Here is a 70,846-nt window from a genome sequence, read left to right as displayed (position 1 = left end):
TTGGCATGGGTCCTCGGATCCTCAAAAGGTTCTACAGCTGCATCATCGAGAGCATCCTGACTGTTTGCATCACTGCCTGGTATGGGAACTGCTCGGCCTCCGGCCACAAGGCACTACAGAGGGTAGTGCGTATGGCCCAGTACATCACTGGGGCCAAGCTTCCTGCCATCCAGGACCTCTATACCAGGCGGTGTCAGAGGACGGCCCTACAAATTGTCAAAGACTCCAGCAAGCCACCCTAGTCATGGACTATTCTCTCTGCTCCCGCCCAGCAAGCGGTGCCGGAGCGCCAAGTCTAGGTCCAAAAGACTTCTTAACAGCTTCTACCCCCAAGCCATAAGACTCCTGAACAGCTAATCAAATGGCTACCCAGACTATTTGCATTGTCGTCGTTGTCGTCCCCCCGCCCCCTCTTTTACGCTGCTGCTACTCTCTGTTTATTAGTCACTTTAACTCTACCTACATGTACATATTACCTAAATTACCTCGACTAACCTGTGCCCCTGCACATTGACTCCGGTAGCTCCTGTATGTAGCCTCACTACAGTTTACTGCTTCTCTTTTAATTATTATTTTAATTTTATTTTTTTACTTCACTTATTTTTCTTAACTGCATTGTTGGTTATGGGTTGTAAAAGTAAGCATTTCACTGTAAGATTAACATCGTATTTGGCACGTGTGACAAATAACATTTAACAACTCAACCAAATGTAAGTAGACGTTGTAAATGGACGTTGAACTGACGTCTGTGCCCAGTGGGATATCAAATTGGAGAAAATGTTATGTATTATAAATCTTTACAAGATGTTATGAAGGTTCATACAGGCTTATAACAAGTAATAAAGCATTAACCTGTCAGCTGTAAATGAAGTGTTACTCTCCAGCTGAGGGCTATTCGTAAGGCCATTTTCTCTCTCTCTCTCTCTCTCTCTCTCTCTCTCTGTGTGATCCCACAATCCTCTTTCCATATGCTCACCCATCAGTGTTCCTCGAGAGGTATCCTCCCATGTGGCTATATTTTGAAAGGTGCATCCATTGTGGTCCACATGCATCGGGCTCCTATTCGATCAGTCTTTTTGGAATCACATATTTTGTCATGAAGCGCTGTATTAATGTGTTACTGTTATGGTTATGCAAGCGATGCTGTGTCCAGACAACCGTTCTGGCTTGGTCTCTAGATCTTTCTTTTTCAGGAGTGGGGCTTTAAGCCAGACCCTCCCTCTATAGCATTGCAGAAGTAGCTTCTAATGAAGTTTAGATACTCTGAAGAACCCAGTTTAGAGGAAGAATGACCATACTTTAGATTTACTTAGAGAAAGTTTAGTTGCCAAACATTTATTTTGACTATGTTCTACATTGTACAAAAAAGTGAAGACAACAAAACTATGAAATTACATATATGGAATCATGTAGTAACCAAAAAAGTGTTAATTGTTTTAAAATATTGTTTTTATATTTGAGATTCTTCAAAGTAGCCACCCTGTCACACCCTGACCATAGTTTACTTTGTATGTTTCTATGTTTTGGTTGGTCAGGGTGTGATCTGAGTGGGCATTCTATGTTGGATGTCTTGTTTGTCTATTTCTATGTCTGGCCTGATATGGTTATCAATCAGAGGCAGGTGTTAGTCATTGTCTCTGATTGGGAACCATATTTAGGTAGCCTGGGTTTCACTGTGTGTTTGTGGGTGATTGTTCCTGTCTCTGTGTTTTGCACCAGATAGGACTGTTTTAGGTTTACGCACGTTTGTTGTTTTTGTTAGTTTATTCGTGTACAGTTTCTTTATTAAAGTAAAAATGAATAACAACCACGCTGCATTTTGGTCTGCTCCTCCTTCTACAGACGAAAGCCGTGACACACCCTTTGCCTTGATGACAGCTTTGCACACTCTTGGCATTGTATCAATCAGATTTACCTGGAATGCTTTTCCAACAGTCTTAAGGAAGTTCCCACATATGCTGAGCACTTGTTGGCTGCTTTTCCTTCATTCTGCAGTCCAACTCCTCCCAAACCATCTCAATTTGGTTGAAATCGGGTGATTGTGGAGGCCAGGTCATCTGATGCAGTACTCCATCACCCTCTTTGGTCAAATAGCCCTTACACAGCCTGGAGGTGTGTTTTGGGTCATTTTCCTGTTGAAAAACAAATGATAGTCCCACTAAGCGCAAACCAGATGAGATGGCGTATCGGTGCAGAATGCTGTGGTAGCCATGCTGGTTAAGTGTGCCTTGAATTCTAAATGCATGACAGACAGTGTCACCATTACACCTTCTCCATGCTTCACGGTGTGAACCACACATGCGGAAATCATCCGTTCTACTCTGTGTCTCACAAAGAGACAGTGGTTGGAACCAAAAATCTCAAATTTGGACTCATCAGACCAAAGACAGATTTCGACTGGTCTAATGTCCATTGATTGTGTTTCTTGGACAAGCAAGTCTCTTCTTCTTATTGGTGTCCTTTAGTAGTTTTTTCTTTGCAGCAATTTGACCATGAGGGCCTGATTCACGCAGTCTCCCCTGAACAGTTGATTTTGAGATGCGTCTGTTACTTGAACTCTGTGAAGCATTTATTTGGCCTGACATTTCTGAGGCTGGTAACTCTAATGAACTTATCCTTTGCAGCAGAGGTAACTCTGGGTCTTCCTTTCCTGTGGCGGTCCTCATGAGAGCCTGTTTCCTCATAGCGCTTGATGGTTTTTGCGACTGCACTTGAAGAAACGCTCAAAGTTCATGAAATGTTCTGTATTGACTGACCTTCATGTCTTATAGTAATGAAGGACTGTCATTTCTCTTGCCATAATATGGACTTGGTCTTTTACCAAATTGGGCTATCTTCTGTATACCACCCCTACCTTGTCACAACACAACTGCTTGGCTCAAACGCATTATGAAGGAAAGAAATTCCACAAATTAACTTTAAACAAGGCACACCTGTTAATTGAAATGGTGATTATCTCATGAAGCTGGTTGAGAGATTGCCAAGAGCGTACAAGGGTGGCGACTTTGAAGAATCTCAAATATAAAATATATTTTGATTTGTTTAACACTTTTTTTATTACTACATGATTCCATGTGTGTTATTTCATAGTTTTGATGTCTTCAGCATTATTCTACAATGTAGAAAATAGTTTAAAAAATCAAATAAAGAAAAACCCTTGAATGAGTAGGTGTATCCAAATTTTTGACTGGTACTGTACATACTATACCGCTAACAGGGAAATGGGATGCTTTATGGTTGCACCGTACAGTGTGGCACAGGTAAATAGGATGCGTTATAGTTATATACTGTGCAGAACAGCTACAGGTACACAGGATGCTTTATACTGTATGGTGTATGCAGCTTATTGCAACATTTATTATCAAATAGCTTCAATTTAATCTCTCGACCCCTCGCTCTGGTCCTCTCTCCCTGACCTCAGGTCACCTGACACTGCAGAACAGTGTCAGTTCAGCAGCTTCAGTTCCTTCAATATTAAACATTTTCCCTGGCCAACCAACTTGACTCAACCTGTTTGCTTTAAGAAAGCTGATATTCTTGTTTTCTTCCTTCTTAGAAGCTTTCATTGAGGAGGCTCTTGCTGCTAACCTCATTTTACTAGGCAGAGATGGAATGGAAGTGATGCATCAAACCGCCATTTCACAGATGGTCCTCATCATGTTGTGTTTTTCATTATCTCAGGTGTGGCTCCCACCTCCTCAGGCCAGTTCATTAGCAGTAAAAAAAAATGATCGCAGGCAGACCCACATGGTCGGTCACACACACACAGAGACACACACATGCACGTACGCACAGACACACACAGATGTAAGCATACATGCTCACGCACACACCACAAAGGGGGACTTCATCTGAGTAGGGGCTGGAGGATGCGGCTTGATATCCCCTGCTTCTTTGAACCAACAAGGTTCGTTTGACGACCCTCTGTTCTCAAAACAACAGAGCCGATTACCTCGGGCTATGACCGGTTCAAGCTTGCGAGGTACAACGTAATCACACGGCGGAAAACAAGACCGCCGTGCCGCATACTGTGTTCTGCATTGCACGCCATAGGGAACGATTACATCCTTCTGCGAGCCTGAAGACCAACAGTTAAATCATAAGCTTTGAAAACAGGCACCCACTACTGTAAGCCTAGAGCGGTACAAGGTGGAGTGGAAACTGTTGTCTCTGAGCTCTGATAGAACGTTGAGGGTTTTAGTCTCCAGAGGGGAATCAGTCTGTGATGCAGACATCAGCCTTTCGAGGTTTCCCTTCCACAGTGAGGGGAATAGAGGCGCTGGTACACTGGGGACGGTAGATAGATAGAAACTCAAAGCTATAGACTGCTCTGAGGGAACTAGGAATGATTAACCAGAGTAAAGTCTAGGGGGACTCTGTGTCACTCTGAACTTCTCCATCCGTGGTATTGAGATGCAAAAGGACTGTGGGTAGAAAGGGAAATGTGAGATTTGACTGCAGACCAGAAATGAAATTGTAACTCTGTAGTTTGGATGTAGTCCTGTTCAACTGTTTTTGAACCTGTTCAAATGTAGGACATACTGTACTAACACACACACACACACACAGATGGTTCCCTGTTTTTTAGTGTAGCACGGGGCAACAATTAATTTAGACGTTGAGCTCACTTCATACTTGATGTATGATATAATTTCCCAACATAACTATAAATAATGATTTATCGCCATGATAATGATGGATAGGCATTATCACTATTGTCCCCTGTGTGTAGCTGGGTATTAGAACGACTGACAGCTGTGGGTGGGATGGCTCCCCTCACAGATGATTCATAGATCCCCTGGTGAAGGGAGACTACTGACATGTAACTGGCTCCCATACCTGGCAGCTAGTGGGGTGGACGCTGCCTTAACCTCAGCTGGGGCTGAGAATGGCCCCCAGCCTCAGCCCGGGCTTCAGCCTCTGCCTCAACCCCCAGCCCTAGCTCCAGCCTCAGCCCTACCCTATCCTCCCAGCCACATCCTCGACCCTATACCTCATCCCCAGCCTCAGGTGGCGTGTCCGCCCATCCCATCTTGAGCCGAGGAGAGCACAGCTGCAGCCCAACAGGCTGTTGTTACCGCTGAGTGGTCCCGGCCGACAGCCATGTGAAGTAAGCAGGGCTCTGGGCCAGTAGGAGAAGACAAAAAGGAAAGAGGCAGTAGTACAGACTAAATGGCCCATATCCCCTCTACAGTGCACTATATAGGGAGTGCACTATATAGGGAATAGGGTGCCATTTGGGATGAATACTGACTCAGAGCTATGGAATGACTGACCTACAAACCTGTCTGTCTTCTCTCCACAAAGAAATACCCACCACAAATAATGTTCATCTGTTTATTAGTTATTATAGCACTGGTAATTATAATCTGCATATGAATCGAGACACAACATTAGGTGAATTAGGTCATGGGTGCAAGAAAAGCATACTGTAACGGCTTGAATGAATAGCTGCAATAATCTTTGGTTGTATAGTATTGGAGAATGGATGGTGTTTATTATTGCTGAGCTGTGTGGTTGGTGGGTCAGATCATGGCAGCAGATGTCTCCCCTGAGGGAGAGCATAGCATGTGTTTAGTGGTTGAAAGTCTGGGTCTGGGTCTGGTTCAGACCTGGGTTAGTATTATTTGTTTTTTTGTCGAATGCTTTGAGCATTTGATCGAGCCTGTCTGGGGTGTCAGACGAGGTTTACACGTTTGGAACTACCCCGTTGGTTCAATTGCGCCACGTCAGCTCAATCAAGTGTAGCTTAAACATTGAAAGAAAACGCATACTATTTGAACCCAGGTCTTCAAGCTCATAGAGCAGCCGTCGAGCCCTGCCTGTTGTGTGGAAACTTTGCCATTGTCTGACAAAAAAAGGGGGGAACGAGAAACGTGTTGAAGGGTTTTTAGAGACACGGTGTGTGCAGGAAATCTAATTAGTCACTGAATACCATGAATGCATTAGATTAAATAAGGAGTAGTGCTAATTAAAATGTGATACAAATATTTTCCCATCCAGTAGGTTTTATTAAACAAATATACTCAAACTTAGGTCTACCTTGTGTTACATAAAAAAAAAGCAAAAGCATTTCACTATTGTAGATTTCTTCTTTATTTAGTTAATTATATTTACTCGCCAACCTGGTTAGAAGTAGTTTTAACTATAGTCATGTGGAATGGCTGTTGTTGAACTTACTGAGGTGCATGCCAGGTCGGAAACTAAGTAGCATGTCAAATGGAAATCCTCTCAGTCAATTTAGTGCAGCCAGGTAACACAAAGCAGCTCCCTGTTCTGAATGACGCCTGTCAAAACCCCCATTACACCTGGACGTCGTTGGGTGGTCGGTAATGGTTTACACTTTCCACATGAGGTCACAACCCCCAAACAGGAAAGAAGTGAGAAATTGAATCAGTTCTGGGATGTTTCTGGACCTTTCTGGATGAGGCAGAACACATGTTGAGCAGGTGGACGTGGGGGTGAAAGTCTTCCTGAAACGTGAGGAGGTCAGCAAGAGTTTTCCACTGATCTCTTGTGGGTCTGTTATCTCCATGAGTCAAAGGCTGTTTCTACGACATGGCAGGTTTATGGAGAGTTTACCTTGGCCTCTGTAGCGACTTATGCTTCTTCACAAAAAATCACATCGCTCTTGTGTACTCAGACTTGCAGATGGGCTCCGGCTTATATAAAGGTTTGAGTGTCTGAAGAACGGTGCCCTTTTGTTAAAGTCAACTTAACTCATGGAAGGACCTGCCCCGGTCAGACCTGGGTTCAAATAGTAGTTGAAGTCTTTCAAACACTTTCGGCGTTTGCGTTAGCAACCTCTCTATTGTCTTCGTTGCAACAGGCAAAGCTCAATCAAGCACACCTCTACAGTGTTGAATCAAGGTCTTGTCTGGACCCTATTTCAACCATACACATGGTCTTTCCCTGAAGATCTACTTCAAGACTTGAATGATAGCGCAGGCCATAGATCCTTTTCTGGCCCTGTCAACATCATGCCATTTGGAACAACGAAAAGGTATGAGACTGCAGACTGCAGGATTTCAGGTCTCTTTCCAAGCATTCGCCTCCCAGCCCTCTCCCCTGGTGTTTGTGTGATGTCCGAGCTCAATCCAAACATTCAGTATCCTCCAAGAGAATTATTCTGCTCTAACAAGACACAATCTCACCTTATTACCTACAGTATAGTGCGCTACATTTGGACAGCGCCTACGAAAGACTTCTAGTTCTAACTGGCTTTTCCCATGCGTTGACAGTGTCAAAACATCCCCCTATTCCTAAGACCTAGGCTCTGGCCTAAAGATCTGCACTGCTCTGGCCAAAATAAGTGCACAATATGGGGAATAGGGTGCCATTTCAGACACGCAGCCAGTGAGAGACAAAGCTTTATTTCTGAGTAATTCTGAATACTGTAACTAGGACACATAAGAGAGCCATCTATCCCGGTGAAAAAGACACTCCCCCTTGGTTTATGTTCTGGATCGTTCATCATGGTGCCTTGTTGGGTACAGTACGCCCGCTCATTCACTGTACCTCTGTGCATCCATCCACACTGCTGCCATGGTCGAGGAACTAGAATAGTCTGGCATCCATCAGATCCTAACTCTCTCTGTGAGTCTATTCAACACACAAACACAGTCATGGTGTATGACTGGTCTAGCTCAGTTGACCTCTACGCCCCTATGGGTATCTACCAGGGTTTTTTTATGGCCATTGTGTGGATGGATTAAAAAAAAAATGTTTTACCTATTGCTTGCTCAGTGATACGTGGACAAAGATGAAGACTAAATACCAGGGTAGACTGATTTGAATTCAGTCAAATCAGGAAGTGAACAATTCCAAACCAACACAAAAGAACATACATGAGAACCCCTTCACGTGCCTGACACACAACTGTATTGTCATGTCAAATATGGCATGGACAATAACTTATCTGTTGCCAATCTGCCTCGATTTGTAAGCTTGATTTATTCATTATAATGCTAATCCTCCCACTGTGCTTAATTTACGTTTGCTACTGGGTTTTCTTCTTCGACAAAGCTATAGATTTCCCCTCACCTTAATAACATCTTAGTTATTCTATAATTAACCAGCATTAAAGCTTCCCTAAGGGGTTCATGGATTCTCTCTCAAGGTAGATGTTGATGTTGTTTACTCAGCTAACTGAATGCCTGTTGTGGTCGATGCTTTAGCGAGAGAGCGAGACCGCGCGCGTGCGAGAGAGAGACTAAGGAACAAGTCCTGTTTCAAAGATTAAACACTGTAAACACAATTAACCCACTTGGGGTTTCTTAAATAAACACAATTATTTTAATTAAACAAGCAAAATACCTTTCTGCAGGAGATTTCTTTGTGTATCATAAATACAGTGAGTTTTCCCCGCCTTCTGCATAGCACTGGATTTTTAAATGAAAATGCCAAATACAAGTTATGAGTTTTAATTATGCTGTATCTGCTTCTACACTAGAAAGCCAAAAATAATATTAATGGCATGTTAAGAGATAACACTTTGTATTAACTTGCATAAGGCAAAGTAATGCAAGTGTATAGCCATAATTCACGATGATATCTTTCCACTCTTGGCAAAGGGTATGGACCAGTAATTATTCTGTGAGGGGAAGGTATAATTTTGGTGGCAGGCCCAATCGCCATCAATGAAGTATTTCCAATATTAATTTCATGATACATTTCTTATCTTCTTTTACAGATCTCCAGAGCGGAACTCCCAGAACATTAACCCTCATCAAATGGAATCTGCTATATGTGTATGTACGCTCTTTAGAGGATATCTTGCACAAGCTATCTGACTTTTAGGCCAGCTTGTCAAGAGGACGCAATGTGTGTTGTACTTGACCAAGTTGACTCTGTACTTGAGGCCCCCCTTCTTGGCACTTTGACATTGGCCGCACCTACATGTGGCTTTGGTGCAGCCGTGTGCTATTGGCTGTTGAAGTGACATGATGATGGATGTCAGGACAGGATCACGGTCTGACATATAATCTCAGGCGGTTGGTCGAACACACAGGCTTCTCAGCTCTCTGACCCCCTGGGAAACTTTGAACTCTTCGCTCCTCAAGGTTGGCATGATCACACACAGTAGGTCAATAGGGTCCGCAGCCTCCCTCAGCCACAAGGCTTCCCATTGGTGGGTTAAAGGATTATTGTGATGTCAGTCCCCAGGGATCAGGTTTTGTAAGCTAGATTTATTCATTATAATGCTAATCCTCCCACTGTACTTAATGATAGTATATAAAGGCCTTTACGTTTGCTACTGGGTTTTCTTCTTCGACAAAGCTACAGATTTCCCCTCACCTTAATAACATCTTAGTTATTCTATAATTAACCAGCATTAAAGCTTTCCTAAGGGGTTCATGGATTCTCTCTCAAGGTAGATGTTGATGTTGTTTACTCAGCTAACTGAATGCCTGTTGTGGTTGACGCTTTAGCGAGAGAGCGAGACCGCGCGAGAGAGAGAGACTAAGGAACAAGTCCTGTTTCAAAGATTAAACACTGTAAACACAATTAACCCACTTGGGGTTTCTTAAATAAACACAATTATTTAAATTAAACAAGCAAACTACCTTTCTGCAGGAGATTTCTTTGTGTATCATAAATACAGTGAGTTTTCCCCGCCTTCTGCATAGCACTGGATTTTTAAATGAAAATGCCAAATACAAGTTATGAGTTTTAATTATGCTGTATCTGCTTCTACACTAGAAAGCCAAAAATAATATTAATGGCATGTTAAGAGATAACACTTTGTATTAACTTGCATAAGGCAAAGTAATGCAAGTGTATAGCCATAATTCACGATGATATCTTTCCACTCTTAGCAAAGGGATTGGACCAGTAATTATTCTACGAGGGGAAGGTATAATTTCAAGAAACACACAGGCTTCTCAGCTCTCTGACTCCCTGGGAAACTTTGAACTCTTCGCTCCTCAAGGTTGGCATGATCACACACAGCAGGTCAATATGGTCCGCAGCCTCCCTCAGCCACAAGGTTTCCCACCGGTGGGTTAAACGATTATTGTGATGTCAGTCCCCAGGGATCAGGTTTTCTGAACTTTTATATAGATCTCACCCTACAAGCACACACACACACACACACACACTTGATCTGATTTACATGTTCTAAAAGGCTGTCCTATCAACACCAAATCAACTAAGGGGATATGGGGATAGATTGGCCAGTGTGACATACTGTTTGTGGTTCCTGGAATGCTTGCAAATGACACATGTGCTTGCTGATACAGTACTGTGTGAGATGTTAAATGACAGGGCTGTAAAACCCACATAAACTTTACCTTGATCTGTCTGCTCCCTTCACTTAGTAGGTTACCTCACATGATGGTCTACAGTAGAGAAGTACAACAGAGAAAAGAAGTAGCCTGTGGTATCTCCCTTCATTTTTATAAATGAATTCATGAATTTAATGAAGATAGTCTTCAAGCAGCGATTCCTGGAAGTGGTCAACTGTCAATGTGATGACACAATGATTATGCCCGTAGTTGAATGGAAAAACGATATCCTTATTGTAACGACCTACTGTAGCCGATTTCAGCAGTTGCCGTTTCTTACGTCTCTCTCATTTTATTACCCCTCCTTGGGTCCTTCTGCTTCTCAAGACTGACTGTAAGTTGGAAACGATTAGCCATTCACTCACCCCTCGCTGTCGGTGGAAGGCGCATCCTGCACTGTACAGTTTTGGGCAGAAGTAAAATTTTCTTTGCAAAGTTTCTCAAGGGGCTACACACGAAACAAAACGGATACTTCAGACAGTCTATCGAAGCTCTGTGCGCATTTCTGTCTCCGGATTTTACATCGGAATTTGTTGTAACTATTTTATTCTTTGGGGAGTTTGTCATTATAGGACTGTATAACTATGGAGTTATGCGCTTCGTGAGGAGTGGCGTTGAAGAGACACCAAAAGCCATGGTAAAATGGGATACAGTGAGTCTGGATCTAAATAAAAGTTTATAAAAAAAATCTAAGGTGAGATGTTTAACATTTTCCTTTCAGTTCAGGTCATGCCATGTGTAATGTGCGTAAAGATGCGTTCAATATGAGGTCACTAATTTTTAGCATAGTCAAACGATTTTCTCTAAAGTGAAATGTTTTGTCAGAGCTCACCTTTTCATTTGTGTTTGGGTACTACTGAAATGAACCAAAATGAATATGTAACCCTCCAGTGATAGGAGGTAGAAACCCTGTTGTGGTGGATGGATGCGCAGCTGAAGATGGACGGTTCCGCCGCATTCATATTGATACTGTCCGTGCTGATGGTGCCAGTTACAAGTCTCCCCTGCCCGCGCCAGTGCACGTGCCCTCAGGCCACAGAGGTGCACTGCACGTTCCGTTCCCTGCTCGCGGTGCCCGCCGGCATACCCAGACAAGTGGAGCGCATGAACCTGGGGTAAGCCTGTTGGATTGACTTTATTCAATGACCCGCAATGAGACCATAGGCCTAAAAAACAAGCGTCATGCACAATAACCTATACCTATAGAAGTGCAGTATGTGCATAAAGTATAGGATTTGTATTTATGCATGTGCATTGTAGGCCAATAAAAAAAATTTAAGCTATCAAATATTCACTTTTCATTAGAGGCCTTTGGAATTGTTTACAGTTAAGTATGTGCTGAGCATGTGCCTGAAATTAATCTCTCTGCAACTCACAAGTAAATGTGCATAATGCAATATGCCTACAGCGAGGTCTTATCTTAGTGAGGTCTTAGCCCACTGTATGTGTTCCCAACTGCCACCTTCATTGACAATGTTTTGATCCAGAGGTCTTAAGTTCAGTCAGGTTTTTAGCCATTTCTTCTTATACAGTCAGAAATGAAGGCACTTTGCTCCACAAAGAACAAGTCAAGTACCTTAATAGTCAGTCATGAATTGCTTTTGTGTCGTTGTTTCCTGTAGGTTTAACACCATAAACCATGTGACTCAGACCTCTCTGGCTGGTTTGAGGAAGCTGGAGCTTCTGATGATGCATGGGAATGATCTCCACAACATTCCCAACGGGGCCTTTAAGGATCTCATGTCCTTACAGGTACAAATCAAATGTTATTTGTCACATGCGCCGAATACAACAGGTGTAGACCTTACAGTGAAATGCTTAGTTACAAGCCCTGGACCAACGATGCCGTTTTAAGAAAAATAAGTGTTTAGTAAAAAATAAAATAAAAAATAATTCAAGAGCAGCAGTAAAATAACAGTAGCGAGGCTATATACAGGGGGTACCGGTACAGAGTCAATGTGGAGGCTATATACAGGGGGTACCGGTACAATATGGAGGCTATATACAGGGGGTGCCGGTACAGAGTCAATGTGGAGGCTATATACAGGGGGTACCGGTACAGAGTCAATGTGGAGGCTATATACAGGGGGTACCGGTACAATGTGGAGGCTATATACAGGGGGTACCGGTACAGAGTCAATGTGGAGGCTATATACAGGGGGTACCGGTACAATGTGGAGGCTATATACAGGGGGTACCGGTTAGTCCAGGTAATTGAGGTAATATGTACATGTAGGTAGAATTAAAGTGACTATGCATAGATAATAAACAGAGAGGAGCGTAAAAGAGGGGTTGGGGGAGAGGCACACTGCGTATAGTCCGGGTAGCCATTTGATTACCTGTTCAGGAGTCTTTTGGCTTGGGGGTAAAAACTGTTGAAAAGCCTTTTTGTCTTAGACTTGGCACTCTGGTAGTAGAGAGAACAGTCTATGGCTGGGGTCTTTGACAATTTTTGGGGCCTTCCTCTGACACCGCCTGGTATAGAGGTCCTGGATGGCAGGAAGATTGGCCCCAGTGATGTACTGGGCCGTACGCACTACCATCTGTAGTGCCTTGCGTTCGGAGGCTGAGCAGTTTCCATACCAGGCAGTGATGCTCTCAATGGTGCAGATGTAGAACTTTTTGAGGCTCTGCCAAGTCTTTTCAGTCTCCTGAGGGGGAATAGGCTTTGTCATGCCCTCTTCACAACTGTCTTGGTGTGTTTGAACCATGATAGTTTGTTGGTGATGTGGACACCAAGGAACTTGAAGCTCTCAGCCAGCTCCACTACAGCCCCATCGATGAGAATGGGGGTGTGCTTGGTTCTCCTTTTCCTGTAGTCCAAATTATCTCATTTGTCTTGATCACGTTGAGCGAGAGGTTGTTATCCTGGCACCACACGGCCAGGTCTCTGACCTCCTCTGTTTAGGCTGTCTCATCATTGTCGGCAAACTTAATGATGGTGTTGGAGTCTTCCCTGGCTATGCAATCATGAGTGAACAGGGAGTACAGGAGGGGACTGAGCACTGATCCCTGAGGTGCCCCCGTGTTGAGGATCTGCGTGGTAGATGTATTGTTACCTACCCTTACCACCTGGGGGCGGCCCGCCAGGAAGTCCAGGATCCAGTTGCAGAGGGAGGTGTTTAGTCCCAGGGTCCTTAGTGATGAGCTTTGAGGGTACTATGTTGTTGAACGCTGTGCTGTAGTTAATGAATAACATTCTCACGTAGGTGTTCCTTTTGTCCAGGTGGGAAAGGGCAGTGTGGCGTGCAATAGAGATGGCATCATCTGTTGATCTGTTGGGGCTGTATGCAAATTATGGTGGGTCTAGGGTTTCTGGGATAATTGTGTAGATGTGAGCCATTACCAGCCTTATTAAGCACTTCATGGCTACAGACGTGAGTGCTACGGGTCGGTAGTCAAAATGTAATTGAAGACACTTGACAGTTGGTCAGCGCATGCTTGGAGTACACATCCTTGTACTGCGTCTGTGAATATTGACCTGTTTAAAGGTCTTAATCACATTGGCTATGGCGAGCGTGATCACACAGTCATCCGTAACAGCTGATGCTCTCATGCATGCTTCAGTGTTGCTTGCCTCAAAGCGAGCATAGAAGTAATTTAGCTCGTCTGGTAGGCTTGTGTCTGTGCTTCCAGTAATAAACAGGAAATGTTGATTAACATTAAATATCACCTCAGTACTGTAAAGTAGGTTATACAGTATAGTACAGGCAATTGTTCCATTCTATTATTATATTCTACTCTATTTTATTATAATCTATTCCAGAGTTACCCAAACTCGGTCCTGCACCCTGGGGCTCCCCTGCGTGCAGGTTTTGTTTTTTGGGCCTAGAACTACACAGCTGAATTCAAATAATCAAAGCTTGATGATGAGTTGGTTATTTGAAGTTTGGGAAACCCTGCTCTATTGTATTAGGATGATAACTCCCTTACCTCTGCCTTTCTCCCCCTCAGATGCTGAAGATGAGCTATAACAAACTGAAGGAGATCAACAGACACACTCTCCAGGGTCTGTGGTCTCTGACCAGACTCCACCTGGACCACAACCGTCTGGAGTTCATTCACCCAGACACCTTCCAGGGCCTCACCTCCCTACGTCTCCTACAGCTGGAGGGGAACAGACTACAGCAGCTCCACCCCTCTACCTTTTCCACCTTTTCCATGTTGGGACACTTCCACGTCTCCACCCTCCGGTGAAGCCGAGCATGATGAACTACAGTACCCATAATGCTCTGGACAATATTTTATCCGTTTTATCTTAGCATCGGGCACTTTCTCAATTCATCTTTCCTCGATTCTTTGCGTCCTCTCTCCTCACCGTCTTCTCAAAACCCATTGTAGAAGGTCAGAGGAGCGGGACCTTCTCTAGTGCAGTTGAAAATGAGGCAAGGAAATAGGATGTGAGGAATCACGGAAGGAGTAATTGAGATGGAGCCAAGATGTTTGAAGCTAACGTTATAATGTCCCTCCTGTCTCCTTATCGATTCATCAGGCACCTGTACCTGTCGGAGAACAGCCTGACCTCGCTGCCCCAGAAGCTGCTGGGAGGAATGCCCCAGCTGGAGAACCTCTTCCTGCATGGGAATCCTTGGACATGTGACTGCAGGATGAAGTGGTTCCCTGACTGGGACAAAAACTCACCAGGTTAGGTATTTTATTTACCAGCTACTCAGTGAATGTACGTATTTGTCAGTGATGGCAGATACAATTGGATCAAGGCTCAAAGCATAATGCAGCTGTCATTTTACACATTTGTGCCTTGAAAATGTATGTCCAAAACCTAACCAAACTTCACACTCGGAATTACAAACATTGAATAATGATGTTAATGTTCCCTCTCGTCTTCCTTTCTTCATAGGTGTGCTGAAGTGTAAAAAGGACAGGGCCTACCCAGGAGGTCAGCTCTGCCTTATGTGTTACTCCCCAAAGAACTTACGAATGAAAGAAGTCCTGAGCCTGGACACACTGGGCTGCTCCAGCCCTGTTATCACCTCCCCTGATCAACCTACGACCCCAGAGGACACAGAGACAGAGCTCATGACCCTGGAGGAGTTCAAGGGGCCATTTGGCAACATTACCTTAGGCCTGACGGACGAACATGGGAACAAAGTGGATCTGGAGTGCAGCGTCGGAGAGCCCCGCAGAGAGTTGTCTAAGGTCAGCTGGGAGCAGGTCAACCCACTGCAGCTGACCTCTAATGTGAGTATCTCTGTGGATCTGGAGTGTCCCATCAGCAGGGACAATTATGAGAGACTCTGGAAGCTGATCGCCTACTATAGCGACACGCCCGCTCACCTGCAGAGAGAGATCATGCTGACTAAGGAGCCGGTGCCCAGCTACAGGTAGGCTGGATTAAGAAACCGCTTTTTAACTGATCATTATGGGCAAAATTCCAGCTTCTACTTGAGTAACATTTTCACTTAGTTGTGCATTGAGATCAATGCACGTGAACGTTTGTGGAAGTTAGATTTGCCCGTATGTGATTTTATATGTTCATTTCAGAGTGGTCCTCAATACAGAGCACAGTTGTCAAACTCATTTTCCCCAAGGGCCAGATTCAGTCTTCACTGAGGTCCGGAGGGCCACACTTAAAATGTATTGTATTTCCTTGCCATCAAAATGTGCAAAACATTGTCCTCACTCTATTTTTCGATGCTCCCTGACTGTCTAGCTTTCGTTTCGATGACTGTTAGCTAGCTGGACAGAGTGAAGAGACTGTAAATGTAGGTCCATTATTATTTCTACACAGTCTTGATTTGGTTTTAGTCATTTAAATAATGATTGAGATTGTTTTTTCCCACAAAAATATATAAATATACAGTACCAGTCAAAAGTTTGGACACACCGACTCATTCCAGGGTTTTTCTTTTGTCCCCTCTATTTTCTACATTGTAGAATAATAGTGAAGACCTCAAAACTATTAAATAACACATATGGAATCATGTAGTAACCAAAAACATGTTAAACAAATCAAAATATATTCTTTATTTGATTCTTCTTTAATCCTTTGCCTTGATGACAGCTTTGCACACGCTTGGCATTTTCTCAACCAGCTTCATGAGTTAGTCACCTGGAATGCATTTCAATTAACAGGTGTACCTTGTTAAAAGTTAATTTGTGGAATTTCTTTCCTTCTTAATGCGTTTGAGCCAATCAGTTTGGAAAATTTCAAGAACTTTGAAAGTTTCTTCAAGTGCAGTCGCAAAAACCATCAAGGGCTATGATGAAACTGGCTCTCATGAGGACCGCCACAGGAAAGGAAGACCCAGAGTTACGTCTGCTGCAGAGGATAAGTTCATTAGAGTTACCAGCCTCAGAAATTACTGCCCAAAAAAATGCTTCACAGAGTTCAAGTAACAGACACATCTCAACATCAACTGTTCAGAAGAGACTGCGTGAATCAGGCCTTCATGGTCAAATTTCTGCAAAGAAACCACTACTAAAGGACACCAATAATAAGAAGAGACTTGCTTGGGCCAAGAAACATGATCAATGGACATTAGATCAGTGGAAATCTGTCTTTGGTCTGATGAGTCCAAATTTGATTTTTGGTTCCAACCATTGTGTCTTTGTGAGATGCAGAGTAGTTGAACGGATGATTTTGCATGTGTGGTTTCCACCATGAAGCATGGAGGAGGAAGTAGGACGGTGTGTGGGTGATTTGCTGGTGAGTAATTTAGAATTCAAGGTACACTTAACCAGCATGTCTACCACAGCATTCTGCACCAATACGCCATCCCATCTGGTTTACACTTAGTGGGACTTAGTGGGACTATCATTTGTTTTTCAACAGGACAATGACCCAAAACACCTCTAGGCTGTGTAAGGGCTATTTGACCAAGAAGGAGGGTGATGGAGTACTGCATCAGATGACCTGGCCTCCACAATCACCCGACCAACGAAATTGAGATAGTTTGGGATGATTTGGACCGCAGAGTGAAGGAAAAGCAGCCAACAAGTGCTCAAAATATGTGGGAACTCCTTCAAGACTGTTGGAAAAGCATTCCAGGCGAAGCTGGTTGAGAGAATGCCAAGAGTGTGCAAAGCTGTCATCGAGGCAAATGGTGGCTACTTTTTTGGTTACTACATGATTCCATGTGTTATTTAATCATTTTGTTATCTTCACTATTATTCTACAGGGTAGAAAATAGTAAAAATAAAGAAAGATTAGTAGGTGTTTCCAAACTTTTGACTGCTACTCTATATATTAATAATAATCAATCCACACGCAGGCCGGATTGAATGGGCCTTGAGATCAATAATTTCATACTGCTATGTTATGTGTTTTTTTTCTAATAAACTCAAACTTCTTGATCTCCAGGTACAGGCAGGACCTGGAGAGAGATGCGTTGTACTACACAGGGGTTAAGGCTAACATGGTAGCTCAACCATCCTGGCTGATGCAGAGCTCTGTGGACCTGCAGCTGAACAGGCCCCAGTCCACTGGGAAGAGCGTCAAGCTGATCCTCAGCACCCACCTCACACAGATCGTGGAGCCTGAGCTGGAGCGCAGACAACACAGGACATGGGTCATGATAGAGAACACAAACACTACCAGGACGGCGCTGAGTGTTGTAGTCGGCAGCTCTGCTGCAGTAGACTGTAACGTGTTGAGCTCAGGAGACACGGCGGTTCGCTGGATGCTGCCAGACGGGACCCAGCTGGAGGCACCGTACAGCAACCCAGACAACAGGGTGTCAGTGTCGAGCACCGGCAGGTTGGATATTAAAGCTGTAGGACACTCAGACTCAGGGATATATTACTGTATCGCCCAGGTCTCTGACGACCTCAGTGTCCTCCCTTTCCGCCTGACGGTCGAGGAGTCCTCCAGTCCTCCCCCTCTTGGAGGGGATGAGATGGCGCCTACCCTCGTAGAGGGGTTCACCGGTGTCCCGCTCACTCTGAACTGTGTCGTGTCTGGCTCTCCTGACCCTGAGATCAACTGGATCCTTCCTGACAGCAACATAGTGAGTCACAGAGCCAACTCTTCTAGAGCGCTGGTGTATTCCAACGGAACTCTGAGAGTCCCAGAGAGTCGACTGACAGACAGTGGATATTATAAGTGTGTGGCCATGAACCAGCATGGTATGTATTCCCTGGCTACTAAGGTGACTCTCACCAGACAGTTAGGAGCAGAGATGCGACCACTGAGGAGAATGAGGCCACAGTCCGCTTCAGGGGTCAACACCAGGGTCAAAGCCCCCATGGAGGCCACTGAGGAGGCATCAGGGGACAATGAGGACGCACAGGAGGAAGTCCCCTCCTCCTCTTCCTCCTCATTCTCACCCCCGAGCCGTGTGGAGCTAATGAATCGGCGGAGAGGTCAAGGTTCAAACAGGGGTGGAGGACATCCATTTAGAAACACATGGAGGCGACCTGCTGCACCTAGAAAACCAACCACGACAGGGACAAATGACGAAGACAAGAAAAACACAGTGGAGACGAGGAGGAGGATTAACGTGGCAAACAAAAATATAGACCCGGAGAAGTGGGCGGACATTTTGGCCAAAATCCGTGACAAGAACGGACAGGGTAACATTATTATAACACTCAGCTCAACTCACCTCACCACAAAGAAGAATCAGGAGTCAACGACAGCAGCCAGTGCTAAGCAGACAGAGTCTCCGGGCAACATAGAGGGGTCAATAGACGACCTCCACGAGGAAGAGGAGAAAGAGCTATACACACCCACTATTATACCGCATACACCCACTCTACACACTACTTACAACACAGACTCCGATGCGGATACAGGCACAAATCATGCTCGTTTCATGCAGCCGGTCACAGAGCCTGTCACATCTGTTCCCCAGCAGCCCAGTAACACTGTCACACACACAAACACGCCAGGCAGGCACACAGTCACACCCACACACTCCCAGATCCTGGGTCAGCTGCGTGTGAACGTCTGGACCAGTTCTTCATACCACGATTCTTTACAAGGAGAAAATCAAAGCACCACCCCCACCGCTTCGGCTACAGATGGTGAGGCGATTACAGAGTCTGATATCTCACCCACGTCTGAGGATAATCAGGGGGCGGAAGACGCTAACGAACCCAGTGTTTTTAACAGCTATAATGGAGGTGACGCTGAACTTGACCCGTCACTCACCACCACCGCAGTTAGAGAGTACTCTGAATCGGAGACGGAGAGCGATGAATTTGATCACTCCCTCACCGAGACTCGGAGCACAACTGCTAAGCTAGAAACACGGCTAAAGCAGCATGCGACGTCGAATATAACCCATCTTCCACTCACCGCACCCTCTCCCACGGCCGAGCTCACTTCAGCTGTGTATACGAGGAAGGAAACTCCAGGTGAGGTGGCTACTCGACTCAGAACCCAGAACTCCAGGAGGAGGAATGGGGGTGGGGGCAGGAGAAGACGGCCCAATACGGGCAGAAAGAAGCCAAAACCTAATAATCCATGGAGAAGTGATTTTACAACCGCAGCCACACCTAAGGACGCGCTCCCAACAACTACCAAGGCAACCACTGCCACGTGGACCAAAATAGAAGCGTTCGACAAGGCCAAAAGCATGACGGACAGGTTTAATACCGCAGTTCCATCGACGGGCAGCCAAGCAACGTCATCAGGCAGAGTGAGTCACGAAGAGAACACAGGAGTCTCTTTATACCAAGACAGGAGTGACCCTTCAGTGAAGCCTACAACTCGAAAGGGCACCCTTTCACCACACGCCAAACCACTGTTCAGGAGCACAACAGCCCCACTGGCGTCTTCCACAACCTCTTTAACAGAAACATATAAACAAACATCCCAGAGCAGCCATCACAGAACAGCCCCAGAAAGAGCCTCTCAGACTCCGAACACTCAGAGCCCAGTCCCAGAGCACTCGGATGTGCACACGACAGCCAATCAGGGGACATTTACAAGCGTCCCCCTTCCTGCAGTTAAACCAACCGAGACAACGCAAAGGGGAGGCAGCGCTACTGTAGACCTTCACCCTGTCCCAAGTCCAGACAAGTCCCCGGAGAATCGCAACACTCGACCGGGAGTGCTACCAGATGGACAGCCCAACACACCAGACAATCGATATACAGAAGGTACGACTGAGGTTAAAAAAGTGCCGGTCAAAGAGATTGACAGCGTGTCCCCATCTATCTGGCATGAAATAACCAGTGCACACGGCACAACACACACCCCGGGTGCCTCAACAAAAGAGCCCTTTCATGAAGAGGCAGGACATGAGAAGGCTTGGGTTAGTACCACTGAAATGCCGGTGATATCTGAAAGCTCTTATCGCAGATCTGATCCTTCTAAAACAGTCACTGTTAAGCCCGGAACAACCTTTGATGGGCACTATAACGTCAGAGAAAGCACTTCCGCCACAGGCAAAGACCGAACACCATTGGAAAATGTTGCGGTTTCTGTTGCTGCTACGACAACAAAGGGCGTTACTCCAACTATGTCACCTGTCACCTCCACATCAGTTAGAGCATTTGTAGTTTTCCCCTCTAGAGTGAAGCCTCAGATCCCTGTACTAAACACTCCATCCACTAGAGTCAGGACCCAACCTTCATCCAGAACAGTGGAGGTTCCCTCCAACTCCAACCACATCCCAGACAGTCACAGAGAGAGAGTCCTCATCTCTCAACCTGACCAGAGGAACAACCCGATCCTCAACAGAGGAGACACCATCCTAATCACCAGATCTGACCCCGACAGACAACCACCACCAGCCGACTCCCACACCACGACTAAACTAAAGTCAACTGACATCAAGCCTGATCCAGTCACCGGTGTTAAACCAACCACCACAGAACCCAGAACACCCCACAGGCACAGGACAGTCACAAACGCAAACACTCAGATGGTCAAACAGACGACCACCACAACCACTCTCACTCCCACCACCACAATGAGCGTTTCTCAGACTTCATTCGTGTCTTCGTCGAAGCCTCAGAGTCCATCTAGTGGGGGCCCGAGGACAGAGACCCCTACCCAGACACAGGGGTTATCAGGTGGGGTGTCGGGAGGTGGTCAGAGACCCTCCGTAGCAGGTCCTGCTGTAAGAGGGAAGCCCCGGATCACCAACGTGGATGTGCAGACAGTGACAGTGAATGCAGAGATGGATGCACAGCTGCCCTGTGTGGCTGTAGGGGAGCCCAAGCCTTTCCTCTCCTGGACGAGAGTCTCCACTGGTATGTATAACAGCACTTCCTTTTCTGTGCTCCCCTCTTCATAGAACATCCTCCTTCACTCTATGTTACAGAATTACACCACTGTTTGTAAGCCTGTTAATGTAACAAAAAAAAGGAGAATCCTATTTGTAATGATATAAGCTACGCTCCATTCTTGTGTTTCAACAGACAAGATGTTGTAGAAATAATCCTTTATCTGCATTGTTTTAATCTACTCGATGTCTTTAAACATGTGTTATTTTCATTCATGCAGGAGCGACAGTAGCCCAGAACACTCAGGTCCAGAGGTTCGAGGTCCATCCCAACGGCACGTTTATCATCCGTAACAGCCAGCCCCAGGACCGAGGCCAGTACCTCTGTATGGTCCAGAACCAGTATGGCGTGGACAAGATGGTGGTCTCCCTGATGGTGCTGGCCCAGCATCCCAGAGTGCTCCAGCCGCGCTACCGCGATGCTACCGTGTACAACGGAGACGGCATCGATCTGGAGTGCCAGGTACAGGGACATCCCATGCCCAGGGTCACCTGGGTGCTGCCTGACAGGGTCCACCTCACTGCCCCCCCAGCCCCGAGCCCTGACAACCCAGCCAGTGGCCCCCAGCCTGGCCCTCAGTCTGGCCCCAAGCGAGTGGACCTCCTCGGTAACGGTACTCTCAGGATAACCCAGGCCAGCTACACAGACAGAGGGATCTATAAATGTATCGGCAGCAGCGTGGCGGGAGCCGACACAGTCTCTGTCCGACTCCATGTGGCAGCCTTGGCTCCAGTCATCCAACAACCTCGCTATGAGAACGTGTCCCTCCCTGAGGGCAGCACGGCCTACATCCACTGCACCGCCAAAGGAGCCCCTACGCCCATCATCCGCTGGACCACGCCCGACGGAGTCCAGCTCCTCACCTCGCAGTTCGTCAACGGCCGTCATTTCTTTGTCTTCCCCAACGGGACCCTGTACATCCGTGGGCTAGGCAAAGGCGATGCGGGGATATATGAGTGTGTGGCCAGTAATGCGGTAGGAGCCTCCAGGAGAACCAGCGTTCTGACAGTACTGAGACTCCCATCCTCCACCGAGGCCAGGATTACCTCCTCGTCTCCCCAGAGGACTGACGTGGTCTATGGGGGGCTGCTGAGGCTTGACTGCATTGCCACAGGAAAACCAGAGCCCAGGATCGTCTGGAGGACCCCATCTAAGAAACTAGTGGATTCCCAGTACAGGTATGCATCTTCTGGCATCTTTTTCACTCACTGTCTAATATTCCCTTCAGGCCATTGTCTGTATGTACAGTACTTTTTCCACATTTTGTTTTGTTACAGCCTGAATTTAAGATGGATTAAATTGAGATTTTATGTCACTGGCCTACACACAATATGCCATTATGTCAGCGTGGAATTATGTTTTTTGACATTTTTACAAATGAATTAAAAATGAAAAGCTGATATGTCTTGAGTTAATAAGTATTCAACCCATTTGTTAGGGCAGGAAAAAGTCCCATAAGAAGTTGCATGGTCTGTGTGCAATAATGGTGTTTAACGTGATTTGTAAATGACTACCACATCTCTGTATCCCACACATACACTTATCTACAAAGTCCCTCAGTCGAGCAATAAACACTGATTCAATCACAAAGACCAGGGAGGTTTTCCAATGCTTTGCAACGAAGGGAACCTATGAGTAGATGAGTAAAAAAATGTAAAAGCAGACGTTTGGATGGTGTATCAATACACCCAGTCACTACAAAGATACAGGCGTCCTTCCTGCCAGAGAGGAAGGAAACCGCTCAGGAATTTCACCATGAGGCCAATGGTGACTGTGATAGGAGAAAACTGAAGACGGATCAACAACATTGTAGTTACTCCACAATACTAACCTAAATTACAGAGTGAAAAGAAGGAAGCCTGTTCAGAATTAAAATGTTCCAAAATATGCATCCTGTTTGCAAAAAATGTGGCAAACAAATTCACTTTATGTCCTGAATACAAAGCGTTATGTTTGGGGAAAATCCAACACAACACATCACTGAGTACCACTCATCATATTTTCAAGTTATGATAGAAAGCGATGGAAATAGAGCTAACCACAGGCAACATCCGAGAGGAAAGCCTGGTTCGGTCTGCTATCCAACAGACACTGGGAGACAAATTCACCTTACTGAAACACAAGCCCAAATATACACTAGAGTCGCTTACCAAGTATGTTACTTAGTGGCCTAGTTACAGTTTAGACTTAAATCGGCTTGAAAATGTATGGCAAGACTTGAAAATGGCTGTCTAGAAATGATCAACAACCAATTTCAACAAAGCTTGAAGAATTATTTAAATAATAATGTGCAAATATTGCACAATCCAGGTGTGCAAAGCTCTTGGAGACTTACCCAGAAAGACTCAGCTGTAATCGCTGCCAAAGGTGATTCTAACGTGTATTGACTCAAGGGTGTGAATACTTATGGAAATGAAATATGTGTGTATTCTATTTTCAATATATTAGCAAAGATTTCTAAAAACATGTTTACTCTTTGTCATTATGGGGTATTGTGTGTAGATGAGTGAAAAATATATATTTAATCCATTTTGAATTCAGGCTGTAACACAACAAAATGTGGAATAAGTCAAGGGGTATGAACTCTTTCTGATGGCAATGTATGTCAACTGTCAGATCATCAGATGTTATCATGAATGAGAAGGTTTACTGTGAAATCATACAGGCACATCTTCTATTCCCTAAAGTTTAGCTGAGAAACCATTAAAAAAATACCTAAAATGGTTGCTATTAACAGCAGGACATACTGTTATTCACAAACAATAACAACTTGTTTTTGTTGGGGGGGGGGGGTTTCAGCTTCGACCCCAGAATAAAGGTGTTCACCAACGGTTCTCTGGCCATCCAGGCCATGACAGAGAAAGATGATGGGGACTACCTGTGTGTGGCCCGAAACAAGGTCGGGGACGACTACATGCTTCTGAGGGTTAGCGTGCTGACCAAGCCGGCCAAGATCGAGCAGAAGCAGCTGCTGGCCAGTCAGAAGGTCTGTCTTTTGTCTTAGGCTTCTATGTAAATAATGGGGCACATCCCGAATGGCACCCTATTCCCTGTACAGTGCACTACTTTTGACCAGAGCCCTATGGGCCTTAGTGAAAAAGAGTGCACAATATAGGGGTTAGGGTGCCATATGGGGCAGAACCTTGGTTGTCATGCAAATATTTTGGTTGATTTTCTGTCTAATGTACGATTGGATAGACAATAAATATTTTTGAATCTTAAGGTGATGTATGGAGGAGACCTGAAGGTGGACTGTGTAGCATCTGGCCTCCCGAACCCTGAGATCCGCTGGGCTCTGCCGGATGGCACCATGATCAACACACTGAAACAGACGGATAGTAGGGCTAGAGGTGGGCGCACCCGCAGGTACTTGGTATTCAACTTCACACATACCGTTATTGAATCACATAATACAGTATGTACACCCAATCTGTTATTGAAGCACATTAACTGCATAGTCGATAAGGATCCCAGTACAATTTTCAAACAATCGCCCAACCCCTCCCACCCCCCAGATACGTGGTGTTCGACAACGGGACGTTGTACGCCAACGACGTGGGGATGAGAGAGGAAGGAGACTACACCTGCTACGCTGAGAACCAGATAGGGAAGGATGAGATGAAGGTTCACGTCAAGGTGGTGGCGGACCCTCCGATTATCAGAGACAAAACTCAAAGCCCTGAAGTCGTCAGGGTTCTTTATGGGGAGACCGTGTCTCTGAAGTGCAGCGCCAAGGGAGAGCCGAACCCAGTCATCACGTGGCTCTCCCCCACTAACCGGGCCATTGCCTCCTCCCCTGCTAAGTACCAGGTCCATAATGATGGTACATTAGTGGTTCAGAAGGCACAACGCTTTGATGCTGGTAACTACACCTGCACAGCTAGGAACAGTGCCGGCCAGGACCGCAAAGTCACCAGGGTGGACGTCCTGGTGACGCCGCTGACCATCAACGGACTGAGAGGTATGGTCAACACTATCAGAGTGACGGCTATAAGGGACCAGCGCACCATGCTGGCCTGCGAGGCCGTGGGGACACCCATCCCCCAGGTCATGTGGGTGTTACCGGAGAACATCGTTCTCCCGGCGCCATACTACGGCAGCAGAATGACGGTGCATCGTAACGGTACGTTGGATATACGTTCGCCGAAGGGAACCGACTCGGCTCAGCTGGCCTGCATCGCACGCAACGAGGGCGGGGAGGCCAGGCTGATGGTCCACCTGGAGGTTAGAGAGATGGTAGAGAGGCCGCAGCTCAGAGGGCCCAAAACAGAGAGCCTCTCTCTAACGGTAGGCAGTACCATGACCCTGAACTGCTCCTTTGAAGGAGGCCCAGCACCCCCAACGGTAACATGGATCCTCCCTAATGGTTCCCCCCTCATGAGGGGTGCCCAGTTCTCCAAGTTCTTCCACCGACCTGACGGCTCCTTGGTCATCACTAACCCCTCTGTCTCTGAGAGTGGTATGTACCGCTGCCTGGTGAGGAATGTCGCCGGGCTAGTGGAACGTACTATTACTTTAGCCCCGGAGAGGAAACCAGAGATCAATAACCGCTACAACTCCCCCATCAGTATTATGAATGGGGAGAGCCTCCAACTCCACTGTCTCTCCACGGGGGACCCCCTCCGGCTGACGTGGACCCTGCCCAGTGGAGTGGTCCTGGGGCGGACACAGAGAGCCGGTCGCTACGCCGTCCTAGCCAATGGGACGCTCGCCATCCAGCAGGCGTCCGTCTACGACCGCGGCTCCTACGTCTGCCGAGCGGCCAACGAGTACGGCAGCGCCCTGCTCTCCGTGCCCGTCATCGTCATTGCGTACCTGCCTCGCATCACCAATGGCTCGCCTCCCGTGATATACGCTCGCCACGGCGTGGCGGTCCAGCTGAACTGTATTGCCACGGGGATCCCCCGAGCTGAGATTGCCTGGGAGACGCCGGATAGGACGCGGCTAGCGGTCAGTGCCCAGCCACGCCTCTTTGGCAACAAGTACCTCCACCCACAAGGTTCTCTCATCATCCAGAACCCCACGCAGAGAGACCAGGGTTTCTACAAATGCACCGCCAGGAACGTGATAGGGGTCGATACTAAAGCCACCTATCTACATGTGTTCTGATTAGCCTTAGACAAATACGTTTTCATCATATGCCCAAAAAACTGCCAAAGGAGCTGAGCACAGCCAATACTTTTCATCCATCCACATGATGTTGGAGAGCCTTTGAATCACTGTCAATGCAAAGTAAAGATACATTTTCCAAATGGTAGCTATCTGTACTGTGACATCATTCAAGGCCATGTTTCAGCTGCATTTCAACAACCATTTTGTAACACAGCCATTTTTCACTCATCAAAAAAAGACTTTGCTATGAAGGACTTTAAATCTTCTTCGCTGACAATGACAATTTATGTCAAACAGTTTTGATAAGCATAGCTAAATATCTTATGTTCGATTTAATGAAAATATTCGAAATGATACAGAAAATAACCAATATTGCTGAAATGAGGACGATTTCAGGGGCCTAAGAAACAATGGCTGGTGTTTTGAATAACTGCTTTCCAACCATCCATATCATCTTACTATCTTAACCAAAAGTATTTTTAAGGACTCGTAACCCTACTATTTACAGGAGAGACTCGCACATTACCGTTTACTGTGATGATTGTACATGCAATATGGTTTAGATCTGATTGCAACCCTCATAGGTGTCAACATCAGCACATACAATAATACTAATATGGTTTTACATGCCCTCATTATTAAATTATTTGTCTTTAAAAGACTCTTGATGTATAGGAATTTGACACATTTTTAAATAAAGAGAAGCTCAAAATCCATCGGAATCTTGCAGAATATTACTTGTATACTATGGATGCATCCCAAATAAGGCACGATATTGGAAATAGGGTGTGATTTAAGATGCAGCCGTAGTGTATGGGCCCTGGGCAAAAGTAGTGCACTACAAAGGGAATAGGGTGCAATTTGGGAAGGGGATAAGAGCTTAGAACTAGGTCAGGACAGATTAGGCATCTGTCTTCCAAGAGTAAACATTTTCAAACGTAGCTCTGGGGATTATTATACAGTCATGGTCCCTCTCTTGCTAAAAGGAGAACCATCTGGTTGTGTGGGGGAAATCCCCTGTTAGTTCACTGGTTTCCCTCTGAAAGAATTCCCACTTTAACTCTACAGACTTAATTGTAATCAGCTTTCATGATTTATGAAATCCACTCACAACTTGAAGTGGTGCAGTACCGCTGCGAGAGGGATGACATAGAGCCTGTGTTTCTTTGACGATTGATGGACCTGCTCTTCAGTAAATGGCCCGTACATTTGGCTGTTGAGCCCGAATAAATGTTCCCTCTTTTGTTTCAGATAATCGAAGAAATGAAGGCTTTAGCTGTCTCTCACTGACCCCCAAGCCCAGGTCAAACACAAAGCAGACACCACCCAGGGCCGCTGCTCACATCTTGGACACACCTGTGGTCCTGTCTGTCCCAGGACTATAGAGATGAAGTCGTCCATTTGCCATTACAGTACCATATTGCCATCAGCACTAAGTAGTGTGGTCTTGCTGCGTTTATATGAACTTTTTCTTTCCACCTCCACTCTGCTCTGTCTCTAACATAGTTAACGTAATACCCCATTATGCAGATAGTGAGACTGATGACATCATAGGAGAGAGAGAGAAAGACCGAGAGAGGGGATAAGAGAAAGAGAGAGAGCTCCTGAGTTCTTCTGCAAAAAGATAGAAATAGAGTTGGATCAATGTAGATAAACTTGAATTTTTTTGCAAGGACTTATACAGGATACTAACCTCAACATCAAAACCTTCAATCCAAATCCAAATTCCATACCTAAAACCTTGATTTTGGACAAAATTACCTGAATGAACTATTACTACAAAGGACTTGGACTCTATACCGGTACCCCCTGTATATATCCGCGTTATTGTTATGTACTTTTCTTGTTACTTTTTAATTATTTATTTTTTTAATTCACTTTAGTTTATTTAGTAAATATTTTCTTAATTCCATTTATTGAATTGCATTGTTGGTTAAGGGCTTGTAAGTAAGCATTTCACGGTAAGGTCTACTACACCTGTTGTATTCGGCGCATCTGGTAAATCAATTTTGAACAAACCAAAACCTGCAGAAGAAACACAGCGGAACCTAGAAATACCATCCAACACAAAACTGAGTGAGTAATGTTCAGTCTGAACCTACTTCTGAAGCCAAAAAATTCAAAGACTAATCTCTAGGTCATTTTGTTATATACATCTTAATAAATAAGGCTACTAAGTGTAACATTATAGCTTCCGTCCCTCTGCTCGCCCCTACCTGGGCTCGAACCAGGGACCCTCTGCACACAGACAACAGTCACCCTCGAAGCATCGTTACCCATCGCTCCACAAAAGCCACGACCCTTGCAGAGCAAATGGAAAAACTACTTCAAGGTCTCACAGCGAGTGATGTCACCAATTGAAACGCTATTACCGCGCAACCCGCTAACTAGCAAGCCATTTCACATCAGTTACATAAGCTACCAAACAGCTAGGACAGAACTGACCTGGCTGCAACTTCATTTAGCACTGAAGTGAGAAGTGAGAGGTGTGAAAACTCTTGAGCCCAACAATGGCAGGAGAGTTTCACAGCCAGCAGAACAGCCCACCTCAGACCCGGACCACAATCTCAACACCACAATGGGACAGACAACACAGGACCCACCAACCCAACAGACCCCACACACCCCTTACAGGCTCTCTGTCAGTTCCCCTGATATCTCTCTTGACAACCCCCACATATCCACTAAGGATACACAAAAGCCAGAGATTGTGCTCCTCATTGACTCAAATGGCAAATACATTCAAGAGGATAAACTTTTTCCCAAACACAAAGTGGCTAAACTCTGGTGTCCAAACACTAGGCATGCCCTGGAGCTGTTGTCAGAAGACAGACTAGGGTCCCCCAGCCACATCAAAATTCACACAGGCACAAATGACCTGAGGGCACAGCATGAAAGGGTGGCCACAGCACTCAATAGAGTGATTGAACAAGTGGTTATCTCCACCCTGCTACCATGAAAATACTTTCACCCTGCCACCATACAGCGGGTGAATGCAAGCATTTTGCGAGACTGTGCCTCAAAACCTAATGTCTACCTGGCCCACCACTCCACCCTGGATTTTAACGACCAGGTCCACCTTTACGACCAGGTCCACCTCTACAAGGCAGCAATCCCAGCTTTTGCCAGGACCGTGAAGGATGTCACCCTCAACCGTAGCCACAGCACCTCAGACAGCAGCAAACAGAGCAACGGACAAACCTCCCAGACCAGTGAGACCCCCTCCTGAAGGACCTGTACCGAGGCCACAGCATCGGCAGCCACACCCAAGACCACCCCAAGCAAACCCTGGCCACACCCTATATACAGTTGAAGTCAGAAGTTTACATACACCTTAACCAAATACATTTCAACAGTTTTTCACAATTCCTGACATTTAATCCTAGTAAATATTCCCTGTCTTAGGTCAGTTAGGATCACCACTTTATTTTAAGAATTTGAAATGTCAGAATAATAGTAGAGAGAATGATTTATTTCAGCTTTTATTTCTTTCATCACATTCCCAGTGGGTCAGAAGTTTACATACACTCAATAGGTATTTGGTAGCATTGCCTTTAAATTGTTTAACTTGGGTCAAACGTGTTGGGTAACCTTTCATCAGCTTCCCACAATAGGTTGTGTGATGTTTGGCCCATTCCTCCTGACAATGCTGGTGTAACTGAGTCAGGTTTGTAGGCTTCCTTGCTCCCACAGGCTTTTTCAGTTCTGCCCACAAATGTTCTATGGGATTGAGGTCAGGGCTTTGTGATGGCCACTCCAATACCTTGACGTTGTTGTCCTCAAGCTATTTTGCCACAACTTTGGAAGTATGCTTGGGGTCATTGTCCATTTGGGAGACCCATTTACGACCAAGCTTTAACTTCCTGACTGATGTCTTGAGATGTTGCTTCAATATAGCCACATAATTTTCCTTATTCATGGAGCCATCTATTTTGTGAAGTGCAACAGTCCCTCCTGCAGCAAAGCACCCCCAAAACATGATGCTGCCACCCCCATGCTTCACGGTTGGGATGGTGTTCTTCGGCTTGCAAGCATCCCCCTTTTTCCTCCAAACATTACGATGGTAATTATGGCCAAACAGTTCTATTTTTGTTTCATCAGACCAGAGGACATTTCTCAAAAAAATACAATCTTTGTCCCCATGTGCTGTTGCAAACAGTAGTCTGGCTTTTTTATGGCAGTTTTGGAGCAGTGGCTTCTTCTTTGCTGAGCGGCCTTTCAGGTTATGTCGATATAGGACTGGCCACCCCTCATAGCCTGGTTTCTTCCTAGATTCTGGCCTTTCTAAGTTTTTCCTAGCCACCGTGCTTCTACACCTGCATTGCTTGCTGTTTGGTGTTTTAGGCTGGGTTTCTGTACAGCACTTTGTGACATCCACTGATGTAAAAAGTGCTTTATAAATAAATTTGATTGATTGATGTAAACTTCCGAATTCAACTGAAGGCCCCCACATATCAGACCTAAGCTCCTTCTGCCCATCCCATGCCCCCCCCCGCCCCCGCCCCTGCAGCAAGAACCTCAACATGACAGCAGGACATATGCCCTTGGCCGTGAGCAGAGCAACAGGCCCAACCCCCACTATTACACCCACCCACCCAAGCTCCATCCTGCGACCTAAGAGGTATGTATCAGATGCTCAACATGCTCTGCTCACACCTACTGTGATGGTTCGAGCCTAAACCACACAAAAACAACACTAGACACAATGGAACACAAAGCTTTTACTATCTCATCCTGGAATATACAAGGTCTGAGGTCATCTGCCTTTGGCCTAAAGATCAGCAACCTAGACTTCATCAAAGAAATTGAAAATACAGACATTGTCATCATACAAGAAACATGGCATAAAGGAAACGGACCCACTGGTTGCCCTCTCGGCTTCAGAGAGCTGGAAGTCCCATCCACCGAACTACCAGATGTGAAACAGGGAAGAGACTCATGGGGTATGCTAATTTGGTATAGTGCAGACCTAACCCACTCTATTAAATTAATAAAAACAGGAACATCTTTATGTTTAGAAATGAATAAGGAAATTATCTCTACAGAGAAAAATGCCCTCGTGTGCTACTTATATATCCCCCCAATGGAATCCCCATACTTTAACGATGACAGCTTCTCCATCCTAGAGGGGGAGATCAACCATTTCCAGGCCCAGGGATATGTACTAGTCTGGCGACCTAAATGCCAGAACTGGACAAGAACCTGACACCCTCAGCACACAGGGGGACAAACACCTACCTGGAAGTGACAGCATTCGCTCCACCATATGCCACCCTAGACCCAACTACGACAACATAACCAACAAAACGGGTCACAACTCCTGCAGCTCTGTTGGACTCTGGGTATGTACATAGTCAATGGTCGGCTTCGAGGGGACTCCTTATGGTAGGTACACATATAGTTCATCTCTTGGCAGTAGTACTGAAAACTACTTTATCACTGACCTCAACCCAGAGTCTCTTAGAGCGTCCACAGTCAGTCCACTGACACCCCACAGCAAAATCACACACTACTTGAACAGAGCAATGCTCAGTCATGAGTTATCAAAGCCAAAGAAACTGAATAATATTAAGAAATGCTATAGATGGAAGGAAAGTAGTGTGGACATCTACCAAAAAACAATTAGGCAACAACAAATCCAATCCTTTCTAGACAATTTCCTGGACAAAATGTTTCAGTATAATAGTGAAGGTGTAAACTTGGCAGTAGAAACCCTAAACAGTATATTTGACCTCTCAGCTTCCCTATTAAATCTAAAAGTTTCAAGCAGACAACCTAAGAAAATGAATACCAATGACTAATGGTTTGATGAAGAATGACAAAACCTAAGAAAGAAATTGAGAAACCTATCCAACCCAAAACATAAAGACCCAGAAAACCCGAGTCTACGCCTTCACTATGGTGAATCACTAAAACAATACAGAAATACAATACGGAAAAAGAAAGAACAGCACGTCAGAAATCAGCTCAAGGTAATTGAAGAATCCATCAAATCTAACCACTTCTAGGAAAATTGGAGAACTCCTAAACAAACAACATCTGGTGCTTCTGTCCCCAACTATGGAGGGCCTACAGCAGCACCTAGATCTTATGCACAGATTCTGTCAGACCTGAGCCCTGACAGTAAATCTCAAAATAATGGTGATCCAAAAAAGGTCCAGTTGCCAGGACCATAAATATAAATTCCATCTAGACACAGTTGCCCTAGAGCACACAAAAAACTATACACACCTTGGCCTAAACATCAGCGCCACAGGTAACTTACACAAAAGCTGTGAATGATCTGAGAGACAACCCAAGAAGGGCCTTTTATGCCATCAAAAGGAACATGTAATTTGGCATACCGATCAGGATCTGGCTAAAATATACTTGAATCAGTTATTGAACCCATTGCCCTTTATGGACGTGAGGTCTGGGGTCCATTCACCAACCAAGAAATTCACAAAATTGGACAAACACCTAATTGAGACTGCATGCAGAATTCTGCCAAACTATCCTCTGCGTACATCGTAAAACACCAAATAATGCATACAGGGCAGAATTAGGCCAATAGCCCGATAATTTTCAAAATCCGGAAAGAACCGTTAAATTCTACAACCACCTTAAAGGAAGGGATTCCCAAACCTTCCATAACAAAGCCATTACCTACCGAGAAATTAACCTGGAGAAGAGCCCCCTAAGCAAGCTGCTCCTGGGGCTCTGTTCACAAACACAAACAGAACCCACAGAGCCTCAGGACTGCAACACAATTAGACCCGACCAAATCATGAGAAAACAAAAAGATAATTACTTGACACATTGGAAAGAATTGACCTGACCACTGTGATTGACCCAAAATTAAGGAAATATTTGACTATGTACAGACTCAGTGAGCATCGCCTTGCTATTGAGAAAGGCAGCCGAAGACAGGCCTGGCTCTCAAGAAAAGACTGGCTATGTGCACACTGCCAACAAATTGAGGTGGAAACTGAGCTGCACTTCCTAGCCTTCTGCCAAATGTATGAAAGAATTCTAAAACAAATCCATTTTTGATAAACATATCTATTGGGTGAAATACCACAGTGTGAATCACAGCAGCAAGATTTGGGACCTGTTGCCACAAGAAAAGGGAAACCAGTGAAGAACAAAACACCATTGTAAATACAACCTATATTTATGTTTATTCATTTTCCATTTTGTACTTTAACTATTTTCACATCATTACAACACTGTGTATATATATATATATATTAATATATATACATAATATGACATTTGAAATGTCTTTATTCTTTGGAACATTTGTTAGTGTAATGTTGTAATGTTTACAGTTAATTGTTAATTGTTTATTTAACTTTAGTTTATTATCTATTTATCTTGCTTTGGCAAAGTAAGCATGTTTCCCATGCCAATAAAGCCCTAAGAGAGAGAGATGAGGAAGAGAATCTAGACAGATCATTGGTATTTCCAGAGGCATCTTTTACCCAGATTATGTTGATGCTCCAGAATCAAGTGGATGCTAATTTAGGAAGGTCTTTCCATGATCTGATTAAACACTAAAGATGTGGAGCGCATTGTGAAAAGATTTTAGAGATTAACTGGGTTGAGTAAGGAAATTACGTGTCACTTTTAATAGGTTTATTTACCTGCACTTCCATATGCTTATCAGTGAAATATTTTATTTGATACAAATGATTTTAGAGAATGAAAAGGGAAGACTAGCGTTAGAGGTTCCTCAATCTGAAAAACAAAATCAGCAACATATTTATAAAATGTGATCGTTTTGCTGTCTTGTGATTGTAGAATCAGAAATGTGACTTCATTTTAAAGAGAATCCAAGTGATCGTCTGTGTTCAGAACAAATCTAATCACAGGAGACAATCACCCTCACTGTCATCTGTTCTAGAGTCATGGGAACAGAATACAGGCCCTTTGGAACAGGCTGTGAATGCTAAAGTCCACAATGATGAAAGCTGGAGTGTACCAAAACCCTCTTCCTTCCCTCGGTCTCTTAGATGTTGACAAATGCTTGTGTGTGTGTGTGTGTGTGAGGATCATGCACATGGGGGTTGTTGTGTGATTCATATAGACCTATGTGTGTAAGATTTATGCCTCAGTGTGTCTAGTCACTGAGTGACTTTGCTTATTCATGAAATTGAGCCAAAGGTCTCCAATAACATGGTATTCAATCAACTCAATCTCAGGACAAGCAGCATCCCTCAAAAGTTTTCCCATGATGCAGTTGCCTGCCTCACCCACAGACAAACCCAAAGTCAACTCAAAAGACTGCCTGGGTGGTGATGTCATTCGCTCCTATGGCTAGAGCAGGAGGTGTTTGGGAGTGTGACCAGAGCACCTTTTATAACTTAAGTGTCTCAGCTTGCAGGATAACATATGGCCCATAGATTACTTTAGTACCACAGGGAAACGTAGCACCTGTAAATGCACAAACCTCTTCAGTGTAAAATGTAATCACTTTACCATACATAACATGACATAAGGTATTTTAACCAAATTGAAATGTTTAACCAAAGACTCAGTAAAGGGTATTTCAAAAGAGGACCGCAACATCCATATGCTGATAATGTTGATTATGACGTGCAGCCACTATGCTGTCATAAATGCGTTAAACTCTGCGGTCTGCGCGTAAACTAAACTATGATTTTATAATAACTCACACTGTATCTTGCAGGCAGCATGTGTTATGCCGCGTTCATGTGCTAGTCTTATCTAGGAAACTCGTACATTTCCGATTTGCTAACTGAATGAATGCGGCATGTGTATAACTACAACCAGTTAGCAAGTCTGAAATTTCAGTTTCCTCGTTTTGACTAGGCAATAAACGCGGCATTACATTGAGCGGTGACTTCTCCACAAAACGGCTTCACGGTGACGTCACACCAAACCAGCAAATTACTTCCTTGGAGATGACGGTCGCGGCCCGTCGTTAGGGGCACTGCTGTGGGTAACACAGGCCATAAATTAATCCAGGACATAGAAGAGGTTTAGTTGGTAATAGGCGTTATCAGCAATAGTTACAATGCCTCAAAATGCAGTAGTAATCGTGCGCTACGGCCCTTATAAATCGTGTGGCATCGTGGACCACAGAACGTTTCGTCTGATTGGCCTCCAAGGTAGATATAATCCTTGGCTACATTCAAATAAGTGTGCCTATTGCAGCGTCAAAAAGTGCGTATTAGTTTTATATAAGTGAGCAGTTAGTAGCCTACCCTTTCGTTTCCCCGATAATGTCACTTATCCATGTCTTCCAACTTTCCTAGCTGCATTGAAAGAGAATGGACATCAAAGTGTATTGGAGAAAATGTCTGATTGGAACAAGGTGGAACTTGTGGTCAATGGAGAATGTGTCTACACATGCAGCATAAAACAACTGGAGTTTGGTAAATTCAATGTAGATACTGTAGATTACTCGGTCAACGTGTACAGACTCTTACCTGTGGTCAATTATGACGTATCGTTTTCTCAGAGTGAGGTATGCATACTGTAACTGAATGCACATGGATTTAACCCTTGTCCACTCTCTGATTGTGACCCCATCTGTAAAAAATAATAATTCTAGAGCAGGGGTATTCAACCTAGTCTGCCACCCCTCTAGGGGTCCGCGAAAATATATCAATAGAGCAACAAAAAAGTGGATACATTTTTGTTAATGAATATTGCTTCTTGTTTCTATTTACTCAGAGATCGATAGAGCTAGAGACATCATATTGTATGACAAACAACTTCTGTGTCCTCTACCATTAGCAACTGTAATTTCATGTATATGGTAAATGAGTTGAAATTAAATTAGACTAAGAACAAAACTACCGCAATATTACTTTTGTACTTGCCGGCGGGGCGGGAGTAACACAGCCTTGGGACAGAAGTAACAGCTGGCGAGAAGTGCACAATATTTGTCTCATCTCCATGTTTCTGGGTTGTAACGCTCGTTAATTTCAACCAATGTACTACCAGCCGTAAATTCATGTTTGTGCCGATTTGAATAAGTAATGCCAAAGGTTCGACATTTGGGAAAATGAACCATACGTCAACATCGCAATGTTGCGAAACCACAATAGTTAGCCTTACAATATTAATCGGACTAAAATGGATCACATAATATCTATAGTAAGCATAATTTTCTAGTCTCACTTTAATGAGAATATAGTAGATGATTTTCAATTACTAGTCATGCTATGCTCCAGTTGTCCATGTCAGGCGCGCTCTTCGTTCCTTGATAGAATCAATGTCTTTATTCTCTTCTAAAAAGGCAAACTCATCATGCTTATCACATTTTCATGGCTTGATACAAGGTTATTGACCCCCAGAATCATAAAGATATATATTTTTTAACCACTAACCTGTTAATAAAAGCTTATGTGAGAAGCTGATCCATCAAGCCAATTGATTAAGGCATAATTCTAACGATGTTATATATCATTTTCAAACATTCAGCCACTTGTTGATATTTTGCTGACATTATAAAAGCAATATGAGCTGGAGGAGACAATGACCTGTGCTTAAAAGTTCTTTGATTTGATTCCGGGTCATCAGTTTACAAGGTGTTACTTTCGTCCCATCAGTCTCTCTCAGGCGTACACCCAAGACTAGCGAGCATGATACTTGAAACCTACGCTGTCATTTAGTCACTAGATGGGTTAAGAAAATGACATACACTACATGACCAAAAGTATGTGGACACCTGCTCGTCAAACACCTCATTCCAAAATCATGGGGTTTAATATGGAGTTGGTCCTCCCTTTGATGCTATAACAGCCTCCACTCTTCTGGGAAGGCTTTCCACTAGATGTTGGAACATTGCTTTGTGTACTTGCTTACATACAGTCATAAGAGTATTAGTGAGGTTGGGCACTTGTCACGTGTGCTCCCTCTCCGGCCTCTAGGTCACCAGGCTGCTCGTTATGGCGCACACCAGTCACCATCGTTACGCACAGGTGTCATCAGACTCACCTGGACTCCATCACCTCCCTGATTACCTTCTCTATATATGTCTCTTCCTTGGGTCCTTCCCCAGGCGTTATTGTTTCTGTTCCTGTGTCAGTTCTGTACATTGTTCGTGTTTCTTATTTTTGTGTTGTGTTCATTTATTAAAACACTCACTCCCTGAATTTCTCTCCTGACTCTCAGCGCACATCATTACAGCACTGATGTTGGGCGATTAAGCCTGGCTCGCAATCAGCATTCCAATTCATCCCAAAGGTGTTTGATGGGGTTGAGGTCAGGGCTCTGTGCAGGCCAGTCAGGTTCTTCCACACCGATCTCGACAAACTATTTCTGTATGGACCTCAATTTGTGCACGGGGGCATTTTCATGCTGATACAGGAAAGGGCCTTCCCCAAACTGTTGCCACAAAGTTGGAAGCACAGAATCATTTAGAATGTCATTGTATGCTGTAGCGGTATGATTTCTGTTCACTGGAACTAAGGGGCCTAAACCAAACCATGACAAACAGCCCCAGACAATTATTCATCCACCAAACTTTACAGTTGGCACTATGCATTGGGGCAGGTAGCATTCTCCTGGCATCCGCCAAACCCAGATTTTTTCCCGCCAGACTTCCAGATGGTGAAGCGTGATTCATCACTCCAGAGAACGTGTTTCCACTGCTCAAGAGTCCAATGGCGGCAAGCTTTACACCCCTCCAGCCGATGCTTGGCATTGCGCATGGTGATCTTAGGCCTGTGTGCGGCTGCTCGGCTATGGAAACCCATTTAGTGAAGCGCCTGACGAGCAGTTCTTGTGCTGACGTTGCTTCCAGATGCAGTTTAGAACTCAGTGAGTGTTACAACCGAGGACAGGCAATTTTTACATGCTATGTGCTTCAGCACTCAGCTATCCTGTTCTGTAAGCTTGTGTGGCCTACCACTTCACAGCTGAGCCATTGTTATTCCGAGACGTTTCCACTTCACAATAACAGCACTTACAGTTGACCGGGGCAGGTCGAGCAGGGCAGAAATTTTACAAACTGACTTGTTGAAAAGGTGGCACGTTGAAAGTCAGAGCTTTTCAGTAAGGCAATTCTACTGCCAATGTTTGTTTATGGAGATTGCATGGCAGTGTGCTCAATTTTATACACCTGTCAGCAACGAGTGTGGCTGAAATAGCCGAATCCACTAATTTGAAGGGGTGTCCTCATACTTCAAAATAATGAAAAACTATCTACCAAATCTATTAATTTTAAAATGTCAATTACTTGTCCTTTACATTATCATTCACCTAACAAGAGGTGACAAAACATTTTTGATAACGTAGGATGGGGATCCCTGGGTCGCCAATTTGCCTGGGAGGGGGTTTCTGGGCAAGAAAAGGTTGAAAACCCCTCTTCTAGAGCCATCTATATGAAGCCATTGTCATAGAGTGTTCGGATTAATCAGATTGTCCAAATCACTGATTATGATGTCACAGTAGCATTGAGTATATTGTGTTTATAGAGTAACAGTCCTTTATTCTGCCTTCCACAGGAGGAGATGGGAAACTGGACCACCTATGCAAGGAGGCCGTCACTGCTGTGCAGAATGCATACTGAGATACACCCACACTCTACCAGGAGATTGGTCAAGGGGATAAATCTAATAGTAAACCTGAAGAGAAGCACAGCAACACTTTTCGTGTTGTTTTTTTTTGTTGATGACAAGCATTACAGTACCATACAATAGTGTTCTCCAGCATTAAGTCAAGTTTTGTTGTATTTATTGCTACAAAATCTCGGGGACCCAGAATCAAACGTGCCGTGTCTGCTGGTCATCTCAACAGTCTGTATTGAGAGACTGCAACATGCTAATTGCAACATGTAGTCATTATAGTTTCTTATGATTTTTGCTTTGTGGTGATTGACTGTACTATAGTTACTGTATCATTGTCGATATTGCCTCAGACAATTTTGTGTCTGGTCCCTGTCTGAAAGCATACATGACAAAGTCCATATAATTCCCTTAACCTTTGGCATACAACCATTCTTAGATCTGCTTCCTGTGGTCTCTCTCCTCATCTGAATATGATTACTTCTGCAATCCATTCTCAATTAGCCTTATGGGAGGGATTGTGCACTAATAGAATCATACCCCATCGGTCAAACCACAGACCAAATTAGAGGACCAAATTTGCATTGCAAGCAAAAATCCAAACAGTCATGCAAACACTGCCACACAGTCACTGTGTGGTGTGTCCCCCAAATTGCACCCGATTCTCTATGTCGTGCACTACTTTTGACCAGAGCCCTGGTCAAAATTAGTGCACTCTTAAGGGAATAGGGTGCCATTTCGGACGCCACCTCTGAGGCTAGGCTCAATGTCAGCTTCAACGTTAACCAAAAACATATGGAGGTGCTTATAGGGGTTCATGGCACTTATCACATTTCATAATCAAGCCCCCCCCCCCCCCCCACACACACACACACACATATAAATACAGTACGCCTCCTCTTGGCCTGTGATTGTCCTCGAAATGTTATTAATGCTTTATTACTAAAAACAGCCAGCTTGGAGGACTTTCTTTTTGGGTGAATATCAGACAATGAAAAGAGAACCTTGTCCCCCCATCGTCTGAAAGAGCCGAGATGATTACCTACATTTCTTCCTGTGAGGCATCAGTGTATACATCCCAAATGTCACTCTATTCCATATATAGTGCACTACTTTTGACCAGAACCAGTAGAAGTAGTGCACTATATAGGGAATAGGGTCCCATTCGGGACGCAGTGTCTAGCACTGAAACACATTTAAAGGGGAGTAAACAAAAGGAAACTAACTGAAATATACTCTCTTTTTCTCTCCTCACGCCTCCACCCTCCTAAACTATTGCCTGAAGCTCCTGTTTTTAACAGCGCAATGCAGTTTGCTAGATCTTCAACCTGGCTAGGTGGATAGCACAGTTAATGCACCTGACAGCGAAGCTATGGAATTCAGAGAAAACATCTGGGTGTCAAATGAAAGCGATTGTCAAAGCAAATAGACTCAGGCAGTAGTGAACTCCTTTAGGAGGGTTATTGTGATGTCAATGCTATTGAATAACTGGTAGAGAATACAGCCAGATGACTCCACTTGCCTGATTTAAAGGTGTGGCTGATTAGTCCATTTAAGTGCAGCCTTAAGTTACATAAGGCTGCTGCTGTTCTCCAAATGGGAAGATGAAGGACTGGAACAGACTGGACTAGAGATAGTGAGCGGGAAGGTGGGCTTGTTACTGTAAGTAGCCTATATACGTTTTGGAATATGTTATTATTCTTTTCAGTTTGAGGTTGTGTTTAGTCTTTCAGGATAGCGTTAACAGTTCTGTGCTGACCTTATATCTCCTTAGCCTTGGTAGGTCTACACAGCCCTTCCCAGACCCTCACAGTGAGGGCTACCATTCTCTCCTAGGACAATAGTGGTGTACAAGCCTATAGATGAATATTGCTCCAACAACATGTATGAATAGGATCCCTGAGGTCAATATTACTTCTTCTTTCCCTAGTTGCCATAGTCTACACAAGACTATCATGACCCCTATAGGGCTGTTGGAGTTGAGTGTGACTTTATATTTGACCAGGAAAAGTGCTTTATTTAAAAAGCAACAGTGCCCTCTAGTGGCAACATAGAGACAATTTAAAATCTTCCAGATATATCCAGCATAAACATCAAAATAAGGAATGCATCTCAACATGAATTCTATGAGCACATTTTTTAAATGAAAATGGAATCAAGTTTATATATATGTTTTTTACAGCAAAGGGACACAGAAACCCCTATTAGAGTGGTGGTCTACGCTAGAGACATAACACACTTCAACATGAATATGAGTATGAGTATACAGTACTATTGCTACAGTATCTTGCCACACGAAACAAGCTACAAATATAAGAATCGGTCCAGTTTTTTCTGGATGTTGTCGAAGGCGTCTCTGCCCAGGTAGTCCGCCTGGCCTTCCTCCCACAGCCTCCGCTGCTCCAGATCATCCTCCTCTGTCTTGGCAGCGGTCTACAAGGAAATGACAGAGATGTTCAAAGAAAATACATTGGAAATAACCAAGATGATAAAAGAGATTCAAAATGACCAAGATTATATAATAGATTAGGAACCAAGATGCTAAATTATATTCGTAATAACCAAGATGATAAAAAAACAATTGATTAGGCAGCCATTCCATTCACCATCAGTCAGAAGAGTAATGAAAAATGAAAGATGGAGACATGAGGAACATTCAAATAAATCACTAAGGAATGGTTACCGGGAGGCCTTGAAGCAATACGAAGTGTGATATTTTGTTATTAAGGTCAAATATGTTAATACTGTTGTGGACCAGCAGAGGGTGTTACTACAGTAGGAATTTGTATTTTGCCAACAGTTTCTGTAATGATGATCATTTAAACATGGTATGACATATCGATCATTTCTTAAATCAGTTCCTAATAGTTGGCTTTAAATATACACTGAGTGTACAAAACTTTCGGAACACCTTCCTAATATAGAGTTGCAAGGACAGCCTCAATTCGTTGGGGCATGGATTCTACAAGGTGTTGAAGCGTTCCACAGGGGTGATGACTCCAATGCTTTCCACAGTTGTGTCAGGTTGGCTGGATGTCCTCTGGGTGGTGGACCATTCTTTATACACATGGGAAACTGTTGAGCATGAAAAATCCAGAAGCATTGCCGTTCTTGACACACTCAAACCGGTGCGCCTGACACCTACTACCATACCCTGTTCAAAGGCACTTAAATCTTTATCTTGCCCATTCACCCTCTGAGTGGCACCCATACACAATCCATGTCTTAATAGTCTTTAACCTGTCTCCTCCCCTTCATCACTGATTTGAAGTGGATTTAGCAAGTGACATCAATAAGGGATCATAGCTGCCACGTGGTTTGACCTGGTCAATCTACGTCAAGAGCAGGTGTTCCTAATGTTTTGTCCACTCCGTGTATGTTAGTGTAGACAGGTGGCGTACAGGTTCAGTGGCAGGATCCTCCATGGGGTTGAAGGCCGTTTCAGTGACCTCTGACCCTTCCTCACTGGGTCCAGGTGGGTCCTGGTTGGCTGTTCTGTCTCCAGCTCCTCCCTCCTTCCCCGTGGATACACCCTGACGTTGGGTACGCTGTAGGACAGGGACCAATCACACATGGGTTTAGTTATAGGTCGCTCCACAACAACAGACAGCTAGAGACACCCAACTAAAATTGTAAGTATTTGACAAGCATTCAATTTAATATTTGTTATATATAAATTATATATGTTTACTATTAGTGTGGTAAATTAGTACCCACTGAATTGTTTACACCAGGTTGCAAGTATTGACAGCAATGGCTTCAATCATATAGGTCCGTGAGTCAGATTTCAATAGGTGTTGAGAAATCATTTCATTCATTTTCTCACACTGTTCCTTCCTATGACGCATTGACACTGGCAGGGTGTGCACAGCCTCTAGAATCACAACCACTGCGATAACCTTAAATTCTCTAAATTCTTACTCGTTGAGCAAAATCCCTCAAGCTGATCAGAATTCGTAACCGGGTTAAAGAGCTATCAGAATTAACAACTAATACTTACAACTTCCAAAATCCCTCAGACACTTAAGTCATACCTAATTAATAATCATAATGCAGAGGCAAAAGCTCGATATCATCTTTTGTTAAAGACTAACCATTTCTCCTGGCTGCGTGGGTGAATCAAGCCTCTTCTTCCTCTCCTCTGTGAGCAGATTGACTTTTCGGAGTAATGATTCTGTGAGGTCCTCTATCAACGACACTGTTGCTTCTCTCCCCTTTGGCTTATCTTCTTCTCTCGCCTTTGGCTTCTCTTCTTCTCTCGCCTTTGGCTTCTCTTCTTCTCTCGCCTTTGGCTTATCTCCTCTCGCCTTTGGCTTATCTCCTCTCGCCTTTGGCTTCTCTTCTTCTCTCCCCTTTGGCTTCTCTTCTTCTCTCGCCTTTGGCTTATCTTCTCTCGCCTTTGGCTTCTCTTCTCTCGCCTTTGGCTTCTCTTCTTCTCTCGCCTTTGGCTTCTCTTCTTCTCCCGCCTTTGGCTTATCTCCTCTCGCCTTTGGCTTCTCTCCTCTCGCCTTTGGCTTATCTCCTCTCACCTTTGGCTTCTCTTCTTCTCTCGCCTTTGGCTTCTCTTCTTCTCTCGCCTTTGGCTTCTCTTCTTCTCTCGCCTTTGGCTTCTCTCCTCTCGCCTTTGGCTTCTCTCCTCTCGCCTTTGGCTTCTCTTCTTCTCTCGCCTTTGGCTTCTCTCCTCTCGCCTTTGGCTTATCTCCTCTCGCCTTTGGCTTATCTCCTCTCGCCTTTGGCTTATCTCCTCTCGCCTTTGGCTTCTCTTCTTCTCTCCCCTTTGGCTTCTCTTCTTCTCTCGCCTTTGGCTTCTCTTCTTCTCTCGCCTTTGGCTTCTCTTCTTCTCTCCCCTTTGGCTTCTCTTCTTCTCTCCCCTTTGGCTTATCTTCTTCTCTCCCCTTTGGCTTCTCTTCTTCTCTCCCCTTTGGCTTCTCTTCTTCTCTCCCCTTTGGCTTCTCTTCTTCTCTCGCCTTTGGCTTCTCTTCTTCTCTCGCCTTTGGCTTCTCTTCTTCTCTCGCCTTTGTCTTCTCTTCTTCACTTCCCTGGCTCTGTGAAAGAAGTGTGATGGTGTGTACTGTTGAGAACCACCTAAGGTATATTGGTATAGGTGTGTGGGGGCAAGAGTACTGGACTCTGATCTCTCTCTGTGGTACTTTTGCTTAAGAACAACAGACATAGCAGAAAACACACATATTCTCTATAGGATGTGCCTTGTAGTCCAACTACGCAGTCTGTCAAATGCAAACATTTACCTAAATGTTCGAATGTTGTATACGCTCTGCTGTGGTGCAGTATACAGTACATAAAACAGCAATGCAATGACATTTTCACTTGGTTTTGCATGTGGTTATGTTAAAAAGTGCATATACAGTATGAAAAAAATACAAGAGTCAACTCTACAATGTCTTACATGTTGCTTTGGCCCAGCATGTTGGCTTGGCACAGCAGGTTCTTGATGGGACATTGTCTTTATAAGGTGATGTAAGTAGGAGTACTCCATCCACCACTGGTAAACAAACTCTTCCAGGTGGCTGTTGGTGTGCTGATTGGTCTGTGAGTTAGAACGTAGATTCCATGGCTTGACCGAACCCAGGAAGTGGACAATCTTAGCATTGTGACCATATCTGTGTGGGACCAGGATAACAGTACAATATGGTCAACATCAAAAAAACGTAGCAGGGTTGGGGTCAGGCTTGTGGTCAAAATAGGCTTTTCAATCACGGAAATGTAATATTTACTGAAATGATCCATTTGAAGTTAAATATGACTCACTCTTGATAAGCAGGCAAATAGGTGTAGACTGCGATGGCACTGAGGTTGTACACAAAAGGCAGGTGTTTACTGATATCTCTAACAGCCCAGTCACTGAAAAATGTGTTCAAGAGGCCCTGGTCCCCACCTGAAAACAGAGAGGGCATACCGTAGAGTTACTGTCAGCTCAGATCATAAGGAAGAGCCAATGAAGAAGTAGTCATTGCTAGTATTCTCAACCGCGTGGTAGAGCTCTGTAATTTCCCAAATGAACATCAAGGTGTGTTTTCCAAATGTCTTTCAAGAAGTGACAGTTAAAGGGTTAGGGTCAGGGTTGAGGCTAGGGTCAGGGTTGAGGCTAGGGTTAGGGATGAACTGGGATGTGGACTTGAAGCTAGAGTCAGGGTTGAGGCTAGGGTGAGGGATGAACTGGGATGTGGACTTGAAGCTAGGGTCAGGGTTGAGGCTAGGGTTAGGGATGAACTGAGATGTGGACTTGAAGCGTGGGTCAGGGTTGAGGCTAGGGTTAGGGATGAACTGGGATGTGGACTTGAAGCTAGGGTTAGGATTGAGGCTGGGGTTAGGGTTTAACTGGGATGTGGACTTGAAGCTAGGGTCAGGGTTCTGACTGACCGTCGAAACTGCCGTGTTGTCGTGCATGCTCCAACAGCCTGCCGTGGGTGATTAGAGAGGGCCGGAACACAAACACCCCTGAGTTAAAACAGTCCGGCCAGCCAGGGTCAGGGGCAGCAGACAGCTCCTCACGCTCAAACAGCTCGTCCACGTTACACAGCACCTACAGGCCAGGGAGTCAACAGGAAACAGAGGAAGTTAGTTTCAAATGACATTTGTACAGAGTTCATTTATTGGACATTTTCTGCGACATGAACACCGATTTGATTAAAGTCAAGATCCAGATCAAGGGTCATGATGCCATTTGTAGGTACTGCACATACTTGTGGATGTTTTCTATAATGAGAGCTCAGATTTACTGTATGACACTGGATGTGCTCATTCTGTATCAATTTCAGTTGAACTTCCTACATAGCCCTCTGAACAGTCGGGGCTCTATTTGCTTGATCTTGACACTCAAACCAAACACGCCCATCTCTGCAGCACGTAAAAAGCACTCTGTACTTGTCTTTACAGAGCAAAAATATGACGGTTTGTCCCATGGCGATTGTCACATTCATGTTAGGTACTGATTTACCTTTCAATGACTATGTTTGGGTCCATGTTAGTTACAGATACATAATTGCACAACTCAAACATTAAAATTGATTTGCTGGTAAAGACCAAGCTTGACATTGTAAGGTTTGCTTCCTTGGTTTTAAAACAAATTGATTATTGAGTGGGTGTTTATATTAGAGACAAGTGGTGTCTCGGGAGATTTCAGTACACTCACGAGTGTGTCTGCATCCAGGAACACACATTTGCTGTATTGGGTGAGGGTCCAACAGTGGAGCTTGGTGAAAGTGACCCCCAGTTCTGGTCGTCCCAGCCAGGATAGATGTGCTTGGTCTCCACTGTCCAGCACATCCACTACCAGGACCTGGTCAAACACATGGCCCAGGGCAGCCCTATGGGGAGAGAACACAGGATTTACTACAACTAACAGTCCGATTTTTACATGACTTCAATACACAAGAAATACACTAGGTCCGCAGCGAACCCAGGACCGCAAACGACTCCATCCAGTGAATCTAATGCCCCCTTAACTGATGAGAGACAAAACACTTCTTTTGTCTGATTCCTCCGGGACCTCTGTCACAGAGTATAACTTTCATTCACATTCTTAATAGGTCATGCATCACTCTCCATAACTCGGTGATATTACATTTCTGTCTGAAATGCATGGACTTCTCTCACCGTGCCTGGCTAGAGACATTAGTGGTGACCATCACAACAGTCTGGCGTGTGGTCCTGTGTCGTCGTAAACACTGTCCTACCACCAGAGCCCCCATGCAGTAGCTGTCTGTGGTGGCCAGGGTGACAAAGGCCTGGTTCGCTGGTGGCACAGGAAGGAAGAGTGGGTGGTGTTATTCAGGGTAGCAGGGTAGCCTAGTGGTTGGAGTGTTGGACTAGTAACCAAAAGGTTGCAAGTTCAAATCCCCGAGCTGACAAGGTACAAATCTGTCGTTCTGCCCCTGAACAAGGCAGTTAACCCACTGTTTCTAGGCCGTCATTGAAAATAAGAATTTGTTCTTAACTGACTTGCCTGGTTAAATAAAGCTAAAAAAAATAGAAATAGATGACTAACACCCAGCAGGGGATTTTAGCAGTTTTACTGGGCCATCAGCGTTATGTTCTTTTAAGAGTTAAAAGTAGTACATTTCTCAAGTTTTTCCTCGAGATTCAAGCGCTTCCTCTTTTCCTCTTGCTAGAGATTGCAAGAGAGTGACGTCAATCAACTTGACACTTGGTTATATTAAACTGGTTATGATATAATGATGAGAACTTACCTGGCATGGTGTGTGACAGCGACTCCTCTAAACGAACAACAACTTGAGGCAGAGGTAAAAGTGATAGATGGTAATAGAAGTGTCAAAGTGATCGATCAGGTCCCGCACCACTGGCAGAGGACTTGGCAGAAAATGCACTGGTTTCCCCTAAAATGAAACTACAATATGTTGATACTGCAGTCCGACAGTCCAGCGAGTCCAGCAGTAGTAACTGTCCAGCAAACAATAGATACAGAATGATCAATACAAAGTTTTTAAAAAATTACAGCTATTTCAAAGTTTAGTAGTATTAGTTGTAAATGTACTATGAGAGGTTATATCTAAAGCCAGGGGGTGTAACCTCAAGCTGGTAGATACACAAATAAATCTACCGTTTTTTAGACCAAGAGCAAAATCAGTCTCTCTGTTTGAGTTCTCGGTCATGTGTCACTGGTCATTCAACTAAAATGAAAACTTGCAGAGTTTAAGCAGGACCTTCAACAACTGTACTCTATAGAGTCTGCAGTAGTCCAACCCCTGGAACTAAGGGCATAGTACTACGTGCAGATGCATTCAATTCACTGTAGAACCGTTAGTCAATCTTCATGATATACAAGTTAATTCTACTATGGACAACAACGCCGATGTTTAAAACTTGATGGAAAACATACATTCAAATAAAAAATACCAATCAATTGTAAAAAAAAAAATTTTTTAACTTTATTGATAACAATAAGGTACATTACCAACGACACTCCATTGTCTTTCAGAGACGGAATCAAACTCCTTCAAAACACACAACACAACTAACTACGATCAACTCAGCCAACAAATGATTTCCTGCATTGGTAAAGAACAAGCAGTAACACTTCTTCAGTTGCAGTTACTCAAAAGGTTTTAATGACATGTACTGAAAGTTAATGGAGAACGAAAAAAAGGGAATATACCACACAACAAAAAAGCAGCGGGCTTTTATACACATTCTTCATTAGTATTTACAGCACAAGTGACATGGTAGAATATGCTGATTTACTAGTTTGGTATCAAACCCAGGTATCAATTTCTATTCTTATCTGTATTGCATCAGAAATCAAGCAATCATACATACGAATCTTAAACAAGTATAACTTAAAACATACAATAACCACTTCTCAGTATAAATGTTGTTTTGCAAATAAACATGCACAATGCATTTAAAAAAAAAACCCAACAACATCTATGTCGATTTACCATGTGCGTTTATGGTAGCTTTCCTCACATAAACACTAGCGAGTGGCTTGCACCCCGAACAACGAACTTACAGAAGACGTGATGCAGCTGAAGGTTGAGCTTGAAACCATTCCTCAATTCCAAATAGTACCCTACACATTCTCTTTATATCCAGCCAAATAATCCCTTTACTTTTAATAAGGCACTTTTTTTCTCTCTCTCATTATACCTTCATCTATACACAAAGTTCTAAATCCTTCTATTAAATTTGAATCCAATGAATAATTACATGAGTGCGCCATGTTATAAAAGTATCCTCTGTGTGCATGGTTTGTTTTAATTGGCGTAACTACAGACTCGCCGAGGTTATATTTTAAAACAAGCGCTGACATTCGATGAAAGAAGTTAATATGTGTGGAGGCAGGTAAAGTAAAATAAAATACAACAAAAAACCATGTGCAACATAAGCACTTGTTTAGTTGTAAACACAGTCAAATGTACAATGCAGTCATAGATACTCGCTCGGCCTACTAAAGTATGAAATTAAAATGTAAATGGCCAGTGATGACAAATCACACCAAGCATGTTGAAAGACAAGTGTTTGGTACTGAACAATATACACTGAAAATGGTCAAAGCATATTCACTGCAAAAAAAAAAACAAGTATTCAAGTTGTAAATCTATCTAAGTGTCTTTACACAGCTCGATAAGGCAACAACAGCATACAACTAACATTCTCCAACAGTTAAATTCCAAATGAAAGACAAATGAGAAAAAACTCTATATTTTTTTTATTGTATTTTTTTGCCCACTGATGTCCCCAGCAGACAGTTTGACACACCAGACAGTTTGACACCTGCTGATGGAAGGTGTTTCTTTGCTATAGGTGAGGTTCCTCTATGGATGACCTCTAGGATGACCTGAGCAAGTTGCTCATCACTGGAATCAGAGAAAGCACAGAAATAATGGTTATGTTAACAATATTTTTTAAAAACAATGCATTGGAATTTAAAATAACATAAACGCCTACTCGGCAGACCTTTCTCCAGAGGCTTCCCTTGCCCTAATCTGCAGGAAAGAAAAGGAGAGCAGAGAGAAGTAAAGAAACAGAGGAGTAGCAGGACCCACCCAGAGAAAAGGCAGGAAAATAGAACAGGAATAGTAGAATGAGATAGTAGGTAGGCAGTATATAGTAAGGTAGTAGATAGTGTTGGTAGTATATTGGAGTAGTAGGTAGAATATTGGAGTAGTAGGTAGTATATTGGAGTAGTAGGTAGTATATTGGAGTAGTAGGTAGAATATTGGAGTAGTAGGTAGAATATTGGAGTAGTAGGTAGTATATTGGAGTAGTAGGTAGAATTTACCGAGGTTAGCTAGCCAGCTATTTGTCGTCCTTAACGTAGGAAATGCTGCTAGCTAGCTAGCCAACAGCTAGCCAACCTCTACCGAATTGAACTCCAACTACCCGGTCAACATTCCGCGTCGTTCCACAGGTAGTATCACATTTTCATTTCACTTCATTACAGTACAACGGTTTGATTTGTTTGATCGTAGCTAGCCAGCTACATAGCCGTCTTTGTTTCTAAGACAATTGTGTAGTCTAGAGCGATTTTCTAGGTTAGCTGGCCAGCTATTGTCGTTCTTCTAACGTAGCTAGCCAGCTAGCCCCGAATAGCAGCACTGTTGTAACTATTACAGTACAACGGTTTGTTTTGTTTGATCGTAGCTAGCTAGCTACATAGCCGTCTTTGTATCTAAGACAATTGTGTAGCCTAGAGCGATTTTCTAGGTTAGCCAGCCAGCTATTGTCGTTCTTTTAAGTAACGGAACGCAATCAACCTTGCTAGCTAGCCAGCTAGCCCCCGAATAGCAGCACTGTAGAAACTATTACACTCGACGGAACGACTTGATTAGTGTAGTGTCAACATCGCAGCCACTACCAGCTAGCCTACTCCAGCAGTACTGTTTCATTTCAATCATTTTAGTCAATAAGATTCTTGCTACGTAAGCTTAACTTTCTGAACATTCGAGACGTGTAGTCCACTTGTCATTCCAATCTCCTTTGCATTAGCGTAGCCTCTTCTGTACCCTGTTAACTATGTGTCTATCTATCCCTGTTCTCTCCTCTCTGCACAGACCATACAAACGCTCCACACCGCGTGGCCGCGGCCACCCTAATCTGGTGGTCCCAGCGCGCACGACCCACGTGGAGTTCCTGGTCTCCGGTAGCCTCTGGAACTGCCGATCTGCGGCCAACAAGGCAGAGTTCATCTCAGCCTATGCCTCCCTCCAGTCCCTCGACTTCCTGGCACTGACGGAAACATGGATCACCACAGATAACACTGCTACTCCTACTGCTCTCTCTTCGTCCGCCCACGTGTTCTCGCACACCCCGAGAGCTTCTGGTCAGCGGGGTGGTGGCACCGGGATCCTCATCTCTCCCAAGTGGTCATTCTCTCTCTCTCCCCTTACCCATCTATCTATCGCCTCCTTTGAATTCCATGCTGTCACAGTTACCAGCCCTTTCAAGCTTAACATTCTTATCATTTATCGCCCTCCAGGTTCCCTCGGAGAGTTCATCAATGAGCTTGATGCCTTGATAAGCTCCTTTCCTGAGGACGGCTCACCTCTCACAGTCCTGGGCGACTTTAACCTCCCCACGTCTACCTTTGACTCATTCCTCTCTGCCTCCTTCTTTCCACTCCTCTCCTCTTTTGACCTCACCCTCTCACCTTCCCCCTACTCACAAGGCAGGCAATACGCTCGACCTCATCTTTACTAGATGCTGTTCTTCCACTAACCTCACTGCAACTCCCCTCCAAGTCTCCGACCACTACCTTGTATCCTTTTCCCTCTCGCTCTCATCCAACACTTCCCACACTGCCCCTACTCGGATGGTATCGCGCCGTCCCAACCTTCGCTCTCTCTCCCCCGCTACTCTTTCCTCTTCCATCCTTTCATCTCTTCCCTCTGCTCATACCTTCTCCAACCTTTCTCCTGACTCTGCCTCCTCAACCCTCCTCTCTTCCCTTTCTGCATCCTTTGACTCTCTATGTCCCCTATCCTCCAGGCCGGCTCGGTCCTCCCCTCCCGCTCCGTGGCTCGATGACTCATTGCGAGCTCACAGAACAGAGCTCCGGGCAGCCGAGCGGAAATGGAGGAAAACTCGCCTCCCTGCGGACCTGGCATCCTTTCACTCCCTCCTCTCTACATTTTCCTCCTCTGTCTCTGCTGCTAAAGCCACTTTCTACCACTCTAAATTCCAAGCATCTGCCTCTAACCCTAGGAAGCTCTTTGCCACCTTCTCCTCCCTTCTGAATCCTCCTCCCCCTCCCCCCCCTCCTCCCTCTCTGCAGATGACTTCGTCAACCATTTTGAAAAGAAGGTCGACGACATCCGATCCTCGTTTGCTAAGTCAAACGACACCGCTGGTTCTGCTCACACTGCCCTACCCTGTGCTCTGACCTCTTTCTCCCCTCTCTCTCCAGATGAAATCTCGCTTCTTGTGACGGCCGGCCGCCCAACAACCTGCCCGCTCGACCCTATCCCCTCCTCTCTCCTCCAGACCATTTCCGGGGACCTTCTCCCTTACCTCACCTCGCTCATCAACTCATCCCTGACCGCTGGCTACGTCCCTTCCGTCTTCAAGAGAGCGAGAGTTGCACCCCTTCTGAAGAAACCTACACTCGATCCCTCCGATGTCAACAACTACAGACCAGTATCCCTTCTTTCTTTTCTCTCCAAAACTCTTGAACGTGCCGTCCTTGGCCAGCTCTCCCTCTATCTCTCTCAGAATGACCTTCTTGATCCAAATCAGTCAGGTTTCAAGACTAGTCATTCAACTGAGACTGCTCTTCTCTGCATCACGGAGGCGCTCCGCACTGCTAAAGCTAACTCTCTCTCCTCTGCTCTCATCCTTCTAGACCTATCGGCTGCCTTCGATACTGTGAACCATCAGATCCTCCTCTCCACCCTCTCCGAGTTGGGCATCTCCGGCGCGGCCCACGCTTGGATTGCGTCCTACCTGACAGGTCGCTCCTACCAGGTGGCGTGGCGAGAATCTGTCTCCTCGCCACGCGCTCTCACCACTGGTGTCCCCCAGGGCTCTGTTCTAGGCCCTCTCCTATTCTCGCTATACACCAAGTCACTTGGCTCTGTCATAACCTCACATGGTCTCTCCTATCATTGCTATGCAGACGACACACAATTAATCTTCTCCTTTCCCCCTTCTGATGACCAGGTGGCGAATCGCATCTCTGCATGTCTGGCAGACATATCAGTGTGGATGACGGATCACCACCTCAAGCTGAACCTCGGCAAGACGGAGCTGCTCTTCCTCCCGGGGAAGGACTGCCCGTTCCATGACCTCGCCATCACGGTTGACAACTCCATTGTGTCCTCCTCCCAGAGCGCTAAGAACCTTGGCGTGATCCTGGACAACACCCTGTCGTTCTCAACCAACATCATGGCGGTGGCCCGTTCCTGTAGGTTCATGCTCTACAACATCCGCAGAGTACGACCCTGCCTCACACAGGAAGCGGCGCAGGTCCTAATCCAGGCACTTGTCATCTCCCGTCTGGATTACTGCAACTCGCTGTTGGCTGGGCTCCCTGCCTGTGCCATTAAACCCCTACAACTCATCCAGAACGCCGCAGCCCGTCTGGTGTTCAACCTTCCCAAGTTCTCTCACGTCACCCCGCTCCTCCGCTCTCTCCACTGGCTTCCAGTTGAAGCTCGCATCCGCTACAAGACCATGGTGCTTGCCTACGGAGCTGTGAGGGGAACGGCACCGCAGTACCTCCAGGCTCTGATCAGGCCCTACACCCAAGCAAGGGCACTGCGTTCATCCACCTCTGGCCTGCTCGCCTCCCTACCATTGAGGAAGTACAGTTCCCGCTCAGCCCAGTCAAAACTGTTCGCTGCTCTGGCCCCCCAATGGTGGAACAAACTCCCTCACGACGCCAGGACAGCGGAGTCAATCACCACCTTCCGGAGACACCTGAAACCCCACCTCTTCAAGGAATACCTAGGATAGGATAAGTAATCCTTCTCACCCCCCCCCCCCCCCCTTAATGACTTAGATGCACTATTGTAAAGTGGCTGTTCCACTGGATGTCAGAAGGTGAATTCACCAATTTGTAAGTCGCTCTGGATAAGAGCGTCTGCTAAATGACTTAAATGTAATGTAAATGTAATATTGGAGTAGTAGGTAGTATATTGGAGTAGTAGGTAGTATATTGGAGTAGTAGGTAGAATATTGGAGTAGTAGGTAGTATATTGGAGTAATATGTAGAATATTGGAGTAGTAGGTATTATATTGGAGTAGTAGGTAGTATATTGGAGTAGTATGTAGAATATTGGAGTAGTAGGTAGTATATTGGAGTAGTAGGTAGTATATTGGAGTAGTAGGTAGAATATTGGAGTAGTAGGTAGTATATTGGAGTAGTAGGTAGTATATTGGAGTAGTAGGTAGTATATTGGAGTAATAGGTAGAATATTGGAGTAGTAGGTAGTATATTGGAGTAGTAGGTAGTATATTGGAGTAGGAGGTAGTATATTGGAGTAGTATATTGGAGTAGTGAGTATTATATTGGAGTAGTAAGTAGTATATTGGAGTAGTAGGTAGTATATTGGAGTAGTAGGTAGTATATTGGAGTAGTAGGTAGTATATTGGAGTAGTAGGTAGTATATTGGAGTAGTAAGTAGTATATTGGAGTAGTGAGTATTATATTGGAGTAGTAAGTAGTATATTGGAGTAGTAGGTAGTATATTGGAGTAGTAGGTAGTATATTGGAGTAGTAAGTAGTATATTGGAGTAGTAGGTAGTATATTGGAGTAGTAGGTAGTATATTGGAGTAGTAGGTAGTATATTGGAGTAGTAGGTAGTATATTGGAGTAGTAAGTAGTATATTGGAGTAGTGGGTATTATATTGGAGTAGTAAGTAGTATATTGGAGTAGTAGGTAGTATATTGGAGTAGTAGGTAGTATATTGGAGTAGTAGAGAGAGAGAGAGACTAATGAGATTGTGTAATAACTAGTGCTTACCTTGGGGATCAGACTGAGCTCCATGTGCGTTCTTTCCACTTTCTGGGTCTTCACCTGAATGGAGAAATACATAAGCAATTGCATTTAAGAAAATGTTATGTGCCACAGACAACTTTATAGTGGGACCTCTAGACCCTTGTATCTTGCCCTGAGACATGTCTGTAGACTTCTATTAGGTGCCATACAGGAATCTACAGCCAAGGCAACCTTGTATCCACTACTGCACATACTGTACTGTACGTATCCCAGTCCCATTCACTCACCTCCCTGAACCTTGAAACACAGTTTCTTCTTTTGGTAGGCAAAGTAGCTGGAGGCAGCACCAAGGAGGGCCACTCCTATTCCACTCACTATGCCAGCGATCTGACCAGATCCAGCTTCTTCACCTACACAACAAAAAGATCCATTGTTGATGTTTAGTTGATAAGGTTACGCTAGATATTTTCTCTCTGAGTAATTCTTTGAAAAATATATTAAAGAAAGTGTTTGTGAGTGAGGCTATCATTCATGTTGCATAACATGCCTTTTTTCCCCACAAAAACATACAGCTCTTGTCTGGTTGCACACCAACGGAAAACATTTTGGAACTATACCATAATTCCACAAGGTGGTGGTCGAGAGCCTTTTTATGACGGCTTCTAGTTGTAATGTGCTGGCAAAGTGTTTCTGGGTGGAAAATAGTGCAACAGAATAGTATGGGGACTGAAACACAAATTTTCCGGAGTTTCTCTTTAAAAACATCTTAAAACTATCTCGACAAAAGACATGAAACCATGAAACCTCAGAGAAAGCCACAACCCAGTGATACAGTGAAGGACATAACACGAACCCAACTCCAAGGATACAGAAAGTAACAAAGAAAGAAATACACAACAGGATTACAGTGAGCAAACACTTGAATTTTGATGAATAAACCTTACAAGTAGAAACTGGATTTTCCCATAGAGAACCACTGTGAGTAACAGTGTATCATGCATGGAAACAGGGCGGTGCCCAGGGTAAAAACAGGATGAATCCCCAACAAACGGTGACTTACTGCTGAAGAATGCAACCTTCCCGCCTGTGGCTACAATCGTACAGTTCAGTCCAATAACCTTCGCTCACAGTCACACATGCAAGCTACATTCTTCAAGAGCCGGTTGCAAGGATTCCATCAACAGAAACCACGCTGTGTTATAGATCCTCTGCAGAACACCGTAAATCAGAACACCGTTCAGCAGGCTTTATTACCATTTGAACAGACAAACAACAGACAAAGAGACGACAATGGCAATGTGTTGATCGCTAACCTCACTGTTGTAACACACACGTCGTAAGAAAAAGAAGGAGCCGCATGCTTCTAACATGGTAAGACACGTTGTAATGGGAACAAGATTTTGTATTTGAATGCAAGTGGCCAAAGAAAACGTAACCCAATGAAAGTCAACTTCCAACCTTACAGGAACATTCACCACGATACATAAATCATTTGTAAACGCACAATATATATTTTTTAACGTGTATAACCCCTACTGGCTTAGCACATATATCCTTCAGTGTTTCAGAATAAGTCATTAACGTAAGTCAATATTGGAATATGAGAGAACTGCATGTCCGGTTGTTCGAGAACACATTAGCACAACCGAGTGCTGTGAAGTTCGGCTATGCTAGGAATGTGTGCTGACTAGGCCTCTGTGAGGGGCTGTTAAGGCTAGGCTGCAAAAGCCTTCGTAAGTAACAGGCTTAGGGTACAGTAACGATGGGCATGCTATGACAAGATGCGACACAGGGAAGAAATTCATACAAAGACCTCCCATGAGTGTCAGACATCTGTTTTACATCTGGACTACGAGCAATAATTGTCAAAAAATTGTAAACATAGAGGGCTTCTCTAGCCTTTATATACCTTCATTATTTTTGCATTAATTGCTATGTCATTTGGAAAGACTACCACACAAGAAGGAACACACATACGAAACAACTACACGCAGTGCATAAGAATGCCTCAAACACCATACTAACAGTGGGAAGTGTGGTTTCCACTGACAAGTGGCCAAATATGCAGCCCGAAAATGGGTGGGGGGGACAATAAAATCAACCGTGATAATATCAGTAACAACTATCTTTAGGCTTATAACTGTAACATTTTACCAAACAGAATCCCATAAGCTCAACACACAGGAATGATTCAGAAACTGACTTCAGGAAGTAGAGAGAAAGGTGGGGTGTCAGAGGGGATGAGAGCACGCCCACCCCTTAAGGGATAAAACCTCTGAACTTTGTACCAACCCTTGTACTAACCCTAGCTTTAACCCAGGGAAAACTGGAGCCTACACTCAGAAAAACAGGATCTCTCCAGAACCTAAAAGAGTTATTCGGGTGTCCTGTAGGAGAATCCTGTTTGGTTCCAGGTAGAACCAAAGAGAGTTCCACATGGAACCCAGAAGGGTTATCCTATAGGGACAGCCGAATAAACCCTTTGGAACCATTTTTTCTCTCGAAGAGCGTACAAATCATTGCTTTGTAAGATCAGCCCTGAGACGTGTTTTAAAGCACCTCAAACCTTTTAACACCATGTAAACAACTAATCAGAACACTCCCTCAGATCTGAGCACCAATCAGAACATAGGTGGATAGATGTCTCCCTGATTCCTGAAAGTCACTGGGGGCTCCTTTATTGGCCCACATTCAAAAGCTCCATGGCCTTCTCTAACAGAGGCACCACTGCCTGCTTTATGTTGGAAAGCCAAACATGGGCACCCTCTGGCATGTTAGCATCTAGCATAGATAGATAGACCTCCTCCTCTCAGGGCAGCCCTTTCATGAGTTGTATGATTCATTTTCAGAGTCTGTGCTGTGTTTGGCTTGAAACAGGAAGTATAAAATAACATAATCCAACCGTGAGGAGCACACACTAAAACCGGGGCAATCAGCCAACTTCATCAAAGACAGGAAACGGATATTACTATAAAAGCACGGAGCTTAGTCCCTCAAACGGTGTGGGAAGAATTCACTGTCACTGAGATTCTTCACACTGCAGGCCTTTGACATCATGGTGAAGATGAGTGGTGAGAGTTAAATGAGAAGACTTGGTGTGGGTACAGTGGGCGAATACAGACTAAAGATTCCACCTAAATCTGGTGCGGAATAGCCGCTCAACTTGACAAAACGGCACCCCATATATTTCCTCCTCTGAGACGCTTGATAATTAACACGACTTATTGTAGAAGTGAATGGATTGATTGTTTTACCTTGAGGTTGGTCTGCAGGAGCACCACCACCTCCTGAAAAGGGAAAAATAAAGTGAGAAAGTAAGCAATAAGTCCATATGTTTGTGTACTTTGATTTCGCAGTATTACTGTTTTGGATCAGTTTTACGAGCAGCACGCAAGAACTTCAGACAAACTTCAGACAAACAGTAAGTAATATATAAGTGACGTACCATTGGGATCTGAGGGCGCTGGGTCAGCTGCACGTGCTATATATTTAAAAAATTAAAAAAACAGAGCAAAGTGAGACACTTCTACTCGCTCTGTAGTATATACTTCTAGACATACTGTACATAGAAGTAGCTCGAGGCCTGTGTGTTCTATTTACATGTACGTGCAAATGTTCATGAAGACTTCGGAGATTTATTGTATAAAGACTTCATAGAGTTGGTCAAATATTTCCAGATTCCTTTTAAACATGTTGTCTTTAACTGTGAGGGTTGAAACCACCCCCTTACACGGAGTTTAATGACAGGTTATTTCAGTTTGTTCCCAGCTCCTCTGGACTCTCCACAGTATCATGCAGGATAGCGTCAGACTAACAGGCATATGGCACGAATTACATTGGTAACCATGAGGGGTTTTTCTCTTCCCTATTTTTGCTTTTCTTCTCTCTTTTGTAAAGAACAAGTAATTATTTCCATTCTAAGTGACTAACAGGAAAAGGAAAGAGGAAATGCGTATACAGTTTTAAGACAGAACGGTTCTGTTTTAGTCCACAGTGAATGTAGCACTGCAATTAACTTCAATATAGCAACAATGGACAATTTCTGTCGGGTCCCCAGCCTCCCCGACATACTCTACTGTGTGTATTCTGGCGTAGGCTAGTCTGAGTAGAAATGACTCTCCCTCGACGGTAAGGTTGCAGGCCTACTGTTGGAAGTCAAACCCATTAACTCATTTGTATGAACAGCACCGGTTGTCTGGCCTGTGACACTGCATGTAAACGTATTCAATGACAAAGGCCTTAAATGTCCTACCTCCACCTCCCTTGCCGGGATCAGGCTTGTAGTTATCGTTATCGCTCAAATCAAACAGGTCATTGTCTCCGAAGGACCCGCCACCTTCCAGATGAAAACAGTATAGCAACGGGTGAGTCGGTAACAATTACCACCGCTTTCCAGAGATTCCTGAGAGTCCATATTAACAATACACAGTAGCACACACATAGTATATGATCATCAAACAGAGGAAATGAAGGGATATATCCCATGCTTAGTACCGGTGCCTCCATCTTTCGGTGGAACAACAGCTGGTTTACCCGGTACGGGATCTATGGATGATAAGACATTAGAGCACAAGGGAGAGGAGTGGGAAGAGGACCATTATTTATATTACATTATAACACGTTATAATAACATTATAACATGTTTTCACACTGGGAAGCATTCCACTAGTCCCTCATACCATTTCGTCCGACATTAGATGTGAAAACATCAGCACCTACAATCACTTAAGCTCTTAAGGGAAAGTGACCATCTGGTTTAGCAGGTTTTGAAAGCTCAAGAGGCCCAGCTTCTTATTAAGAGAGGTGAGAGTCACTGGAAGCAAAGCAAAGGGAACCTCCTTTACATACCCAGCCATCACCATGTCTCAAGACAAAGGGTGCTTGCTGGGTATGTAAAGGCTGCTGAGGCAAAGCTTAATCATAGGTAGCAGTGGGTAGGTATGATTCATCACAATTATTTGACCTTTATTTAACTAGGCAAGTCTTAAAGAACCAATTCTTCTTTCTCAATGACGACCTAGGAACAGTGGGTTAACTGCCTTGTTTAGGGGCAGAATGACAGATTTTTACCTTGTCAGCTCAGGGATTCAATCTTGCAACCTTTCGGTTACTAGTCCAACGCTCTAACCACTAGGCTACCTGCCGCACCCAGTTGATTACTTGATTTGAATGATTTATTGATTGTTTGTTTGATTGATTGATCGATTGGGTTAAGTAAACAGGGAGGTAGGGACAAAGAGGGAATCCTCAATATAGACCTGCACGAAATAGAACGACTTCTTCCCTAGACTGAGAACCTAACAATAACTCTGGCTTTACCTGGACCCAAGGCATCAGACAGGTCAAAACCCATCCCATCTATGAAGAGAAAATAGAACAGAAAACATATGGATTCTATGATTGTATCATTTGCAATGGATGACATCTCCCATCTTGAGGTCAATATTCGATTTGCTTTAGGTATCAGAACCAGGGCTTAAAAGTGACTATTTGGTCTGCAGCAACTGTGGCAGGTACCTGCCACTCAGAATTTTTTACCAGCCAAAGCATTTAACATAAAAAAAAACGGATGACCACGGTTTGTAATGTTTCCAAAACAAGAAATGTATTAGTAAGAAGTAATGTGGTATATTGCTCAATTTCACCACATTTTTGTGACGTGAGTCTTTTAACCAAAATATCAGGTGAGATATATTTTTCAGCTGCCCCTTTAAGGGCGGGAGGTTACCTTGGTAAATGCGACACCGGAGTTGTGTCATGTGTTTTGTGTGTGTGTGAGATTTGCGATCAAGCAGCAGCCTCAAACTAACGTTTAAAAACAACTGAGCTTCTGAAATAAACAATGTAAATAGCCAAGAAACACAAGGACACCGTCTCACTTTGTAGACTTTTGAGTAAATTAGACCAACTTTTATGCCTGTGCGCAGCACCTCCAAAAAATGAATCTATCAGCACTTCACGCAGAGCGCACAGCTCTCCTGTCAGGCAGTGTTGCTGCGTGAGGTGGGATATAGGATTCATATTTCATTGTGCAATTAGGAACTATGAAACAAAACAGCAGAAATACTCTGAAAACAGCTACTGACGCACTTTTCTTCAATAAATTTCAACTCGCACTTTTGACTATTTTATTCACAAATGTAACACTCGCACTGTAGAGACCTGCAAGTTGAACACCGTGGCTGGTGAAATAGACATTCTTACCCGCCAATACCTAAATCTACCCACATCTGGCGGGTGGCGGATGTTCATTTTATGCACTGATCAGAATGTCTTCCTGTGTTCTTTAATCTGATAGCTAGAATCCTGATCAAATAGGATGGATGCTGTAATTACAAGTGATTAGTGTTACTTCAGCTGGTTGAGTTAATTTACTTACCCTCAGCTGTTTTTTTGGGATCTACAGGTTTGGGATCTACAGGTTTGGGATCTGGAAAGGGCATCAAGTATATCAACTATAAGAGCATTGTATTCCACGTTGGGCAAATGATTGGACAACATATTTAGTTATTAGAACACATTGATGTAAATAAACACATTGGCGTATCCAGAAGATCTAAATCATCTGAGAACAGAAATAAAATCTTAGTTGAAATACATGTGAGCTATCCATTCATTTGACATTTCGATGACATTTAGACATAGATGCCTTACCAGTTCCACCTTCTTTAGGAGGGATCCCAGCTGGTTTCTCAGGCTCTAAGAGGAGGAAAGGTGAATCAAGGAAGGATGGATTAAAAAAGCCTCAACTTTAAACCATAATTCCCAGGATTTTAACCTTTGAGTCTTACCATTTTAATGCCAGGAAAGGAAAACTTTGATTAGAAATATAGCATAATAGAATAAGGTGATCCAGGTTGCGATTTGCTGAAAGGGATGGGCATTTAATTTAGCCAGTTATTACTGGTTGAATATAACTGAATACCACAACAGTCTAACTATACAATTGGATGCAGTTATAAATCTATCACCCAAATCACGCAAACTATCACGCAAACTGGATGAAAACCTTAAAGCAAATCAGTGAAAAAAGAAAACCAGAGACTAGGAATGATCCAATCTTATTATCCCAGCACCAACGAGCTGATGAGAGACTTAAACACAGCTACCTGTTGAATGAGAAGGGCAACCAAATGTAAGTCTGAGATATAGAAAAGCTCCAAGAGGAAAACCAACACCAGCTTAGATAAAGAGGGAGCCAGCTACACCTATTATTGTGTCATTTTTACCTTCTGGACCAAGAGCATCGAATAGATCAAATCCTCCTCCTGGAGATGAAGAAATGTAATGACATGTATTTATGCTTAGAGCATGACACAGAAGAATCTGGTCAGACAGAGGGTTATTTGAAGAAGTGTGACCGAATGCCGACGGAGAGATCACAGAGGAAGACAACACAAAAGGAAATCCTTGCATTAAGTTGATAAGAGTCCCCATCGGGGGCTGGGCTACCCTGCAGTCACATGCCGGGCTCGTATTCTGTTTCTTTAAAGTGGTTATTGATGTGGTTCATGTTGAGTCATGTGAGTTGTGACTAATGAGTTGTCTATGTTCCCTTGCTAGTGGCTTCATGTTGACTTCCAGAGTTGGTTTCATCTCACAGTCAGTGTAATATTAGGTGACAGGTTTCCCTACCTGGACTGGGATCCTTTGCAGGTTCCTTTGGCTGTTTTGGAATAGTAGTTATAGGGTCATCTAAACAAGGAGAGAGGTTTTTTTTGCCTTTCAGAAAATCATTCATCACATTTGAATCTATAAGGCTGGAGATGTCACATATATATATATATTTAAAAAAATCTGTATTATAACAACAGGATCATCATGTGTTATGAGTATTACGAATTCAAATGGTCATTTCTAATCATATATAAAATACTTTCAGAAGGCCTACATTATATTTGGACATTAACTCCTGTTCAGTAATAACTAATTAAGCCATTTGCATTACGCAGTATGCATTCAACTGGATCAGAGCCACACAGCGCTGTGAGCAGTGATACAGATAGGCAGAGAAGATGTACCACCTGAACACGGTGAGGAACAGCCATTACGCCTGCTTCATCATTATGAACGTCATCGACAGTAGGCTTACCTATCAACAACAGCAACAAAGATCAAGAAACTCACCGAAATCAAAGGCATCAGAAAGATCCAAGTCTGTGGGACAAAGATGACATACTATTGGTCAGCCACAATGTCCAAGACAACGGCAACACACCCACAACACTGGCTGTCTACGCATCTTAGATAGCACCACTTTCTAATCAACTAACCAAACTAGCTTAAAAAAGTTCAATGGAACCACCAGTTGCTATGTGCTTGACTTTGATATTGTGACAGTGTTTGTGCTACTTAACAGCAGGTAGTACATCCTGTATTGGTTGCCTGGTCTGGTCTGGAATACATTTGCTTACTGCGTCTGAACCTTTGACTGTATAAGAATAAGGTCCCAAGTGAAACTGAGCAGAAAAGTCAGATAGTTGCTTCTGACACTGTAAAACCAAGTGTTTAGGATCTGAACACATAACAAAACTAACACTTTTCCGAGACACCTTTTAACACGAGTCAAGGCATTTAAAATTTCGATGAAAACACATCACAGTGTTTATATTGTAAACACCAGGACATGTTTATTCATTGTAACACTTGTTAACCACATGGCGTTTAGGCACAAGGCATTTAGGTTTTAAACTCTAAACACTGGGGGTGTTGTTTTAACACTGTAGGGAGTAAAGCCGTATTTGCATATTTCAAAGCATACCTCTCGAGTGAACGTGAGAAATGCCAACCCATGACAGTGTTTGTTAGTGACAGAGACATGGTTGTTGCAATAAATTCATTTTCTGAAACGTTCACCTAGTGACTGCCTAAGTTAATGTATTTCAATTCAAGTTCAACCCTTTATGATCACATACTATACATTGAGTGTATAAAACATTAGGAACACATGTTCTTTCCATGACATAGACCGACCAGGTGAAAGCTATGATCCCTTACTGATGTCGCTTGTTAAATTCACTTCAGTCAGTGTCGATGAAGGGGAGGAGACAGGTTACAGAAGGGTTTTTAAGCCTTGAAACAATTGAGACGTGGATGGTGTGCCATTCTGAGGTTGAATGGGCAAGATAAAATATTAAAGTGCCTTTGAACAGGGTATGGTAGTAGGTGAACTGCAACGCTGTTGGGTTTTTGATGCTTAACAGTTTCCTGTGTGTATCAAGAATGGTCCAGGACAATCCAGCCAACTTGACACAAATGTGGGAAGCATTGGAGTCAACATGGGCCAGCATCCCTGAGTCCATGCCCCAACACATTTAGGCTGTTCTGAGGGCAAAAGGGGGTGCAACGCAATAGTAGGAAGGTGCTCCTAATGTTTTGTACAGTCATTGTACGTTTCACAAGGCTGCTAGTTATAGCTTAGTTAAGTTCTACATTGTAGTCTGAAAATCTTGGCTTATGTGCCACATAAGATCTGCAAGTCACAGTACGCTGGTTTGTGCTGTGATTAGTAATTCCTATCAGAATCCAGCCAGCAGGAGGATATCCAAGAATTTGAAAATTGTATCACCCACAACCTGCACATTCCAAATGACTGCCTTGGTGAAGGGCTTAATAAACAAGACAACATAAACCAGTGGTTCCCAACCAGGGGTACTAGGAGGACCCCTGGGGATACTTGGACTATCCAAAGGGACTTGAAAAGACTCATGGGACCATACTGGTAAAATACTCATGAGTGGGTAAATCAGGAATACTCCAGCAGAGCAAATACTGTCAGTGGTACAGTAACTGCAAAATGTTGGGAACCACTGACCTAAACCATCTAAACTAAAACAACCATCTCAGTAACGGGTGCAATAAATCCAACCCCAAACAGATTTGATTAGTTATTTTTTGAATTATGTTATTTATCTTTGAATAGTATAACATCAATTAATCAATCAATGTGTATAGATTTTAAAACAAACTATTCTAAAAAAAATCTAACTGCAACATAGGCATGCTGGGAAATATGATAATGACCCCCCCATGTCTTTTTCACTCTGAGAGAGTGAACAGAAATTAACTCAACACAGTCAAGTAACAACAACACCATGCAATTGAAAAAAATTCTTGAATCAAATGTCCTGTCCAGTAAGGTGACAGACATTACTAACAATGATCTGAACAAGACATGGAAAGTCACATCAACTTCTAATGATGAAATGCATGGGAAAGTAAACAGCAGTGTTCAAAATCTGAATACTTAACAAATATACAGTTGAAGCCGGAGGTTTACATACAGTTCGGTTGGAGTCATTAAAACTGTTTTTTTCAACCACTATAGTTCTGGCAAGTCGGTTAGGACATCTACTTTGTACAAGTAATTTTTCCAACAATTGTTTACAGAGATTATTTGACTTATAATTCACTGTATCACAATTCCAGTGGGTCAGAAGTTTACATACACTAAAATGACTGTGCCTTCAAACAGCTTCGAAAATTCCAGAAAATTATGTCAAGGCTTTAGAAGCTTCTGATAGGCTAATTGACATAATTTGAGTCAATTGGAGGTGTACCTGTGGATGTATTTCAAGGCCTACCTTCAAACTCAGTGCCTCTTTTCTTGACATCATGGAAAAATCTAAAGAAATCAGCCAAGACCTCAGAAAAAATATTGTAGACCTCCACAAGTCTGGTTCATCCTTGAGAGCAATTTCCAAACGCATGAGGGTACCACATTCATCTGTACAAACAATAGTACGCAAGTCTAAACACCATGGGACCACGCAGCCGTCATACCGCTCAGGAAGGAGACACGTTCTGTCTCCTAGAGATGAATGTACTTTGGTGCGAAAAGTGCAAATCAATCCCAGAACAACAGCAAAGGACCTTGTGAAGATTCTGGAGGAAACAGGTACAAAAGTATCTATATCCACAGTAAAACGAATCCGACATCGACATAACCTGAAAGGCTGCTCAGCAAGGAAGAAACCACTGCTCCAAAACCGCCATAAAAAAGCCAGCGTACGGTTTGCAACTGCACATGGGTACAAAGATCGTACTTTTTGGAGAAATATCCTCTGGTCTCATGAAAGAAAAATAGAACTGTTTTGCCATAATGATCCTTGTTATGTTTGGGGGGAAAAGGGGGAGGATTGCAAGCCGAAGAACACTATCCCAACCGTGAAGCATGGGGGTGGCAGCATCATATTGTGGGGGTGCTTTGCTGCAGGAGGGACTGGTGGACTTCACAAAACAGATGGCATCATGAGGTTGGGAAAATATGTGGATATATTGAAGCAACATTTCAAGACATCAGTCAGGCAGTTAAAGCTTGGTCACAAATGGGTCTTTAAAATGGACAATGACCCCAAGCATACTTCCAAAGTTGTGGCAAAATGGCTTAAGGACAACAAAGTCATCACAAAGCCCTGACCTCAATCCCATAGAACATTTGTGGGCATAACAGAAAAAGCGTGTGTGAGCAAGGAGGCCTACAAACCTGACTCAGTTACACCAGCTCTGTCAAGAGGAATGGAACAAGATTCACCCAACTTATTGTGGAAAGCTTATGGAAGGCTACCAGAAATGTTTAACCCAAGTTAAACAACTTAAAGGCAATGCTACCAAATACTAATTGAGTGTATGTAAAGTTCTGACCCACTGGGAATGTGATGAAAGAAATTAAAGCTGAAATAAATAATTCTCTCTACTATTATTCTGACATTTCACATTCTTAAAATTAAATGACGTGGTGACCTAAGGCAAGGAAGTTTTACTATAATTAAATGTCAGGAATTGTGAAAAACTGAGTTTAAATGTATATGGCTAAGGTGTACGTAAACCTCCGACTTCAACTCTATGCGTTCTCCTGACTGGAAAAAGCTGACTATCGTGTTTAATCTTGCATTCTAAATGCCTTTGTTTAAAATGAGAACCCGTATTGGCTAATCTAAATGCCTAATATTTAAGTTTTTAACACTGACATTTAGGTTATAATCGTGTCACATGTTTAATGGTTTTACAGTGTACATTCAGAAGAAAGATCAACTAACTAAATATAACCAACTAGTACTAATTATTTTCACTGTGTACTGGACTTGAGGCAATGATGGGGTAATATAAAACAGTCTTTCATCAGTTCAGTCTGGCTTTTAAATCTAGGCATCACATGTGTCATCATGAAGACAGCGTGCCCATCTGGGTAGGGGTTTTGGGCTGCATGCCTGTGGTCAACTCTAGCCAATCCTGGAGCAGCCTCACATATGAAGCCAAGAGACACAGCCATTCACAGGATGGGATATATATTTAGAATGTTATGTTCAATGGGTGCTGAGTATAACTCACAGAGGAGCTATAAGGCTGAAAAGTATTTCAAAGTCCAATATCTTATGGGCCTACAGATGTAGGATCTTAATTTGAGCCAGTTTTCTACAGCAAGAAAATAATCCTGCAGCAACAGGAAATGTGAATTATTATGTGGATTATAATTAATGGGCATTTTTGTAGTGGTTGATATATTTGTCGTAAAGGAAAAAATCAAGTCTGAAATCTCAAGTGGAAATTACAAGCTTCAGAAGCCTTTTAAAACCTCAAATACGCTACACTTTTAACATGTATTATTATTTTCAAAATTGCATTGTGGGAAAGAAGATCTGAAACATGTATTGCCAACTAAATTTGTTGTAGATACTTTTTATTTGTATTCTTTATCAACTGACACACAAGTACAGAGAGCCTACAAAGAAAATAAGGATGGCAGAGGGGGCCTTGGCTTGAAAGTGTCTTGAAAGAAGAAACACTTCAGTGAGAGAGTTGTTAGTATGCAGTACAGGGAACTGTGTTCTGCAAACCCCCTTACCTTTCAGCAATTAAAACCTGCTAGAAAACAAAACACTCTCTCTTTGCCTTTCACACTTGCTTTTCAAAGTTGTCCCCAGTTGTGCCAGTTAGCACATGTGCTTCCCTATGAGCCAAAGACACTACCCTGATTCTGAAGAGCAGACTAGACACACCCTTGAGTCATATACTACCACACTAAGATGAGTCAGAACTCTTCTGAGAGCAGTGATTATAAAACGGTACAAGAAGTACACAAGTGTTGTATTCGCCAACAACTTTGTAACAGTGTTATACTGCCTTGCTGTTAAGGTAACTGCATGTCATTCTCAGCTGTGCAACTAAAAACTGCACAGACGACTGAGCTAGGAAACAAATGCATGCAACAGGCACGTGCCCTAACACAAATAGACGTAACTCATAACATGGGGGAGGGGGACGCAGACATGGAGTTTCCCCGTCTATTTTCTTGCCTAAATCTATAATCGTATTAGTACAATTTGTAGACCAATCTTGTGTGTACCTTGCCCAAAGGATAGGCCTAAGCAAAACGTATAACTTTAAATAGGCCTACGTTACCGTCAATAAAAATACATTTTTTTTTAAAGTAAATAGCAACAATAATAGTAATGATCATCATTATCATAATATTATTATCATTATCATAATAGCTATTCATAATAGGCATAATAATGGCTTAGTTATGTATCTTGGGTGGGGAAAAAACCTTACCTTGTGTTTTCGTCCCTATAACAAGAGTTACAAGCAAGGCAATCCATAAGCAAGATTTCATGTCTGCTGAATAGGAAAGAAAACAACAGTTTCCCTGAATTATCCGATGCTGGATCGATATGGTTATTTGAACTAATTCTTTGCTCGGAGTTCTTTGTCAAAATAGATCGGTAACTTTAGGGTGTGTCAATGTGCGGTGCTGTCCCCTCGTTGTCTACCAGCACTCGAGTGTTCTCCAATTACAGATTGGCAGTCAACTTTCCAACAGAATGAAAGAGCAGTCAGGGTGGGTGTGCTGTGGTAACTTCGTAAAATAAAGGCGTAACCCTTGCCGCGCATCAGGTCACAAGCTGAGAGAAGTGAGGGGCATAAAGCCTACATTTACATTACTCGTGTTGCCTTATCGCCCATAAATTGATTGAAAATTAATGTAATTATCGCTACTGGAACTGTCTCTATTCAAGGGAAATCGTTATTTTATCAGCATATGCGTAATAGGCTACACAAACGATATTTTGCATCAATTGCATGTTTATGGTGTAATATAAAAGAAAACTGCACACACGTACGTTAAATCCTTTCCCAAACACTACTCAAGCAGATCCAAATGTGTGGTACTCCAATAACACGTTGGCTATTTGAATTGGGCGATTGTGCCATCTAGCGAGTTGTCATGGTTTTCACTTTAATTTGTAACGTGCCTATCAATTTTGTGCGGTGAAGAAAATGTGGCAACTGGCCATGGTGAAAATGGTCATGAGAAATCATGCAGTTGGAAGCTATACTACAACCTCTCTCTCGTCTTGTAAAAGAGTGTGTAGTAGGCTATGGCCTAATCGATGTAATGCATAGTCTATATTAGGGAAATATCCAACACCGAATAACAGCAAGATTTTTAAATAATGTTTGCCTTAGTATAAAAAAAGATTAACTGTGATTTTAAATCGTCTCTGTTTATCAACATTTGTGGATTATGGAATCATGGCCAGTGCAGTCTATCTATAATGATTTATAATCATATTTGTGTAGCTTCAGTGAATGTTGAGGTCTCTAAGGACAAATGTGCAGGCCAGCGGATGCCGGCCAGTCTGACTCTTCAAGTTGGCACGCATCAATGCAGATGCCAAGGAGGACTAGTTCGGGTGCTTTAGAGTGCAGAGAACGTGTCCATCATTTCATTCATAAGAGCTGGAGCAACAGAGCCCGCTTATTCCTCCTCCTTTGCTTCGCTGCTGACATGCATCCTTTCTTGTCTCCATTTAACAAGGCGATCTTAGTGGCTTTGTTTATTTTTGCCATTTTACTCATTCTTTATGTAATACTATGGTATATATGCCGAGACGTGGATTGCGACCACGGTATCTGACGCTTGTCGTGAGAAAAGCAGACGATACCCTGACTTTGGCTTATACGGAGACGCGCCAGGGTGACCCTTTGGTAAGTCCACCCGCGCGTCTTGACCGCTCTGATCATGAGCTCAAGGTGCATCATTTAACCAACGGTATCATGGACTTCGTTTGTATATGTTGCTCATGTTGAGTAAAATATGTGCAGTTCCTTTTATGTGTGTCGTGGAGGCTGAATAGCCTATTCAATTATATCTCCAACGTGTTGCGCCACATTCGTGTTAGCATGAGGTCGGCTATTGCAAATCAGGAAAAATGTTTCCCTTGATTTCTATTGGCATTCATTCTAGGCAAATGTCATAATAATATTTTATAATTCAGTAAAACGTATATTTGTGGGAAAGCTGCTATAGTGTGACAAAGAAGGCGGGAAGGAGGTTCAGGCTACACGTTTTTGAAACATCCGTGTCACCCTTATACCCCTCGCAAATGTCCGGTTACTGGTCATCCAACAAAAACACCTTTGACAATTCAGAGACATGATAAGGATTCAATAACACTTGAAAATCTATTGAATCATTCTGGTTCTGATTCTGATTTTGGGACTGATTTTATTCAATGAATATATTTAAATTCTGCGGAATTTCCTGTACATTCTAACCTTTAAAACAGCTCTGATTTTATATCTTAGTTCATTTGACCTTATACGGTGTCCTGTGTATTCAACATTAGATGAAATAACATTTCTATAACAAAATCCCAACCATCTCTATAAATATCTGAATTGAACTCAAAGAGAAAGCTTTTTGATGCAGACACTCAGCATATAACCTATTCATATTGTTGGATAATAATTTAGGCCTACTTCCCCAGTAGTCTATTCTACAATAAATAACAATGATTATTTAACAATCCAACTCAGTCTGAACCGTTTAAGAACAAGGTTCTTAAATGGTTCTTCCTCAGCTTTTAAGGTTCCTTGGATAAATCTTGCCTGGATAAAGAAACATTGACTTAAGTGTGGGGTTCTTGATGTGGATCTACTGTTCTTCAGAATTCTAAAAGCTTCTTGAAATAAATGGAAGCCTGCATACATTTAAATTAGAGTTAAATTAACACTCAGTTGTGTAAAATGACCCCAGTGTTGGTGTTAATAACCCGAGTTTTACCAAAACTATGCATTACAGGACCAAAAGTATATGGACACCTTCTCGTTGAACATCTCATTCCAAAATCATGGGCATTAATATGGAGTTGCCCCCCCTCCACTAGATGTTGGAACATTGCTGCTTGCCTCCAATCAGCCACAAGAGCATTCGGCGATTAGGCCTGGCTTGCACTTGGCATTCCAATTCATCCCAAAGGTGTTCGACTGGGTGGAGGTCAGGACTCTGTGCAGGCTAATCAAGTT

General features: G+C 43.6%; 4 protein-coding genes across 10 annotated transcripts; 2 read left to right on the top strand and 2 right to left on the bottom strand.

The window, feature by feature from the left end:
* The first annotated feature begins 10,658 nt into the window (after positions 1–10,658).
* On the top strand, positions 10,659–27,297 carry LOC135542528 (immunoglobulin superfamily member 10-like). Its single transcript, XM_064969558.1, has 11 exons — positions 10,659–10,980; positions 11,178–11,401; positions 11,909–12,038; positions 14,241–14,479; positions 14,779–14,930; positions 15,145–15,628; positions 17,608–21,449; positions 21,703–22,660; positions 24,282–24,468; positions 24,706–24,848; positions 24,998–27,297. The coding sequence occupies exons 2-11, from the start codon at positions 11,208–11,210 to the stop codon at positions 26,589–26,591; spliced, it is 7,923 nt and encodes a 2,640-aa protein (XP_064825630.1). The 5' UTR covers positions 10,659–10,980; positions 11,178–11,207; the 3' UTR covers positions 26,592–27,297.
* An 8,280-nt stretch (positions 27,298–35,577) lies between these two features.
* Positions 35,578–39,741, top strand: c6h10orf53 (chromosome 6 C10orf53 homolog). Its single transcript, XM_064967293.1, has 3 exons — positions 35,578–35,707; positions 35,855–35,974; positions 39,056–39,741. Exons 1-3 carry the CDS (start codon positions 35,614–35,616, stop codon positions 39,118–39,120), a joined length of 279 nt encoding a protein of 92 aa, XP_064823365.1. The 5' UTR covers positions 35,578–35,613; the 3' UTR covers positions 39,121–39,741.
* A 1,384-nt stretch (positions 39,742–41,125) lies between these two features.
* Positions 41,126–47,760, bottom strand: LOC135542525 (glycogenin-2-like). Of its 4 annotated transcripts, XM_064969555.1 has the most exons (10): positions 47,697–47,760; positions 47,326–47,536; positions 46,733–46,871; positions 46,269–46,443; positions 45,497–45,659; positions 44,885–45,011; positions 44,523–44,736; positions 43,210–44,160; positions 42,517–42,663; positions 41,126–41,548 (listed from the first exon to the last, which is right to left on the bottom strand). In XM_064969555.1, the coding sequence occupies exons 2-10, from the start codon at positions 47,330–47,332 to the stop codon at positions 41,420–41,422; spliced, it is 2,052 nt and encodes a 683-aa protein (XP_064825627.1). In that variant the 5' UTR covers positions 47,333–47,536; positions 47,697–47,760; the 3' UTR covers positions 41,126–41,419. The 4 variants fall into 4 exon arrangements, with proteins under 4 accessions (XP_064825627.1, XP_064825626.1, XP_064825628.1 ...); XM_064969554.1 differs by having other exon boundaries at positions 47,326–47,749; XM_064969556.1 differs by lacking the exon at positions 43,210–44,160 and having other exon boundaries at positions 47,326–47,749.
* A 237-nt stretch (positions 47,761–47,997) lies between these two features.
* On the bottom strand, positions 47,998–68,381 carry LOC135542524 (CD99 antigen-like). Of its 4 annotated transcripts, XM_064969551.1 has the most exons (15): positions 68,090–68,381; positions 62,663–62,692; positions 62,171–62,230; positions 61,765–61,803; positions 61,190–61,234; positions 60,915–60,965; positions 59,855–59,893; positions 59,030–59,080; positions 58,788–58,871; positions 57,981–58,016; positions 57,790–57,822; positions 54,823–54,945; positions 54,560–54,613; positions 49,553–49,581; positions 47,998–49,452 (listed from the first exon to the last, which is right to left on the bottom strand). In XM_064969551.1, the coding sequence occupies exons 1-14, from the start codon at positions 68,148–68,150 to the stop codon at positions 49,577–49,579; spliced, it is 711 nt and encodes a 236-aa protein (XP_064825623.1). In that variant the 5' UTR covers positions 68,151–68,381; the 3' UTR covers positions 47,998–49,452; positions 49,553–49,576. The 4 variants fall into 4 exon arrangements, with proteins under 4 accessions (XP_064825623.1, XP_064825622.1, XP_064825624.1 ...); XM_064969550.1 differs by lacking the exon at positions 49,553–49,581 and having other exon boundaries at positions 68,090–68,378; XM_064969552.1 differs by lacking the exons at positions 49,553–49,581; positions 59,855–59,893 and having other exon boundaries at positions 68,090–68,377.
* Positions 68,382–70,846: the final 2,465 nt, after the last annotated feature.

The sequence above is a fragment of the Oncorhynchus masou genome, chromosome 6, assembly GCF_036934945.1.
Source record: "Oncorhynchus masou masou isolate Uvic2021 chromosome 6, UVic_Omas_1.1, whole genome shotgun sequence".
Taxonomy (NCBI): Eukaryota; Metazoa; Chordata; class Actinopteri; order Salmoniformes; family Salmonidae; genus Oncorhynchus; species Oncorhynchus masou.
The sequence above is the reverse complement of the archived record's forward strand: the minus strand, read 5'-3'. Positions and strand labels throughout refer to the sequence as shown.

What these genes read in the sequence shown, in the direction of transcription:
- LOC135542528 (XM_064969558.1), top strand. Translation starts at nt 11,208, where the DNA reads ATGGATGCGCAGCTGAAGATGGACGGTTCCGCCGCATTCATATTGATA. An exon ending in CTGGACGAGAGTCTCCACTG is followed by an intron (nt 21,450 to 21,702) that starts GTATGTATAACA and finishes TCATTCATGCAG; the next exon opens with GAGCGACAGTAGCCCAGAAC. An exon ending in CTAGTGGATTCCCAGTACAG is followed by an intron (nt 22,661 to 24,281) that starts GTATGCATCTTC and finishes GGGGGGTTTCAG; the next exon opens with CTTCGACCCCAGAATAAAGG.
- c6h10orf53 (XM_064967293.1), top strand. Translation starts at nt 35,614, where the DNA reads ATGCCTCAAAATGCAGTAGTAATCGTGCGCTACGGCCCTTATAAATCG. An exon ending in TCGTCTGATTGGCCTCCAAG is followed by an intron (nt 35,708 to 35,854) that starts GTAGATATAATC and finishes CAACTTTCCTAG; the next exon opens with CTGCATTGAAAGAGAATGGA. An exon ending in CATAAAACAACTGGAGTTTG is followed by an intron (nt 35,975 to 39,055) that starts GTAAATTCAATG and finishes TGCCTTCCACAG; the next exon opens with GAGGAGATGGGAAACTGGAC.
- LOC135542525 (XM_064969555.1), bottom strand. An exon ending in TATTTGCCTGCTTATCAAGA is followed by an intron (nt 44,737 to 44,884) that starts GTGAGTCATATT and finishes GGTCCCACACAG; the next exon opens with ATATGGTCACAATGCTAAGA. An exon ending in ATGCTGGGCCAAAGCAACAT is followed by an intron (nt 44,161 to 44,522) that starts GTAAGACATTGT and finishes CTTCTTTCACAG; the next exon opens with AGCCAGGGAAGTGAAGAAGA.
- LOC135542524 (XM_064969550.1), bottom strand. Translation starts at nt 68,150, where the DNA reads ATGAAATCTTGCTTATGGATTGCCTTGCTTGTAACTCTTGTTATAGGG. An exon ending in AGCGCCCTCAGATCCCAATG is followed by an intron (nt 57,823 to 57,980) that starts GTACGTCACTTA and finishes TTCCCTTTTCAG; the next exon opens with GAGGTGGTGGTGCTCCTGCA. An exon ending in AGCTCAGTCTGATCCCCAAG is followed by an intron (nt 49,453 to 54,559) that starts GTAAGCACTAGT and finishes CTCTGATTCCAG; the next exon opens with TGATGAGCAACTTGCTCAGG.